Here is a 71,639-nt window from a genome sequence, read left to right on the forward strand (position 1 = left end):
TCCCCAGCCACTCTGGGCAGCTCCCAATCAAGTGTTAAAAACAGTACAGTGTTAAATATTAAAAACTTCCCTGAACAGGGCTGCCTTCAGATGTCTTTTAAAAATAGGATAGCTGCTTATTTCCTTCACATCTGAAGGGAGGGTGTTCCACAGGGTGGGCGCCACTACCAAGAGGCCCTCTGTCTAGTTCCCTGTAGCTTAGCTTCTTACAATGAGGGAACCACCAGAAGGCCCTCAGTGTCCAGGCTGAACAATGGGGGTGGAGATGCTCCTACAGGTATACAGGACCGAGGCTGTTGAGGGCTTGAAAGGTCAGCACCAACACTTTGAATTGTGCTCGGAAACGTACTGGGAGCCAATGCAGATCTCTCAGAACCGGTGTATGATGGCCTCGGTCTCTGAGGTTCCACAAAATGGTTGTTTCTGCTGTAACACCTGCTCCTCTTGCAGCTGTTGCTTTTAAGCAATACTTAAAAAAAACACAAATAGGTGCAGGAACTCGCCATGAAGAAACTGCCATCTCATGCACCAAAAGCAATTTACATTCTGGGGGTTGGGAGCAAAGGGCATACAGCCATAGACAGCATTTTCAGGGCTGGGCTGGGTACAAATTATGTTTACCAAGGCTACAGGTTCTGCTATAAAGGTGAAGATTTCCAAGATTTGCACCAGTCACACTGATTTCTGTTTGCTTTCATCAGCCCCACCGTGCGTGGGCAGGTGTGACTCTGTTAGTTCCCTAGGTCCCCAGATAAACCTCCCTCTCCATTTGCTTCGGGCATGTTGGAGCTGGCAGAAAGCCTCTTGGCCTTGCTGGTGGTTTGCCTTTCGGCCTTGGTCCTCCTCTCAACATGGAGCCAAATGGCTCAGAGAAGGCAGCTGCCCCCGGGGCCTTCGCCCCTCCCCGTCCTGGGCAACTTGCTGGATCTGAAGACCCATGACATGCTCACGTCGTTCAAGAAGGTAAGCCGTGGCGACGGCACCCGTCTTTGCAGAGGTCAGACTTTTTGTCCAGTCTTGTCCACTCTGGCTGGCAGCTCCAGCTCTCCAGAGTCTCAGGGGAAGAGATATCTTTGTCATCATCACCTGTATGACTTCAGCCTTTCAGTAGCCATGCACCCAGGGCCTCTCCTGGAGGACCTTATGGTCTTCAAACAAAAACATCTTGGAGGTCCCGGGCCACAGGGAGGTTAGGCTGGCCTCAACCAGAGCCAGGGCTTTTTCGGTCGTGGCCCCGACCTGGTGGAACACTCTGTCACAAGAGACTAGGGCCCTGCGGGACTTGACATCTTTCCGCAGGGCCTGCAAGACGGAGCTGTTCCACCAGGCCTTAGGCCAAGACACAGTCTGACCCCCTCCTTTGGTAATCCTCACAGAACTCTAGCCCAATGGTTGCCATTAATTTGATTTTCAATTGATTTTAGAATGAATTGATTTTAGAATGCTGTGTTACTTTTATTGCTGTTAGCTGCTCTGAGCCCAGCTTCGGCTGGGGAGGGCGGGATATAAATTATATTATTATTATTATTATTATTATTATTATTATTATTATTATGATGCATGAGGACCAAGTGATCTACCATTGCCCCTTTCCGTTGAGGCTCTCCTGCCTCAGGACAAGTGCCAAGAGGAGAATAATGAGGGCTAGAACCTTGTAATTAAAAAAGAAAGAAAATTAAAGCGGGAGGACAAGGTGACCAAAAAAGCAACAACCCTCCTCTCATTCTATTCTCTTTCTATTATTTCCTGCTTTTGTTAGGCTCTGCTCTGAATTCTTGTCTGTCTAACATATAAAACTGCACTTTCCACTGTTGGTCTCTCTCCTTTTTTGCTGACTTTGCTGGACCTCTGACCCTGAGAAAATTCATAGGCCTATCCCATTTCCCCTCTTTTAAGGAATACTTTGCAATCTATCTTCTTTGCTTTGGTTTCACCTCTAAATTTCTATACCTCTCCCTCACATGCTTCCTTTCCTTTCTTGCATATCTTTCTACAGTGGTACCTCGGGTTACATACGCTTCAGGTTACATACGCTTCAGGTTACAGACTCCGCTAACCCAGAAATCGTGCTTCAGGTTAAGAACTTTGCTTCAGGATGAGAACAGAAATCGTGCTCCGGCGGCGCGGCGGCAGCGGGAGGCCCCATTAGCTAAAGTGGTGCTTCAGGTTAAGAACAGTTTCAGGTTAAGAACGGACCTCCGGAACGAATTAAGTACTTAACCTGAGGTACCACTGTATCTGTTTTTAGATTGAAGGCCATTTCCAGGCACAAGTCTGGCTTATCGTTTGCAGGAGGAAAGCAAACGAGCAGATGCAATCAGCAGCAAATTTCAGTCTCTTTTAATTAACCGAAAGTGGGCCACAGATGTGCATTAATAAACTGGGATTAATACCCACCTCTGGCTACAGCGCGATAAGCCTGTGTGCCCATGGAGTTTGCAGAGGTGGTGGGTATTAAATTTCCCAGCCACCGCCTGTTCCCAAGAGGTGCAGCCCTTTGAAAGGGTATCAGGTTACCCTCTTGGAGAAAATGTGCCAAGGTTTGTCAGGGTGGTGGGGCGGGTGCGGCTCTTTCTGGGGGCAGAAGAAGAGCCTTGTGGCGAGAACAAAGACAAAGGGGGATTTACCACCGTGACTCCAGCGCTGGAGCTGGGCCGGGGCCCTTGCGTCATGATCTGCGGCATTTTGGGAGGTAACGCAGTAGCACCAAAACCGATACCAAGGCATCCTTGTTGGTTCAGGTTCCAATTCCGATAATGCAGCCAGTCTGGGTTGAGCACCAGGTTGGGGCCTTGCTCCATGGTGAATCAGGTGCTTTGCATGCCGACAGGGAGCAGCAGTCGGACCGTCCTTCACTTAAGGCCTCAGAGAGCAGCAGCTGATAGTCAAGTAAAAAACCTAGATGGTGCCGAGATGTTGCAGTGGGCAGCATTTCCCATCAGCTCCAGCAGTTGTCCCATCATCCCTAGAATTATGCAGCCATGCCGGTTGGGGCTGATGGGAGTTGTAGTCAGGGCCATCTTAAGCATATACGGCGCTGTGGTGCAAAGTTCCCTTCGGCCCCCCACCGTTTCCCAGAGTTGTCGACCTTTTCCAAGCCTCTCCTCCCGCAGAGGCTTGGGAAGGAAGCTGCATGCCTGCCAGCCATATACCGTATTTTTTGCTCTATAGGACTCACTTTTTCCCTCCTAAAAAGTAAGGGGAAATGTGTGTGCGTCTTATGGAGCGAATGCAGGCTGTGCAGCTATCCCAGAAGCCAGAACAGGAAGAGGGATCGCTGCTTTTGCTTGCGCAACATTCCCTCTTGCTGTTCCGGCTTCTGAGATTTAGAATATATTTTTTCTTGTTTTCCTCCTCTCAAAACTAAGTGCGTCTTGTGGTCTGGTGCGTCTTATGGATCGAAAAATACGGTAGTTGGCGGGGTGCATCTTCCATCCTAAGCCTCGGCGGGAATCGCTCTCCTCCTGCGGAGGCCAGGGAGGCAAGCTGAATGCCCACCAGCCATATGGTTGACGGGGCATAGCTGGTGGGCTTGCAGGAGGAAAAGGGGGGACCACTGGCAAAGCCGCACAGCTCCCCCACTCACTGGGGCGCCCCTGAGAGGCCGGCACCCTGGCGCAAGGCACCAGTAAGCCCAATGGGAAAGATGGCTCTGGTTGTACTTCACAACATCTGAAGGGCATCGGGTTGGAGAGGGCTGTGCTAGATAGGCCATGGCAAGGGGCAAAGGCTAGCAGGGATATTAAAGGTAAAGGTAAAGGGACCCCTGACCGTTACGTCCAGTCACAGACGACTCTGGGGTTGCGGCGCTCATCTCGCTTTACTGGCCGAGGGAGCCGGCGTACAGCTTCTGGGTCATGTGGCCAGCAGGACTAAGCTGCTTCTGGCGAACCAGAGCAGCGCACGAAAACGCCGTTTACCTTCCCGCCAGAGCGGTACCTATTTATCTACTTGCGCTGGCGTGCTTACGAACTGCTAGGTTGGCAGGAGCAGGGACCGAGCAACGGGAGCTCACCCCGTCTTATGAAACTGCAGGTTATTACAATAATCCTGCCAATGTCTTTATCTGTTTGCAATTCATCTGTAAATATTCAATAAACCATTTCCAGTTTGTTATCTTCATTTCTTGTTCTTCCGGTAAGTTTCGCCATTTCTGCATATTCTTATGGAATTTGTTAGGCTTTTTATCTTGGCTCAAGACAACGCAAAATAACTTAGAGCCAATACGATATGTCTCAGGGAAGATCACTAATGACCCTGCCTGGTTCCCATTTCAGCTAAGAGACCAGTATGGACCAGTGTTCACAGTTCACTTGGGACCCAGACGGGTGGTCGTATTGTATGGATACAAGGCCATCAAGGAAGCCCTGGTGGACCATGCCGAAGAGTTCAGTAGTAGAGGGTACTTGGCCACAGTGGACGACTTCGTTCAGGGTTTTGGTGAGTTCCAAAGGGATCAGTCAGTTACACGGAGCCACGGCAGGAATAAGTCTGTACTTGTTGTTGCTGATAAGTCGTTTAGTCGTGTCCGCCTCTTCGTGACCCCATGGACCAGAGCACGCCAGGCACTCCTGTCTTCCACTGCCTCCCGCAGTTTGGTCAAACTCATGTTCGTAGCTTCGAGAACACTGTCCCACCATCTCGTCCTCTGTCGTCCCCTTCTCCTTGTGCCCTCCATCTTTCCCAGCATCAGGGTCTTTTCCAGGGAGTCTTCTCTTCTCATGAGGTGGCCAAAGTCTTGGAGCCTCAGCTTCAGGATCTGTCCTTCCAGTGAGCACTCAGGGCTGATTTCCTTCAGAATGGAGAGGTTGGATCTTCTTGCAGTCCATGGGACTCTCAAGAGTCTCCTCCAGCACCATAATTCAAAAGCATCCATTCTTCGGCGATCAGCCTTCTTTATGGTCCAGCTCTCACTTCCGTACATCACTACTGGGAAAACCATAGCTTTAACTATACGGACCTTTGTTGGCAAGGTGATGTCTCTGCTTTTTAAGATGCTGTCTAGGTTTGTCATTGCTTTTCTCCCAAGAAGTCTGTACTAGTCTTCCATATTAGTATATTTGCAGGGCCATTCCCAGTAAGCTCCCATCTGAAGCATGTTTGGCTACTCTAGAATCTCAATGGCCTGCTGTCTTCGTCTTCACCTGCTTTTGCAGTCCTTCTTATTTATGTAGCTCTCTATGGAGCTCTGACCACAACACCTCTTGGTGTTGGACAGCATCTCAGCGCTTGCAAACAACCCTGGTTGCCTAGAGCAGTCCCCTTCAACCTTGGCGCCCAGATATTGGTGGACTACAATTCCCATCATCCTTGCTGAGCTGCCTGGGGATGTTGGGAGTACCAGTCCCAGCTGTAGAATATATCCAGCCTCATATAACCAACATGTTTAACTCTAATTAATGGATGGAGGGGTTAAGACCACAGAGTAGGCTACCATGCCAGGCTTAGCTAGGCCACACCCCCTCACCTTGGGAGAAGGTTTACCAAACCCTTTGTTCTCTATTGTTCCACCATGTGAACCCTATCACTAAGGAGGTCTAACCTGGATGCTCAGACTGCATGGCTTTAGCAAGCCACTTTTGTATTTCTATACAAATAATTGAGAAATGTTTACCACTTTTCAAACCCAAGATACTACCTCTGTCTTTTCTGGAGGCAACTTTTGAAGAGTATGTAAGTAAACCAGTTTTAGCTTATCAACCAGGTGGTCTCCTTCTCAGCTAAGTGAAGTAGGGAGCTTTGGAAGAAGGGGATATTTTAAAGGTCTAACAGCCCTTATTTCAGGATTTAACCTTCCACTGGGCCTGTAAGACAGAGCTATTCCGCCTGGCCTTTAATTTGAATTCAGCCTGATCTTTTATTTCCCTTCCCTTCCCTCCCCTTTTATGACGATCACCCGCTCTGAGACCCCATGGCAATTCTCCCCTGGCCTCCTCGCTGGCCCAAGTAGGACTAATTCAGCCAGCTAGCCCTGGTGACTATCCAATGCTTATTAGATGGATTTCCCCCAAATTGATTTCAGAATTTTGAATTTTATTGTTATTCATGTTTTTATACTGTATTTTATGCTGCTTTTACAATTAAGTGTTTTAAATTCGTTGTTAGCTGCCCCGAGCCTGGTTTTTGAACCAGCGGGGTATAAATAAAAAAAAATTATTATTTATTTCCATGCTTTACTGTGCTGCATGTTTTATGATTTTAAATCTCTGCTGGGGCTCTGTGAACCACCCAACATGAGAGCAGATTAATGCGCAAACAGGGTCATCCAGAAGAATCAAAGCAGCGGAAACACATCTGGAAGGATGGGAATCTGTAGAGTCCCCCATTTGCTGCCATTGGCTGCTGAAGGGGTTGGGTTTTGTTTGTTTGTTTTCTGCATTTTCAGGGATTGCTTTTGCCAACGGGGAACGCTGGAAGCAACTTCGACGGTTCACACTCAGCACCTTGAGGAATTTTGGAATGGGAAAAAGGTCCATCGAAGAGCGGATCCAGGAAGAGTCCCAGTTCCTGTTGGAGGAATTCAGAAAAACTGACGGTCAGGATATTTTCCTCCTTTCTTATACTGTGAAATAGGGGGAAGGCCGTAGCTCCGTGCTGGAGCAACTGCTTGGCATGTAGGTCACAGGTTCAATCCACAATGGCATCTCAGGGTAATAATGCAGATGATACAACTGTGGTTGGTTTAATCACGGCTGGAGAGGGGGAGATGGCCTATAGGAAGGAAGTTGAGCAGTTGGGGGAGTGGCGCAGGAAAAACAACTTACTCCTTAACTTAAAGAAAACAAGAAAGATTATTGTGGACTTTAGGAAATGTAAATTGAATATTCGGCCACTTATTATTGAGGGGAAGCCTGTGGAACAGGTCTCGGTGTTTCGATTTCTGGGAATGGAGTTGAGATATGACCTAACTGGGGAGAAAACAGCAAAGACCTGATGAAGAGAGCACAGCAGAGGTTATATTTTCTGAGAATCCTCCGGAAAAATAATCTCTCAAAGGACCTGTTGATGGCATTTTACTATTGTACTGTGGAGAGTGTATTAACTTATGGTCTGTGTGTGTGGTTTGAGAGCTGCACAGCCAGGGGAAAAACCAATGCTGTCCAGGGTTGTAAAGACTGCGGAGAGTAATTGGGTGCACTCTTCCCACCTTGGATCAAATCTATGGTGTCAGGTGCCATAAGAAAGCTGCAGAGATAGCGCAGGATAGTGCGCATCCCGGAAATGATCTCTTTCAGCTTCTGCTTTCTGGAAGAAGGTACAGGGTTATAAAGACCAGGACTAGCCGCCTAAGAAACAGTTTGTACCCAAATGCAATTCTGGTTCTAAACGCAGCATAAGGGGTCTCTATAGTATATTGTATTTTAAAATGGGGTATCAGAGTTGTTGTTGTCCATGCCTAAATTTCTAGCTCCCTTGACCCTTACTGATACATTTCAGTCAAGGCGGAAGATGATAGTAAATAAGAAAGTACTCAGTCTAGGATTCTCACCAAATGCCATTCTTGCCATGAGTTATGTAAAAGCCAAAGAAGACATACACCAACACATCTGGGTATCGAGTTGCAAAATTATATAAAGGCAGCTTCTATTTTTCCAGCAGAGGGCAGGCTCTCGTTCTTGCTGATCACCTGATCAATCTGACTATTCCAAAATTTAGGAAAGCATTAAATTTAATGTTCTTCCATCTGCAGAACTGAAGGGCAATATCCAGGGTTATCAATGGCCAGAAGGTTTGACAACGAACATTGCTAATACATTCACAGCAAACTGGAATGTCTGGAATGAATGCAATGAGAACAAGCGATCCCCTAAACCCCACCCACTGAATCCCGACTAGCCTCCAACCTCTCTGCCTTCCAGCCACCATATTCCCAGTTGCTGTTCTCTGCTCAATTCCCTCCTCCCTCTTACCATTTCATTTACACTCTTCCCTCACCTGCCAACCCCAAACACAGTTCATGACAGGTGCACAGAACAGGTGAGCAGCTCCTGAAAGGGTGGTAGGTCAGGCGCCGTTGGCTTGCCTACTCTGCAGACGAAGGCCCAGACTTGCAAAGTTCATCACTAGCAAAAGACAGGGGTTGAATCCTGGTTTTCATGTCATGGCTCCCCTTCTCCCTGCAGGTTCCCCTTTTGACCCCACGTTCTTCCTGAGCCGGTCAGTTTCCAACGTCATCTGCTCCATTGTTTTTGGCCAGCGCTTTGACTACGAAGACAAAGACTTCCTCTCGTTGCTGGCCAAGATCAATGAGAATTTTGTGCTGATGAGCAACACCTGGGGCCAGGTGAGAACTTTGGCTGGGGAGCGAGGAAGGTGGGCTTGAGATGTTGCCCTGCAAGGGGGATCCTAGAGGAACCGCCCCCTTTCTCATCACTGGAGGCCAAGGCTGGCAGCAAATCCAGCCTGATGAATCTTTAACTTAGCTGTGATTTGAGCAACACACAGGTTGATCGAGTTCAGCCCTTCCGCACAAAATTTTGTTGAGTCACTTTCTTTGGTAGGCTTCCAGGTCTGAGAGCAGAGGCAAGATCAGGTGACATTGTTGTTTTTCTACTTCGGGAACCTTAATGAGGCAGCAGGACAAACCAAAGGAAGGTTCACTGACGTGCTTTTTTTTAATGTGTGGAGTTTTATTGCCACCAGTTTGACAAGTGTTCTGTTTCCGCCTGTCTAAGGTGCTTCCAGGTGGGAGGCCTAGCTTAGCAAACCGGTCATTCAGGCATAGACAACCATTTCTGCTTTTAATTTAGCAGATCTTCTGTGGGAAAGGGCAAATCCAGGTGAAATGGGAGGAAAAACAGGCTGGCATTTAGATGCTGATGATGTGGGAGCAGCCAAAATCTTACATGCTTGAGGAATACCAGCCCCATAACCAGTCACCACTTAGAAAAGCATGCACAGCTTTGCGTCTTCAGTGTATGCCTTCCGCATATCTAGTAAAGGTAAAGGGACCACTGACCATTAGGTCCAGTCGTGACCGACTCTGGGGTTGCGCGCTCATCTCGCTCTATCGGCCAAGGGAGCCGGCGTACAGCTTCCAGGTCATGTGGCCAGCATGACTAAGCTGCTTCTGGCGAACCAGAGCAGCGCACGGAAACGCCGTTTACCTTCCTGCCAGAGCGGTTCCTATTTATCTACTTGCACTTTGACGTGCTTTCGAACTGCTAGGTTGGCAGGAGCAGGGACCGAGCAACGGGAGCTCACCCCATCGCAGGGATTCAAACCGCCGACCTTCTGATCGGCAAGCCATAGACTCTGTGGTTTAACCCACAGCACCACCTGCGTCCCTTCCGCATATCTAACAGGAAGATTTAATAACACCCTCATTTACCAAAGACTCTGAATCGGGGGAGGTGAAGGACATTCAACACTATTTCTTACGATGTCCTTTGCTCTCTCTCCAACCGACCTCCCCTTGAGCAAATCTCTATTTTGCTGGCTATCAATAGTGTATTTATTACTGCATAGGTTGCAAAATTTGCCTTGGCCGCAAGTTGAGAGCTAGGCATCTAGATAAGTATCATAAAGGGGAGTGTGGAAAAAGTGGAGTGCTTAACATATGCAGGTGTGATTTTTGCATTTTTGTATGTTTGCTTTGCTGTTGTTGCTGTTCAGTTTTAAATTAATTATCTGTGTCCTACGCATTGTGACGGCTTATAGCTTTTCGCAATAAAGATTTCATTCATCCATTCATAATCAGCACTGAAACACCCTGGGAGAGTTCTGGGTGGCTCTTCTTGAGATCATCCTACCTTTTCCAGAGTGGAGACCCCAGATTTAAGACCCACTGAAGAAGATCTGCTAAAACAGATAAGACTACTTGGAGGGGAAGCATAAGATTTTTAGGAGAAGGGAAAATGTAAAGGCAAAGATAAAGGGACCCCTGACCACTGGGTCCAGTCGTGGCCGACTCTGGGGTTGCGGCGCTCATCTCGCTTTACTGGACGAGGGAGCTGGTGTACAGCTTCCGGGTCATGTGGCCAGCATGACTAAGCCGCTTCTGGCGAACCAGAGCAGCCCACGGAAACACCGTTTACCTTCCTGCCGGAGTGGTACCTATTTATCTACTTGCACTTTGATGTGCTATTGAACTGCTAGGTTGGCAGGAGAGGGAAAATGAGACCACTGTAATTGGCCTCCTGGGAGCGACATCCAGTAGCAGGCAGCACTAAAAGAAAACCGATGACACCAAAGATGGTAATGAGTGGTCGAAGGTGATAGAAATCTCTTTGGTGAAAATCAGAAGGGGCATCAAGAAGATGTAGAACACAAGAGACTCACCCAGCCTTCCCAAACCTGGTGTTTTCCAGATGTTTTGGACTCCGGGTTCTCTCAAATCCCAATTCCAGTGGGGCAGAGCTGCAGCAAAAGCCTTCAAACGGTGGAGTCAACTGCTGCTTACCTGGCCAGGTGGGGGCAAGGTCTGGGCTGTACAGATACATAATGGTGGAGGTCTCACCACCATCTTGGCCATCTCTCCTGGACTCCACCATCATGGAGAGACCAGGTTAGGGAGGACTGCCATAACCCTAACTCTATTTCATAATGAGCCATCATTGAGGGAAGGCTGTGGGTGTCAGAAGCAACATCAAGGGGCTTGAAGGACGGATGCTCGGAACGTGACAGATCATTGCTCTTCGTGCAGCTGTACGAGATGTTTCCGTGGATCATGAGGTTCCTTCCAGGGCCCCACAAGAAAATGTTCCGGAACTTGGATGACATCTACGACTTTGTGGCCGAGAGGGTCAAGGTGAACGAAGCGTCGCTGGACCCTGACAACCCCCGAGATTTTATCGACTGCTTCCTTATTCAAATGAAAAAGGTATCCTCCTTTTATAACCATGGGTTATAAAAGGCTAGTTGCCCATAGCAACAGCCTTCTCCATCCTCAACCAGCCCCCTTGGGGGTCTTCAGAGGTGAAATGAGGCGAATGGAGACCACAGAAGGAGGGGAGGGAGGGAGGGTGGTCTACAGGCAGACTAGTTGGGCTGATATCCTTCAGGCACCAGGGCAAGATTTCTTTATTGTCTACCTGGATTCAGAGATCATCTTCAGAGGACCTTCTTTGTGTGCCGCCTCCTCGAGAGGTCCAGAGGGTGGCAACACAAGAACAGGGCCTTCTCTGCAGTGGCTCCCAGTCTGTGGAATGCTCTCCCCAGGGAAGTTTGCCTGGTGCCTTCACTGTACACCTTTAGGCACCAGGCAAAAACGTTCCTTTTTAACCAGAACTTTGGTTGACCTGATGGGCATCCCGTACCCTTCTAAAATGTGTCTCTTGGGGGAGGGATTATTGGGTTATTGCTTTTATTTTGCTTTTATGTATTTTGATCTTTTCTGTGAGCTCCCCTGAGACCTCTGGGTATAGGTCAGTATATGAATTAAAAAATAAATAATAAATAATAAATAATAAATAATAAATAATAAATAATAAATAATAAATAATAAATAATAAATAATAAAAATAATAAATAATAAATATTGGGCCAGCCTTATTAGATCTTTTCAGCTCTGTTTTAAAAGCTGGCACTTTCTGGCTGCTCCACTCTTTCTTACGAAGTATTATATTAAATGGTTGGTTATTCTTTTGCTTGTGCTTGTGTGTGTGTTTTAAATGGAAATCTTGTAATCTGCTCTAGGGGCACATAGACTAGAGAGTGGAATATAAACTTATAAATAAAAGTGTGGTCCTACATGGGGAGGGATGGGGGGAGACTGGCAAAGAGAATCTGTGGCGAAGCAACTGCCATGCTGGCTCGTTGTGGCCAGTGTGGAATGTGGGCAGCTAATTTCTCTTTCCCCCCACCTTTGACTTTGCTCTCCGTTTGGCTTCAGTGGAAGAGAATCTAGTACACTTCAGAGTCATGGCTGGTGTAGATCTAGTCCTATGAGTTGGGGGGGAGAGATGCCAGGTGATCCATCTCACAGGCTCCTGTGGCCTCTCAGCCACCCTCACCCAGGGACCATAGGATTCCTCCCTAAATAAATAGAATAATGACGGTGGCCTACCTTGCAGGCCTGTTGTGTTTGAGAGAAGCGTGTGAACACCTTAAGGGCGTTGCCTTTTTAAGACGGGATTTAAAGACGGAGTAAGAGATCAGTCATTTTGTGGAGTTAACCAATTTGAAGAGCATGGTAGGCAGTTTTCCACCTGACCTACGAGGCGGGGACCAGACTCACCCATCTCTGCTTCAGATTCCTGGGAGGCCAGAGGGACACTGCCCTGCTGTGAGGGCTGATGAGCCTGGACTCACTGGAACAAACTTTGGGGTTGGGGCAAATGTGAAAAATGCTTTTAAATGTTTTAAATTTTGGTTTTTTTTGTTTTGTTTTTGCTCTCTTGGTGGTGGGATAAACCTTTAGTTGGGGCTGGGGATTAGTTTAATAATAATAATTACAATTATACTAAAATTATTATTAGTTTCTACTGTATTATTAGTTTATTGTATAGTTTGTGTTCTCTTCTTAAGGGGAGATGGTCAGGGTTGCCTGGGAGTGGACCCCAGGCAACAGAATGGCTGGGGCAGGTTCCACAGGGGGGATACACTGGGACACCTGATCTCACGGGCAGGAGGAGAAAAACAATCCCTGCCTCCGGGAAGTTTAGGGAAGTTTTTAATATTCTGTTGGGAGCCACCCAGAGTGGCTAGGGAAACCCAGCCAGATGGGCGGGGTGTAAATAAATAAAAATTATTATTCTTGTTGTTGAAGGAGAGCAAAAACCCTCTGAGCGAGTTTCATCTCAAAACGATGATCATGACCGTTCTCAACTTGTTCGTTGCTGGGACTGAGACCGTGAGCTCCACACTCCGTTTTGGATTACTGATTCTGATGAAATATCCAGAAGTGCAAGGTAATAGAGGACAGATGCAAGTCAAGGGAGGGCATTTACAGGTTAAGTTTAAAAAGGGATCCATTATCTTAGGGAGTGGGGTTGGCCATCTTTTGTGGGCCAGCAGTGGGTGATGCAGTCTTAATTTGAGGCTTCTCCATCCAGAGGGAGAGAAAATAGGGACTTGGCAGAGGGCACAGAACCTGGACAGAGGTCAGTCTGCCATCCCTCAAGAGTTGCCTGTTTGATCTCAACCAGGAAGGAGTTCCCACGAATCAGGCCCACAGCAGTACCTGTGTAACATTCAGGACTGAGTACATGCTGTCTAACTGAACCACAGGGGACGACTGAAGCCCCCAGTGATCAGGCAGGGAATCAGGCAATCCTTAAGGTATCCTGGGCCCAAATTTCTTAAGGGCCTTGTAAATTAATATTACCCATGGGACTCAGTTTTAATATCCTCCTTCTGGCACATTCCCAGAGACACCATATAAGCAAGACGCCAAGAAGATCTCCATAGGAAAAATTGGCTATTTTTTCTGAACATTGTGTATTTAAGCAAGATCCAGATCTGTGTGGCGATCAAGACTTCCAAGGGAAGCACCTTGGGGGCTATAATCCATTGGCAATAGGGAAGGGGGGGATTCAATTCAGTTCACATTTAAAGACACTTTCTGAAACCATACGCAAACTGAACCACAGCCAATCTTCAAAATTCACACTTATTTGAATTTTGCGAGGCGGTATCCCAGTCAAGTAACATGCATAAGAATGCATGTTTCTTTGAATGTTAATGGCTTAAAAAATAAAACAAAGAGAAATAAAATAGAACACATTTTAAAGAAAAAAATAGGACATAATTTGCCTGCAGGAAACACATGTGGCTAGAAGACACAGAAGAGTATTGAATAAGAAGAAATTAGGAACCAAATTTATCACCTCTGGTATCCAAAAAAGGGGGGAATTGTTATATATGTAAACCCCAAAATAGCATCAAAATTAATTTTTAAAGATGAAGAAGGCAGATTACTGGGTGTGCAATTAACAAGAGGGATAGAAAATATAATAGCTGTAGGAATTTGTGCACCGAATGGAAATAAAACACAGTATTTTAAATCAGTTGAGGGAAAATTGTTAGAACATATCAGTGAAGAGATTGTTCTAATGGGTTATCTTAATGGGGTCACCTCACTGGAATTAGATAGAACAGAAAGAGGGGGGAAATCAAAAGAAGGGAGACTTCCACAATCCTTCTTCCAAATGGCAGAAGATTTAAATTTAAAAGGCGCATGGAGACATAAATACCCAAATGAAAAACAATTCATGCATCACTCAGAGGCAAAACAATCGGCAGGAAGAATTGATGGGATCTGGGTTACAAACAATTTAACCTTGAAAATTAGAAAGGTAGAAATACAACCTAAATCAGTATCAGATCACAACCCAATCATGTTAGAGTTGAGAAGTGCTAGAGTCCTGTCTAGTCAAGTTGTGTGGGATCAATTCCAATCTGTTACCTCTGAGGATATGGACAGGCTGCTTGGACGAGTGAAACCAGCCACCTGTCTCCTTGATCCTTGCCCACCCTGAGGGTCCCGCTCCTGTCACTCACCACCTAGCCCAGGGCGGGGCCTGACAGGCCTCATAAGGACGGTTGCTGCTACTGCTGCTGCTGTCGAGGAGGACTCAGAGGGGCACAGAGTTCTTTTAAAAATGTTTCTAATTTTTCTTTTTTCCTTTTGAATTTTTTGTATGTGGGGGGGTGGGGGTGGGATGGATGTTTGGTTGGGATTGGGAATTTGTTTGATTTTGATGTATTTGTAATTTTTACAGTTTTTGTTTGTATTCTTTTTTGTTTTTGTTTTTTTGTTTTTTTAAGGTTTTATTTTGTTCTTAAGGGGAGGGGTCAGGGCTGCCGGGGAGTGGGTCCCAGTCAACAAAATGGCTGGGGCATGTCCCGCAGGGGGGGGATGCACTGGGACAACCGATCTCAGTGATCACGGGTAGGAGGAGGAGTTACGCTAAGACCAGACCATGTCATTTCAGAGGAGGCAGGTTTAGTCATTGTCTGAGGACTATCCCTGCCTCCAGGTCTGGTCCTGACCAGACGGATACTAAAATCAGCAAGGGATACCCACCTGACCTGAAGGTGCTGCTGGTGACTGGTGATTGAGAGCAGCTGCTGAGACCAAATAACACCTTTTCCCTCTAGATATTTTTGTGGAAGTAAACTAAATAATAAAAATCAAAAAAACTTAGTTTATTTCCACAATATAATATTTCTAGTCGATTACTTCTCGTTTCAGGGATTTTCAAGGTATTTCATTTGTTTTGTGCAATTTCTAGATATGTTTGGGCTACCAGCTTGCCCAATACTTCTGCCCAAAATCTTGTGAAGGCTTTGGTTTTGGCCTTCTTTGGGGATACCTAAGGTTCTAGTGCTCCAACTACCGCACAATTGCACTCATTTCACACGCTAGCAAGGTTATGCTTAAAATTCTACAAGGAAGGCTCAAGCAGTATGTGGACTGAGAACTCCCAGAAGTGCAAGCTGGATTTAGAAGAGGCAGAGGAACCAGAGACCAAATTGCAAACATGCGCTGGATTATGGAGAAAGCCAGAGAGTTCCAGAAAGACATCTACTTCTGCTTCATTGACTATGCAAAAGCCTTTGACTGTGTCGACCACAGCAAACTATGGCAAGTTCTTAAAGAAATGGGAGTGCCTGATCACCTCATCTGTCTCTTGAGAAATCTCTATGTGGGACAAGAAGCTACAGTTAGAACTGGATATGGAACAACTGATTGGTTCAAAATTGGGAAAGGAGTACGACAAGGCTGTATATTGTCTCCCTGGTTATTTAACTTATATGCAGAATTCATCATGCGAAAGGCTGGGCTGGATGAATCCCTAGCCGGAATTAAGATTGCTGGAAGAAATATCAACAACCTCAGATATGCAGATGACACAACCTTGATGGCAGAAAGTGAGGAGGAATTAAAGAACCTTTTATTGAGGGTAAAAGAGGAGAGCGCAAAATATGGTCTGAAGCTCAACATCAAAAAAACGAAGATCATGGCCACTGGTCCCATCACCTCCTGGCAAATAGAAGGAGAAGAAATGGAGGCAGTGAGAGATTTTACTTTCTTGGGCTCCATGATCACTGCAGATGGTGACAGCAGCCACGAAATTAAGAGACGCCTGCTTCTTGGGAGGAAAGCAATGACCAACCTAGACAGCATCTTAAAAAGTAGAGACATCACCTTGCCAACAAAGGTCCGTATAGTTCAAGCTATGGTTTTCCCAGTAGTGATGTATGGAAGTGAGAGCTGGACCATAAAGAAGGCTGATCGTCGAAGAATTGATGCTTTTGAATTATGGTGCTGGAGGAGACGCTTGAGAGTCCCATGGACTGCAAGAAGATCAAACCTCTCCATTCTGAAGGAAATCAGCCCTGAGTGCTCACTGGAAGGACAGATCCTGAAGCTGAGGCTCCAAGACTTTGGCCACCTCATGAGAAGAGAAGACTCCCTGGAAAAGACCCTGATGTTGGGAAAGATGGAGGGCACAAGGAGAAGGGGACGACAGAGGACGAGATTGTTGGATAGTGTCTTCGAAGCTACAAACATGAGTCTGACCAAACTGCGGGAGGCAGTGGAAGACAGAAGTGCCTGGTGTGCTCTGGTCCATGGGGTCACGAAGAGTCGGACACGACTAAACGACTAAACAACAACAACAACAGCAGCAGCAGCAGCAAGGTTCTAGTGAGTGATCTGGGAACCAATGTCATGGCTGAGCGAACTCAGAAAGTTTTGCAGTTGGCAAAGGTCCACCATCACACTAGTATTACGTATCAGCACCAAGGAAATGGGCTTACAGAAAGCTCCACCTGGTACGCAGGCTGAGACCCTACCTGCCTGCAGAGTGTCTCTCCAGAGGGGTGCATGCTCTAGTTATCTCCCGCTTGGACTACTGCAATGCGCTCTAGACTGGTGACTGAGAGCAGCTGCTGAGACCACATAACACCCTTTCCCCCTAGATATTTTTGTGGAAGTAAACTAAATAATAAAAATCAAAAAGCTTAGTTTATTTCCACAATATAATATTTCTAGTTGATTACTTCTCGTTTCAGGGATTTTCAAGGTATTTCATTTGTTTGTGCAATTTCTAGATATGTTTGGGCTACCAGCTTGCCCAATACTTCTGCCCAAAGTATTGCGCCCAACCAGCTGATTTTTGGTTGACTCTTGAATACCCCTCTGTCCATGCTCCAGAGGGAGTGGGAGGGTCAGAGGAGGAGATTAAGTTGCCTTCGGTGTCTAAGTATTTTGCTAACTTGAGGCAAACATTGTCCAACATCTGGCAACTTGCCAATGAGAATTTGGAGGGTGCTCAGTTGGAACAGAAATGTTTTTATGATTTGAAGGTGGTGACAAAAAGTTTTGAAGTGGGAGATTGGGTTTTAGTGTTGAAACCCACCCGACCCCACAAACTGGCAGTCAAATGGCATGGGCCTGGCATAGTGAAGGCCAAGTTGAGCTCTGTGCACTATCTGGTGGAAGGCCAGGAGCTGCATGAAGCATCTAGAGAATATCATGCCAGTTCTTTGAAAAGGTACCTTGGTGGAATTAAGGAGTAAAGAACAAAACTCTTTTAGGTGGAGGATGAACAAAAATCTGTTTGAGAACCAAGAAGTAGTGGAAAAAGCAAATGAGGTCTTAAAAGAACACTTTAAATGGAATCTACATAAGGAAATAAGATTAGATATAGTGTGATGGCCTGGGAACCTGATTCAGAGGCTGAACTGGAGGAATCCCAGCCTGCACAGGAGTCCCCGCCTCCAGGGCCAGCTGAGCCGGGGCAGGGGCTTGAACCTGAAGGGCCCTCACCTGTGCCAGATCCTCAGGAGCAGACACCAGCTGAATCCACTCTGGCTCCAGAGGTGATCGAGGACCCATTGCCTGCAGGTGCTCCTCTCCCAGCCCTGTCAGGGGAAGGTGAGGTTGCCTCTGGGTCCAGTAACCCTCCAGCCTCTCCTGAGCTGCAGAGGCTCAGGGCAGAGAGGCGGAGGGAACTAAGTTCTCTCAGGAGGAGTGCTCACCTCCAGGCCAGGAGAGGTGAGTCACCTGTGGACTGGGGCTGCCCTATGCCTCAGAGGAGATAAAGGCCAGCCCACCCAGTCCCAGGTTGCGGGAGCAACATCGCTGGTTACCTGTTCCTGCCGGCACCCTGTCCTGCTTTCTGCCAGAGTTCCTGACCACGCCTGACTCCCTGCCTTGGACCCCGCTTCAGCCTCGGACTGGACACGGACCACCCTGCATGGTAACACCCACCCCCCCGGGACCAGTACATATAGTATGGGATGCGAGTAAAGCAGTTATGCGAGGCTTCCTGATACAGCAAAATAGTTATAAGAAAAAGATGAGAGAGAAGAAAGAAGAAATTCTGACCCATCTTGCAGAAAACGAGAGAAAATTAACATTAAAACCAAAAGACGAACAAATAAAACAAACAATTAAAATGTTACAAACTCATTTCTCCATACTGGTGAACGAAGAAGTTGAATGGAAGATAAAATTTATGAGACAAAACTACTTTGAGTCAGCCAACAAAACAGGGAAATTATTCGCGTGGCAACTAAGGAAAAGACAAAACCAGAATATAATAAATAAAATAAGGATAGGAGAAGATCAAACGGAAGACCCAAAAGAGATAAGGAAAGCATTTCAGGGGTTTTACAAAGAATTGTACAGGAAAGAAAAAGATGCTATAAGAAAAGTGGAAAAATATTTGGAAGAGCATAAAGGAAAGCAAATATCGGCTGAAGACAGAGAACAACTAAATAACCCAATAACAATACAAGAAATTCAAAACGCAATTAAAAGAATGAAATTAGGTAAAGCCCCAGGACCTGATGGACTCTCTACTAAATATTATAAAACCCTGTGTGGACAGCTGACTCCAGTTCTCTGTGAGGTAATGAACAATATCTTACAAGGAGGAAATATCCCAAATACTTGGAAAGAGGCGTACATAACACTAATCCCAAAACAGGAGGCTGACCCTTTAAATGTTTAGAACTACAGACCAATATCTCTGCTGAATAATGATTATAAGTTATTTTCAGACATACTAGCAAATAGATTAAAGCAAATTCTAAAGGAGGTAATTCACAAAGATCAAGCGGGGTTTTTACCCGAACGTCAGCTAAAAGATGATGTAAGACACATTGTAAATGTAATAGAATACTTAGAAAAATGACAAACCAGCGGCACTAATGTTTATCGATGCGGAGAAAGCTTTCGATAATGTGTCATGGCAATTTTTGAAGAAAAGTATGGGATTAATGGGAGTAGAGGGAGCCTTCATGAAAGGTATAGAGGCAATCTATTCCAAACAGAGAGCTAAATTAATTGTAAATAATGTCTTCACAGAGTCATTTGATATAACCAAGGGCACAAGACAGGAATGCCCTTTATCCCCATTACTGTTCATAATAGTATTGGAGATCTTAAACTTGCTGAGAAAGACAAAAGAAATAAGGGGTATAAAAATTGGAGTAAAAGAATTCAAACTAAAGGCTTATGCCGATGATTTAGTACTAACCTTAGAGGAACCACGAATAAGTGTTATGAAAGCAATGGAGGAAATGGAAGAATTTGGCAGACTATCAGGATTTAAATTAAATAAAACAAAGACAAAATTGGTGGTTAAAAATATGGATAGAAAGGAGACAGAACTGTTGGAACAAAAGTGCAGAATCAAAGTGGTGAAGAAAGTGAAGTATTTGGGAATCTGGTTAACGACTAAAAATATTAATTTGTTTAATGACAACTATGTACCGATATGGAGAGAAATCAAAAGAGATTTAGATATTTGGAATAGACTAAAATTATCCTGGAGTGGCAGAATGGCGGCGATCAAAATGAACATATTACCAAAGATGTTATTTTTATTTCAAACGATTCCAATTATTAAAGGTTCATCACAATTTCAGGACTGGCAAAAAGTATTGTCAAGATTCATATGGCAAGGGAAGAGGCCCAGGATAAAATTTCAACTACTAACTGACAAGAAAGAGAGAGGAGGATTTTCTGTGCCAAATTTAAAACTTTATTATGAAGCCTCCTGTCTGTGTTGGCTGAAAGAATGGAAAGTATTGAAAAATACGGATTTGCTGGATCTAGAGGGGGATAACAACAGATATGGATGGCGCTCCTATTTGTGGTATAATAAGGTAAAGATACATAAAGGATTTGTAAACCACATAATTAGGGGTGCCCTATACAAGGTATGGGATAGAAACAAGAACCTATTAGAGAGACATACGCCATGGTGGTTATCTCCGGCAGAAGTGCTAACAGTGAAAAAATTGAATATGGAAGGGAGGAGGGCACCCTATGAAGAAATATTAATGAAAACTGATAAAGGATGGAAGTTAAAACCCTATAACAGCATAGCGAACGCCTTCAGGGGATGGTTACAATACCAAGTAAACGAAATACTCAAAGAGGATAAGAAATTAGGATTTAGTGGGGGGTAATCAAGATATCAAATTGAAATTATAGAGGGTAGGACAAAACTTCTATCAAAAATGTATGAATATTTGTTGGAATGGAATACAAAAGACGAATTGACAAAGGAAGTTATGATAAAATGGGCAGTTGATTTTGGTTACAATATTGATTATGATGATTGGGTAAAATTATGGACAGAAGGTTTGAGGTTCACGGCGTGCTCCACTCTAAAAGAAAATTTAATGAAAATGATGTACCGCTGGTATTTCACTCCGGTTAAACTAGCAAAAATGTATAGAGCAAGTAATAAAATGTGTTGGAAATGTAAAACAAAAGATGGTGAATTTTTTCACATGTGGTGGACGTGTGAAAAAATGAAAAAATATTGGGACATGATATATAATGAAATGAAAAAACTATTTAAATACACTTTCCCAAAGAAACCAGAAGCATTCTTGCTAGGGATAACGGGGGATGAATTAAAAAAGGAAGATTGCAAACTAGTCATTTACGCAATGACCGCCGTTAGAATCTTAGTGGCTCAGAAATGGAAATCCCAAGAAATCCCAACTTTAACGGAGTGGCAGACAAAAATGTCTGAATACATAGAATTGGCGAAATTGACTTATAAGATTCGGAACCAAAGAGAAGCAAAGTTCGAAAAGGATTGGAGTAAATTTGTAGAATATATACGGAGTAATTGTAAGAATTTAAAAACTGTAGCAGGATTAATGTAAATCTTGTGATGTGGATGGAGTGTAAATGTGATGGCCTGGGAATCCGATTCAGAGGCTGAACCGGAGGAATCCCAGCCTGCACAGGAGTCCCCGCCTCCAGGGCCGGCTGAACTGGGGCAGGGCCTTGATTCTGAAGCACCTGCACCTGTGCCGGATCCTCAGGAGCAGGCACCAGGTGAATCCACTCTGGCTCCAGAGGTGGTTGAGGACTCAGTGCCTACAGGTGAGTCTCCCCCTGGGTCCAGTAACCCTTCAGCCTCTCCTGAACTGCAGAGGCTCAGGGCAGAGAGGCGGAGGGAACTGGTTTCTCCCAGGAGGAGTGCTCGCCTTAAGGCCAGGAGAGGCGGGTCTCCTGAGGGGTGGGACTGCCCCTGGCCTCAGAGAAGATAAATCCAGTCAGCCCGGTCCCAGGTTGCGGGAGCAACGTCATTGAAGAGCTGTTTCGGCCAGCACCCAGTCCTATTCCTCCAGAGTTCCTGTCCTTGCCCGGTTCCTCGCTTTGGACCCCGCTTTGCCCATGGAGGACTGTCTGCCGACCCTCGACTCAGGTCCTGGACCTCGCCCCACGGTAACCTCCCCCGGGACCAGCACAGTAAATAAGAAACTGTAAGAAAATATTTGAGACATGAAATCCGTTGAAGGAACGGAAGGAAGTCCGGGCGCAATAAGGCGCAGGGTAAATAAGAAGACATACAAATTTTTGAATGTAAGAGTATTTATTTTATTTGTGGTTGTTACAAAAAAGCAATAAAAAGTATTTAAAAAAAAGAAGAACCTGAGCTTTCTGTGTTGGCCATCTCTGGAGGCCAAGACGAGGTCCTACAGCCCCTATAGACCTCTTGGAGGAATACAAACAGGCTGGAAGTATCTCGGATGTGTTACGCTTACCTACCTTGTCCGAACAACAGGCTAGGGTGCTCTTTGATGTTCTACAGCCTTTTGACCATACTTTCAGTACTAAACCAGGGAGGAACCATTTGATGCAGCTCCATTATAACACTGGTGATGCTGCACCTGTGGCATCACGGCCTTATAGGGTCAGTGAAGCTCATGCTCAAAGCAGCGAGGCTGAATTGCAGGAAATGCTTGATCTGGGAGTTATAGAGCCCAGTAAGAGTGCCTGGGTCTCTCCCATTGTTTTGGTCCCTAAGGCTGATTCCACCATTCGTTTTTGTGTGGATTATAGACATATTAATTCTGTGACCCTCCCTGATGTTTTTCCCTTGCCCAGAATTGACACCCTGATTGAAAAGCGAGGGAGAGCAAAGTTCATCACGGTCCTGGATTTGACCAAAGGATATTGGCAAATTCCTTTGTCCTCTGAGGCGTCAGAAAAATCTGCCTTCGTTACGCATGGGGGTCTATATCAATTTAAGGTGTTACCTTTTGGACTGTGCAATTCCAGCGATTGATTAATTCTCTGATCCATGATATGAGTGATTTTTGCTGTGCCTACTTAGATGATTTGGCTATCTTTTCTAATTCCTGGGGGGAGCATCTTAGGCACGTGCAGAGTGTTTTGTCACGGTTACAGGAAGCCAACCTGGCGGTGAAGATCTCCAAGTGTCAGTTTGCTCAAGGAGAGGTGATCTATTTAGGGTTCAGGGTGGGGTCTGGAAATATCAAATCCCTGGAGGCCAAGGTCCAGTGTGTACAGAAATGGCTTTGCCCTCAGACAAAAAGGAATGTGCAGTCCTTCATTGGGCTAGTGAATTATTATCGAAGGTTTATTAACCATTTTGTAACCCTTGCCACCCCTTTGATGAAAGAAATCTCTGCCTGTTAAGGTGACCTGACACTGAGGAGTGTCAGTGTGCTTTTGATATGCTAAAACAGGCATTAGTGAGCTCAACATTGATGCTTGCACCCACCGCAGCGGCTCGTATACTTGTGGCCAAGGGATGGAAAGGCTCCAAAAATAACAGATTGGCAAATCAAATTACAGGAATTGGTGGAGACGGCTCAACTGACTAGTAAACTCAGAGGAAACTCAAAGCAAAAATTTGGCGGAAAAATGGGATGGTTATAGAAGATATGTTCAAAAATATAATAATAGTTTTGACTCCGTGCTAGCATTCGAGTGATAAAGGAACTAAAAGGAGGTGGACAGCAATTAAGGATCTATTATGTTTTCAGAATGTATTAGAAAAATTATATAGAAAGGTTTATTGGTTTGTGTACATTCAAATGTAAGATAAAATATATGCAAAGGGACTTGACAGGATGTCAAAGATACAGAAAAGATCTTGGAAGATAAAAGGGGAAAAAATATTTACTTTCATTATAAATTTGTGTGCGGGTGTGGGTGTGTGGGTGTCTGCACATATGTGTGTTGTATGTAATGCTTGGGAGGAAATAAGACGGTAAATAACAAATAACAAACTAAATATCGATATATATATAAAAAAATTCTCTTTTCTTAATTGTACTTAGTGGTAGTATGGCTGTATTGTTTTGTGTAACATAAAATCATTCAATAAAAATTAAATTAAAAACAAACAAACAGTGATGCTTGCACCAAACCAGCATTACTACCATTTGTAGTTCAGACAGACGCTAGCCAGACCGGGTTGGAGGATGTCCTTCTTCAACAAGATGAGGAAGGAGCCTGGCATCCAGTTGTGTATTTGAGCAAAAAATTGCTACCACGTGAGCAGAAACATTCCACTGTTGAAAAGGAATGTCTTGCTTTGGTTTGGGCTTTGGTCAAACTCCGTCCCTACTTGTGGGGGAATAATTTCAAAGTCCAAACTGATCATTCACCCTTGTGCTGGTTAGAAAGAGTGAAACACGCTAACCAGAAGGTGTGTGGGGGGGGCTTCACTCTTCCAGATTTAAGAATATATTATGACGCCTCATGCCTATGCTGGATTAAAGAGTGGATGCAGTTAGTTAACACAGATATACTGGATATTGAGGGCTGGAATAATAATGGCATGCCTATCTTGTCTATAACAAGGTTAAGATAAAGGGTTTCTAAATCACATAATTAGGAGTTCATTATATAAATTGTGTGTAAAATATCAAGCTCTATTAGAACCCATAATTCTGTGGTGGACCTCACCCTTGGAGGCATTTTCAGTTAAAAAAAATATGGGGAAAAACTGGGCTACATATTATCAATTATAAAAGAACAACAGGGCAAATTGAAATTGAAAACTTTTGAGGAAATCAAACAACACTGCACAGACTGGTTGCAATACTACCAATTAAACATCTTTAATTTGGATAAGAAAATAGGCTTTGCAAAAGAATCTAAATTACAAAAAGAACTATAGCAAAACACAAAGAAATTACTATGCAAAACTTATAATTTATTGTTAGATGGGGAATTAAAAGCTGAGGAAGTAAAAGAGGTGATGATCAGGTGGGCCCAGGACTTCAGTTATACCATTCAGATGGATCCATGGGAAAAATTGTGGAAACAAGCTATCAGATTTACTGCTTGCTACACAATGAGAAAACCGGATGAAGATGATGTACAGGTGGTACATGACTCCCAAGATATACAAATTAAAATATGTGTTGGAGATGCAAAAAGAAGGAACGATGTACCACGTATGGTGGGGATGTGGGAAAATAAAAAAATTCTGGAGTAGCATACATGAAGAATTAAAAGATGTTTAAAACATCTTTTGAGGAGAAAAACAGAGCCATTTCTATTAGGTATAGTTACACCGGACATCCCCTCTGATAAGAAAAAAAGTGCTTTTATACGCTACAGCTACTACCAGAATACTAATAGCTAGAAACTGGAAAGGGGAAATTGTTCCTGGCAAAACAAGCTGTGAATTTATAGAACTGGCTAAAATGACAGCAGCTATTAGATTCCAATCAAATCAGAAATTGAGAAAAGACTGGGAATGCGTAGAAGAATATATGACAAAACATTGTTCCAAAACACAACTATTGATATGTATTGACTGAAGTTTGTAAAGTCAAGTAAAAAATAAGAAAAGATGACTTATGGGGAATAAGTAAATACTATGTATAGCACAATTTAAAAGTAATGAAAAACAAAAGAAGCCGTGCTGGGCTGGAGGGAGGTCACAGTGGTAGAAACAAGGGAAATATAAGTTCACAGACAGATATATATATATATATATATATATATATATATATATATATACACACTGCATATAATTTGGAACGTACTGTACAGAACGGGAGAATGTGTAACAATGTAATTTTGCAGAAATAATAATTAATTAATCAAAAAAACCATAGTGAAAATAAACAAAAGCTGCATTATACTAGGGACAATTGCTTTTTTAAAAAGGTCTGCATGCAAATGTGTATACAGTATTAGGAGAAATTCACAATGAAATGTTGGTGACACTTTATTTTTTATTATTGCAAACTGAAATTTGGAAAACTGAAATTTGGAAAACTGAAATTGAAAAGATTCGCCCCTCCCTATGTGGATATGGCTAATTCTGAGCAGTCTCCCAAAATTCCAGAGTGCGGGGGGCGGGGGGGGGAGCTGAGGGTTAAAACCAGTTTCAAACTGCATTTCCCCGTGTAGCATAAACGGGAGCCCAACGCTACCCTCTGCCTGTCTCTGCTGCAGAAAAAGTGATCCAAGAGATCGATGATGTGATCGGGAGGGACCGCGTGCCGGCGGTGGAGAAGCGGGCCCAAATGCCATACACGGATGCGGTGATCCACGAGATCCAGAGGTTTAGTGACGTCATCCCCACCAACCTGCCCCACGCCCTGACCCGGACGGTGCAGCTCAGGGGCTACACGCTGCCTAAGGTGAGCCATGTTGGGATTTTTGACTACGTGCTATTTGATATAGCTTCCCACAGAAGCAATTAAGGAGTTGGCCAAAGGCCAAGAAGACCGTGCAGAGGGAGGTATTCTGCCTAGAGATATGGGACCTTGGATACAACTCTGCTATTGGTCGAGGTCTCCACATAGGCATGATGACTCATGAGAGAGCCAGTGTGGTGTAGTGGTTAAGAGCGGTGGACTCGTAATCTGGTGAACTGGGTTCGATTCCCCGCTCCTCCACATGCAGCTGCTGGGTGACCTTGGGCTAGTCACACTTCTCTGAAGTCTCTCAGCCTCACTCAGTTTACAGAGTGTTTGTTGTGGAGGAGGAAGGGAAAGGAGCATGTTAGCCACTTTGAGACTCCTTAGGGTAGTGATAAAGCGGGATATCAAATCCAAACTCTTCTTCTTCTTCTTCTTCATGACTGTTATGGTTCTGGACAGTTAAGAGTTAACACTCCAGGAGCGTTCTTATTAACTGGGTGCACTGCCCACATGACACGGGCATTTTCCTTTAGCAGTCCGGCTGAGAAAGTGAGCAAGGTAGTTTGTTTTGTTAGAGACAGAAAGCTGCAAGCATGCAGCTAGATTCTGTAGGTTTTTCTTTTCTGTTTTTGTATGCTTCTAAATAAAGAGTGATGGGACATGGGTGGCGCTGTGGGTTAAACCAGAGAGCCTAGGATTTGCCGATCAGAAGATTGGCGGTTCGAATCCCCACAACGGGGTGAGCTCCCGTTGCTCGGTCCCTGCTCCTGCCCACCTAGCAGTTCGAAAGCACAAAGTGCAAGTAGATAAATAGGCACCGCTCCGGCGGGAAGGTAAACGGCGTTTCCATGCGCTGCTCTGGTTCGCCAGAAGCGGCTTAGTCATGCTGGCCACATGACCGGGAAGCTGTACGCCGGCTCCCTCGGCCAATAAAGCGAGATGAGCGCCGCAACCCCAGAGTCGGTCACGACTGGACCTAATGGTCAGGGGTCCCTTTACCTTTACCTTTAAGAGGCTTCCAGTTGCCTTCTGAGTTAAGGCTGTGGCAGATCCCAACCCACCTCTGTCCTTCCTTCTCTCACCTGCCTCTAGGGCACGGATGTCATTCCCTTGCTGACCTCTGTGCTGAAAGACCCCGAATGCTTCAGTGACCCCGAGAACTTCAACCCAGCCCACTTCTTGGACGAAGAAGGTCGCTTTAAGAAGAATGACGCCTTCATGCCCTTCTCCACAGGTACTGGACTGAGGATGGCAGGAGGGAGGCATTCATAGGTTAATTGGTGGGGGTACTTGGCCTGACTGAAATGCTATTTCATCCCTCAAATCTCCCTCTCATAATCTTCAGTGGTACCTCGGGTTACATACGCTTCAGGTTACATACGCTTCAAGTTACAGACTCCGCTAACCTAGAAATAGTGCTTCAGGTTAAGAACTTGGCTTCAGGATGAGAACAGAAATCGTGCTCCGGCGGTGCAGCGGCAGCAGGAGGCCCCATTAGCTAAAGTGGTGCTTCAGGTTAAGAACAGTTTCAGGTTAAGTACGGACCTCCAGAACGAATTAAGTACTTAACCTGAGGTACCACTGTATTTCCATAAAATTTTTGTTCCAAGTCTCTTGAATGAACACGTTTTTAATCGTGAAAACTCTGCACACCCCAATAGAGTATTTTGCTCCTGGTGCAAGTAGTAGCTTGGGGGGGTGTCATTGCAACCACACCAGGGAGTTTTTCATCTGCCCCCCACCCCTCATTATCCAGCTGCTGCTGCTGCCCCTCCCCATGCCACAGAGCCTGGTTTCCAGCCAATATCCCACATACAATCACCCCCCAGGTGGCAGAAAAGTTGAATTGTTTCTCACCTGGCTAAACTCCAGCCTCTTTCACACCATGCAAAAGTCTCTTGCTCTGTTGACTTGTGTGCAGGGACATGGCTGTTTTAGAATGCTTACGTTGCCTTGTGACTCAATAGTGCTTCAGGTTAAGAACTTGGCTTCAGGATGAGAACAGAAATCGTGCTCTGGTGGCATGGCAGCAGCGGGAGGCCCCATTAGCTAAAGTGGTGCTTCAGGTTAAGAACAGTTTCAGGTTAAGTACGGACCTCCGGAACAAATTAAGTACTTAACCCGAGGTACCACTGTAGAGGGATAACTTCTGCACCATCGGAAGACCAAATTTTTAATAAGGAATGGGCAAAATTTACAAGTTATCTTAAAAGACCATTGTAAACAGTTAAAATTGTTAGTAGGATTAGAATATCACTTGTAGTTTAAGGTTGAATTCTGGGCATAATGGAACAGGCAAATGATTTGGAGTATCATAAAAGATGCGGGAGGAAATGATTAATAATGGGACCCACAAAGGGGAGGATGGAAGTCCAGGAGATTCCTTGGAATCTTGTTTTAATTATTTATATATCTCTGTTATATATATGCTCTGGTCCACGGGGTCACAAAGAGTCGGACATGACTAAACGACTAAACCACAACAACAACATCATCTCTGTGAATTTTTAATTTGAAAAACCTGTGGCGTTCGCCTCCTAGGTGGGTCATAAGGAAAGGGTTAAATGAGTGTGATGTGATTGGCCAGAGAGAAACTGATAGGAGGAGTTAGAGTGAGAGTGAAGCTGTGCGGAAGTCAGTTGAGGGTTGGGAGTTAAAGAAGGAAGAGGGAGGTTAAGTCTGTGGGTTGGTGGAGTTGTGTTGTGAGTGAGTGAGAGGTTGTTAGGTAGAGTCAGATAGATAGTTGGAATAAGCAATTTGAAGTTGTTAGGAACGCATATACGATATACGATATCTTTATTGTCATTGTCCCATGCAGAACAATTAAATTGAAAAACTACATAAAAACTACATAAAACATTCAAAAACCCCTAAAAACTCTGAAACCCCATTTTAAAATACAATATACTATAGAGACTCCTTATGCTGCGTTCAGAACCAGAATTGCATTTGGGTAGAAACTGTTTCTCAGGCGGCTAGTCCTAGTCTTTATAACCCTGGACCTTCTTCCAGAAGGCAGAAGCTGAAAGAGATAATTTCCACGGTGCGCACTATCCTGCGCTATCTCTGCAGCTTTCTTATGGCACCTGCAAGCGTAGATTTGATCCAAGGTGGGAAGAGTGCACCCAATTATTCTCTCCGCAGTCTTTACAACCCTGGACAGCATTGGTTTTTCCCTGACCGTGCAGCTCCCAAACCACACACAGAGACCACAGACAGTTAAGGAACTAAGATTAAGAAACTGCCAAGTAAAATTAACTAAAACCATAAGCTTGTTCATGCCTATAAATAAACTCGATTATTTGTTAATGTTAACAACTGTCTGGACTCCGTGAGTAACGGGTTGGTGGCAGCGAAGAAAGCAATCACAGTGGTGGCACAGGGTCAATAGACCGTCAAACGTCCGGGGGCCCTGTGTGATCGCCACAAAACCAAATAACAATTTGTTAAAAAAAAAAAAAATTAAATTTGTACCATCAAACACCAGACTAAAGCCATAAAGTGCTGCTTGATTCTCTCCACAGGGAAAAGGATCTGTGCCGGGGAAAGCCTAGCGCGCATGGAGCTCTTTGTCTTCCTGACTTCCATCCTGCAACATTTCACGCTCAAGTCCCCCGACAACCCCGAGGACATCGACCTCACAGCCACAGCAAATGGTTTTGCAAACATTCCACCCGCCTACCAGCTCTGCACTGTTCCGCGCTGAGGAACGATTGGTTGAGAAGCGGGGCAGGGAAAGGGGCAACAAACTTAATTGGGTGGGGGTTTTTTTTGGGGGGGGGACACTAAACATTACGGGTGGTGCCTGGGAGGTAGTGACCAATGTGCTATAATCCATGGAATGAAGCCATACAAATGAGGCTTCCGGACTTTTGGAATGGAAGTTTCAAGGTCTAAGTCAAGCCCCGTGGCTTGTTTTTTCTTTATATGAAAATGGTCAATAATGCTACTCAGAAACCACCTGTGGTTTCACCTGTGGTCTCTTGATTTTTTGCCTAATGAAAAGGGGAGCTAGTTTCTGCACCGGGTGCAGGAAGGAATGTGATAGAATAATTGGTTACTAGAAACTGTATTTATTTATTATACCATAGATATGCGTGCCAACCAAACTTATTATCAAAACCTTCTAAATTCAACAAGTCTGTTTTCTAACAACATCCATTCCTTCAACCAACAGAGGCAAGATGTTTCATAATATAATTACAAGTCTGGCAAGGCAAAGCCCGTTCTTTAACATCTGTTAACAATGTGAATTGGATTCTTGTTTCTTCCCCTGCCAGATATATCTTGAAATTATTTTTTGTCATTCCTTAAATATCACTTCCCCCTTGATTATTGGAATTGATTGAAACAAAAGTAACATTTTTGGTAGCACGTTCATTTTGATAACAGATATCCTTCCCCACAGGGATAGTTTCATCCTTCCCCATACTTCCAGATCTCTCTTAATTCCATTCCACATTGTTGTGTAATTATTTTGAAATAAATCTATATTCTTTGATGTTAACCAAATTCCTAAATATTTAACATTTTTAACTGATTTATACCAATCTGCTGTTGCGACATATCCACCAAATCTTGTTTCATATTTTTAACTAACATTTTAGTTTTCTTTCTATTTCTTCTAATACTTCTTTAACACTGGATAATAGTTCTTCTGTTGTTAGTACCAAGTCATCTGCAAAGGCATGAGCAGCTTTCTTATTTCTATGCCCCATTCGCTGCGCACACTCTGTGTTGGTGAAGTAGCTCAACACACTAAACATTACTGGTGATACCTGGGAGGTAGTGGCCACTGTGCTATAATCCATGGAATGAAGCCACACAGATGAGACTTCTGGACTTTTGGAATGGAAGTTTCAAGGTCTAAGTCAAGCCCCCCGGCAGCCCCCAGCAAGCAAGACCATGTGATGTTGGGGCTGAGGAGGTGGTGTGGTTGTCCAGAACACCTGGAAAGGACCCTGTGGGGGGGATGACTAAACCAAAATTACAGGACATCCCAGAGGTGGACGGTACCCTGTGGCCCAGGTCTTTCTGATGATGCCTGCTCTGCTGACTATATTTCAGACCACATCAGCACCATCTTCTCCCTGAATGGTTAGGGTAGTCCCTGAATGGTTAGGGTAGCTCTCCCAAAACCAGAGCGTCTCTGCAAATGTAGTAAACAGGAACCTGATACTTTGGAGCATTATTTTCTTTTCTTGTGATTTTGGCATTTATGCCAAAAGACAATTATTAGAGGCCTTACAACTCAACAGGCTCGATCCTATGCTACCAACGGTTCAGGACCTGCTCTCGGACAGGAATGATCAAATTACTTTAATAGTGGCTGAATTTTTGAGTGCTGTCCATGTAGAAAGACTGGGCCATTATAAGGAGATTTAGTGGTTCTTAATTGATCGGTGATGTGGTAGTGTTGTATTGTGTTATATATGTAAATTGATTTTCTCTGGAGTTAAAGATCTGACTGGGACAAACCTTGTTATGTTGAGCTCGTATTTTGCACAATTTGTATACGGTGTCTGTTTGATAATGTGTGGTTTGCTATGCCTAATAAAGAATATAATGTAGTCACCGCTGGCTGTTGTGGAAAGGAAGAAATGAGACCTGGATTGCTGTTTCTCTGCCTCTGCCGCACAATATTAGAACTTTGGGGAAGTCCAGGGAGACCTGGGCAAGCAGGTTAATTCAGGACAGACATGAGAATGTCCTTCTTCTCACACCAGGCCATGAACTTGTGTCAGGAGCTGGAGTCAAACACAGGACAGCAATAAAAGAAAAACTAAGTGAAGTTAACTCTCTATTCAAGAAACCAAAACAGCACAGGCCTAGTGATCACAGCAACTCTTCCCAGTAGGTCCAGAGGGGGGAGAAGCTGGAGGGGGAGCTCCATCAGTTGAAGACCCTCAACCAGCAGCTGGAGGGGCAGGCCAGGTGAGTGAGCAGCAGCCTGAGAAGGGCATGGCGGGCTCATTTTGCTGCTCCTACTGCAGGATCTGACCTCTCTTTGCAGTGCCTTGGACTCGGAGCTGAAGGACAGCCAAGCACAGGTCAGAGAGAGCCTCCAGAGGGAGGAGAACCTGGAGAGGGAGCAGTGCCTGCAGGAGACTGTCCGGAGCTAGAACCAGACTATCTTGGAGCTAGAAAAGGCTGGGTGCGAGGCTAGGGAAGCCTCTGTTCCATTCTTAATTGCCTAGCCAATAATTTCCTGGATTTATTAGCAAATTCTTTTGCCTTAAGTTTTTATTTTCCATTCTACTTCTTGATTTATAATCGAGAATTTTCTAAGACTGGGGATTTCTAAGAAAAGTAATAGTTCTATCAGCAATGGGAGAGCAACAATAGTGTCCCTTTTTTTGCAGGATTCTGATTGTTGGATTACCGAGATGACAGCTAACTTCCTGCTCAGTGTGATGAAGAGGAAAGCGGCACTAACTTCTTTTTTAACACCACAGCTGCAGTCGATACGCTGCACAATCGAACGAAGTTCCAAGTAGCTTTATTGTACAAGTACAATGGAGCTAGGACAAATCTGAGGAGCTGAAGGACCCCTTTAACGATCCTCCTCCAGCCTCAGCAGTTTTTTGTCTTTTTGTTTCTGTACTATTCGGTCACTCGATGTTTTAAATCCTCTGTTGCTTCTGTTATCTCTTTTTTTTCCTCCTCCCTTTTCTCCCTTTAAGTATTTGCCCAGGACGATATCTACCTTTACCTTCCCACCCCCATTTTATGTTGTTATTTCTATGTATATCAAGCTATGGCCACACGGCTAATGCAATAAATAAAATCGACTGCTGGAAAACAGAATATATTCCCACAGAAAAAGGCACAAGACAAGGATGCCCGCTCTCTACCCTAATATTCAGATTAACTTTGGAAATACTCAACTCGGAACTGAGAAAGGAAGAAGAAATTAAAGGGATTACGACAGAAAAAGAGGTTTTCAAGCTGAAAGCCTTTGCAGACGACATAATTTTAACAGTGGAAGATCCGGAGTTGAATATCCCTAAAGCACTGGAAAAGATAACAGAATTTGGCAAGGTCTCTGGTTTTAAGCTAAACAGAACAAAGACCAAATTCATGGTTAAAAATATTCGGGATCAGGAGAAAAAGATATTGTAGGAAAAAATTGGGTTTACAGATAGTGAAAAATGTGAAATATCTGCGAACTGAAATAACAAAGAACATTAATCTTTTCAGTGATAATTATAAAAAAAAAACTTGGAAAGAAATTTAAAAACATTTAGAGATTTGGACCAGGTTAAAGTTGTCATTTTGGGGAAGAATGTCAGTAATTAAAATGAGTGTACTCCCCAAAATGCTTTTTCTCTTCCAAATGATCCTGATCATAAAGTTAAATGCTTTGAGGAATGGAGTAAAGACTTGATAAGGTATATCTGGCAAGTTAGGAAACCGCACATAAAATACAAATTGCTGACCCCAACTCAAAAGCCCTACCTAAAGGGGGACCACTGGATGAGGAACGGGATGGGCCAGTATCTAGTCGGACCCGAAATAGAGACAACCTAGTTAATGGAGACGTAGAGAACGTGTTTCCCCTCAGAGCATTGCCCATACCCCCAGCCAGAGCAGGAGACCCACCGCGTATGGTTTTCACCCATCAGCCTTTCATCACCTCGGACCTAATGAATTGGTCAGATAAAATGCCTTCCCTCCGAGATGACCCTGATAAATGCCACCGACAGGTAGCTACTATTTTCTCCACCCACAACCCGACATGGGCAGACGTACACATGTCACTGGGGGCCCTTTTCAACGAAGCTGAAAAGAGGGAGATATTAGTAAAAGTGGGGGAGGCTTTGGGTAGACCCGACTACCAAGCAGACCAACCCGCTTCCATGGCCCCACTGACAACCCAAACCCTTGTCAACGACCCTGCCTGGGACTATAATACCACCGATAGCATGTGGGGCTTAAAGATATTCAAGAAGGCTATCCTAGACGGCTTACAAGCTGCAGGACAGCGGACTGTAAATTGGACTAAAGTCCAAGCCGTCCTACAAGGACCCGATGAACACCCCTCTGATTATTACACACAATAGTTCTGCAATCAAAATGTGGGGTGGAATAGACCCAGAGAGCCCACAACACAAAGTTATTGTTAAACTAAGCTAGGGCCCGAAATACAAGGTTATCATAGCTGTACATGCGCTATAGCCAAACTCCACTATTATCCTTTTCCAGCTGCACATAAATTGCCTAAATAAGGCAATTTTAATTTTAATGTAGTTTTTAGCCGTTTTATTACTGCTGTCCTTTTGGCAGCATTGTTTTATTATTATATTCTGAGTAGGTTGCAGCACCTGTGAAACAGCGCTGGTCGCTTGATTGAGGTGAAAACTACAGGCTTAGGACAATCGCCAAGATCTAAAAGCAGAGAACTCAAAATAGAGAAATATACTGAGGCTGTTGATGAGCACATCGGGAAGCTGCTGCAGAGAGCAGGTGGGAATATAGATTGATACCCCCACTTGCCCCCCAATTTAAGGCAGTCGCACCTGGGGTAAACTGCCCTCTCTCTATATCAAGACAACTTTTACCATGGTTTTTACTAGAAGAACATATAAGGAGTTGGGTATACTGCCTGACTCGGCAATCAGCCCCCCGGGCCCTGGTAAAAGACAAAGCAAAATCACAAATTACTTTCCTAAGATGGAGGAGGGTAAGAGTCCACAAAAAGAGTTAATTCTTGATGAAGTAATACCCCCCTCTCTTACTGTTCTTGATTGGACGCCTCATTTTAAAGAGATATATCAAGATACTGGAAATATTAACTCCCCATGCAGCCTAGCGCAAGAACTAGCTTTAGCCGAGGAACTTCAGGAGGGAAATACCTCTATTACTAAGGAACAGCTGCCCACGGAAGAAATTACATCAACCCATCAAAACCAGATACCTATTTCAAAATACTCTCAAACAGAATTGAGTGACGGCCGCCCTTTGGATTATTCCCTAGCAATAAGAACTGATCTAGCCAACATAAAAAATTATCTAACAATAACAAATGGGCTACTGCTGACGTTAGTAGAAAATTTCATACCTCAATTAAAAGAGATAAAATTAAATGATATGCCCCAAGAACATAAAACAGTTGAGCTAGTGGGGACGAACAAACCAGTAATAAATAAGAATCTGCAAAGACATAACTCAAGGGTAAAAGTGAAGAAAAGTAAAAATATCAAAACAACAAGGAAAGCCAAGTATACTTGCAGTAATCGAAGCATACATTGGCAGAAATTGTTTAAACTTCTTCCCTCGGCCCCAAATAAATCGACCACACGGGGCAGCAAAAAGAAGGGTAAAAAGAGAGAAACAAAGATAGTTACACAGCAACCGACTAAGGAGGACTCACCAAGGCTGACTCCAGTAGCAAGTGAGAAGGCAGAAGTGACAATTCAGTCCCTGGATAACCAACTATTTAACAAACCTGATGCTGCGGAAGTAGAGGCCTCTACCTATGAAGGCAATAAAACACCTAGCAAATCGAACAGCGGGGAAGAGGAAGCGTTCAGTAGAGATGATACCCCCCTTCAGACCTGGCAAGCCTCCAGTCAGGAAAGAGATTGGAATTTGATCCTAAATCCCCAAAAATTGGTACTCACGAACTTCCCGAAGCCTAAGGGCTTCCTTACAGGGAAACAGCGAATAATGAACTTTGTATCTAGCCTAAATGACATACTGCCTGGAATGGTTAATTCTAATGATATCATCTCGGTGGAATATCTACATTATGATGGTCACTCAGTGAGAGCACTGACCACTTTTAGGGATCAGAACCTGGCCAAGTTTATTTTTAGGTCAAGACCTGCCTTTTTAAAAGCACGGATAACAATACTTAGGCTCTTTGAAAATAAGGCTCCTTTGAGCCCCCTTTTGAAAACTAAGCAAGCAAATCTTAGAAAGGGGAAACAACTCTCAAAATTCTGGCCTGACAAACAGAATCCGCAATGCCTTGCGAGCAAAGGTGAGGATTTCTTTACTATGGAAGAAAATATCCTAATTGACCAATTCTGGATGTTCCCACCATTAATACAAACTGACATCTTGGGAAGACTAGACAAGCTAAGAGATAAGCTGGCCGAGAGAGCTTCAGGCAACGAGGTTAGTAAGGGGGACCAAAAAAAGACCACAACACGTAACCTTCAGATCAAAGCGGAGATTAACTTTCCACCAAGAGAGAATGTGCCACCCTTTAAGGAGAGCACTCCATCACCCCCTCGAAGGAGAAATATCCCCAAGGTGACCCCACTAGACGTATGGGACAAAATGAGATATCTAGATGAAACAGAATTGGGCCAAAACCAGGCCGCAACAGAATATCCACAGAAGGAATTTATGCATAATAAAGATCCGGTGTTCACAAACGTGAGCACTTTGCATCCACCTATTGAAATCATAGAGCGGCTGGATAGCCCGCCATACAAAGACGATAGGCGACCGATACATAAAGCGACAAACCCTAAAAGTACGTTAGCTAATAATTGACAAAGACTCGACTGTGATAAAGCCAATCTTAAATTTTTATCATGGAACATTGCTGGTTGGCTCAACAAGGCGACTGACCAATCATTTGTCAATTTTATTCAAGATCATGATATAGTCTTTCTGCAAGAGACATGGCTAACAGGGGATTTAGATGTAAATGGTTTTGCCTCATTTTCGCTTGCAGGTTCACCAAGCAACAAAGGGGGACGAGTTAAGGGTGGGCTAGGCATTCTAATATCCACAAGGCTGAGAGCATCTTTCGTCGAGCTGGAGCCTCTGAGCAGTGTGGCCATGGCATTATTAATGAAATGCAGATATTGCACACTTCTATTGATTAATATATATGCCCCTCTCCAAAGAGGCAAGCAGCTTATCAAAAATATCTGGCATAGGCTAGAATCATATGTCGATGAGCTAATGAATCAAACTCCTGCAGCGGCAGTGCTGCTGGCTGGGGATTTAAATGCCAGAATTGGCCAATCAGACGAAGCGTTATATGCTCATTTCCGTGACGTACCTCCCATTTCTGAAGAAGCCCTTTCTATTCCCCCAAGGCTCTCAAAAGACAAGGGCTGCAACTACGCAGGCCTATGCCTTCTACGTTTTTCCAACAATCTGGATCTGACTGTATTAAATAGTCGTGTCGACAGAGAACCCAGTGGGGAATTTACATTTATATCCAACATGGGAGCCTCCACTATCGATTACGTCCTGGTGTCATCTAACCTTTTGAGCAGAGCACGGGAATGTAAAGTGGTGGAGAGGGTTGACAGCGACCATCTACCGCTTTGTTTAATACTGGATGTAAGAAAAGATTTATTTTGCTCTGATAAACATGTAGCCCCATGTTTCGAAAACATGGAGATAAGATACTCACGTATTAAATGGTCCAGCAAATTGAGTGATGAAATATCGGAAAGACTTCACTCAGATACTTTTCTTGCTAGAAAGGAGAACCTCGTTAATTCCCCAACTCCTGAGGCTAGATTAGACATGTTCCGGGAACTGATTTCGTCTCTACAACCTTATCTGACCAACAAAAAAACGCCACGGCAATCTCTACACTCTAATAAATCCAAACCTTGGTTTGACCAGGAATGCATGGCTATGAAACGCCTCATGCTCATAGTATAGGAACTATAGATCAGCGAACTTACCTTCGCTTCCATTAGACTGGTTTGAGTTAAAACGCAGTTATAAAGCTTTGATTAATAAGAAAAAGCTCCAGGCACAAAGGGAGGAATGGCAGTGCCTAGTGGAGGCCTCCCAAAGGAAAGATTCTGCCACGTTTTGGAAAACAATTGCAAAAAGCTGGAGAGACTCCCCGATTGAAATCGAATACTCTATACCCGCTGGAGCATGGGAGGCCTATTTCCTCTCATTATATTCATCAAATCAACTGGTCCCAGTTCTGCTTCCTGCTTCAAGTGAATTTGGCAAGGAATGGCCCCCTGTAACCACAGAAGAAATTACTGGCCTTATTCAATCTCTTAAACCAGGGAAAGCCCCGGGTGCTGACAATATCCCACCAGAAATTCTTAAGGCAAATGTTGAATGGTGGGCCCCTGTGCTAGCCGCCTTGTTCACTAGTATAAATCAAGCAGCTATTATCCCCGAGGACTGGGGTTTAGCCATCATCATTCCAATATTCAAAAAAGGAAACAGAACTGAGCCAGCTAACTACAGACCAATCAGTCTATTAAGTATTATTAGCAAACTGTACGCTGCTCATTTATGTGACAAATTAGTGGAGTGGATGGAAAGAGAGCATATTCTATCAGAAGCTCAAGCTGGGTTTAGAGCAAAGCGTTCAACTATAGACCAGGCCCTTATCCTTCAACACCTGGCAGACAAATACTCTAGAAAAGGGGGGTCTTTATATGCAGCTTTTGTGGATTTTAAATCGGCTTTTGATCTAATACCAAGGGACAGACTCTGGGAAAAGCTTGGCGCTACAAACATAGATAAACGCTTATTACGCCTTATCCGTGGTCTATACGAAAACACCAGGGTGAGGGTAAGATGCGATCGGTCAGGCCATTTAACTAAAGAAATTCAAACGCACTATGAGGTTAAACAAGGATGTGTCCTCGCGCCAACGTTATTTAATTTTTATATCAACTCTCTAGCAGTAAATATGGCGAAAGAAAATGCCCACCCTCCCAATCTGGCAGGTATGCCCCTCCCGGTGCTTCTGTATGCGGACGACACAGTCCTACTCTCCCTTTCCTGCGTTGGCTTGAGGAAGCTTTTGAGATCACTTGCTGACTATTGTCAAGCGGAACAACTATCAATAAATTACAGCAAATCTAAAATTATGGTGTTTTCAAAAAAAAGAAGGAAACACAAATGGAGAATTAATGGTCAACTTATTGACCAGGTAGCAACTTTCAAATACCTGGGAATAACTTTTCAGGAAAGGGTCTCGTGGCACCAACAGATGAAAAACGCCATTGCCAACGCAGGAAGGGCCAATAAAGCCCTTACAAGATTTTTTCACGGGAAAGGGGGTAAATACGTTCCGGCGGCCTCCCAGGTTTTTGCTGCAAAAATACTCCCACAACTCACTTATGGATCCCAGGTTTGCAGTTTTAAAAATTTTGCGCCTATGGAGGCATTTCAAACAAAATTCTATCGGTGTTTATTGGGGATCCCCCCCTGTGTATCTAATATAGCTGTCCGCTTAGAAGTTGGACAACCACCCGTTAACGCGTGGTTGTGGATTCTAAAGATACACTACTGGTTAAAACTTATTTTTTCCCCAGCCGGTTTGGCTCCTTTAACACTCTTAGACACCTTTCATTCTACCTGGAAAGCTTCCCTGTTTGAAAAGATAAGAAGCTTGGGATTCTCCCTGCAGATCTTGATAGCAGCAGGATATGAGAGAGCCAGAAGTCAAGTGCTTCAACGCATTAGGGACATAGAGCTGCAATGTCATATGGGCAAAATGGATAAACATGCCACAATTAGAGACTTTGGGAGAGGGTTCTCACCCGCAAATTATCTGGCTGATTTACAAATACCTAAGTACAGACACTCCTTTACCCTGGCCAGATTTAACGTTCTGCCCTCTGCCCTGCTGCTAGGCAGATATGAGGGCAAACCATATGAGTCACGTGTTTGCCCATGTGGCTCATCGGAAGTGGAAACAAGTCTGCATGTATTGCTGCACTGTAGTTACTACGAGGATCTACGCCTGACCTTTATTGCCCCAGTTCTACAAAAGCTTAAAAATGAACCAGAACTCCAACGTATGAGAGCCTTGGTAGAAGATAAGGTTCCTGAAATTACGATCAATGTTGCCAAATTCTGTGTAGCCGCTATTAGGCGCAGGAAACAAGAGCTTTCCAATGCCAATATGCAGGCGAAGGCAAATACTTAATTTTATTTATGCTGTCTAATTTTAAATTGCTGTTATGGCCTAATCTGTATTGAAATTGTCCTTTGTTTTTTCCAGTGTTATGCTTTGCTGACTAGCTGTACGAGTTAATCTGGTCTGTGACCGTTTAATAAAATTTGATTTGATTTGAACCCCAACAGACCGGACCAGCTCGGGGCACGAATCGAGCCCAACAGACCGGACCAGCTCGGGGCACGAATCGAGCCCAACAGACCGGACCAGCTCGGGGCACGAATCGAGCCCAACAGACCAGACCTACTCCACCACCGACAGCAACCCATTGGACCTCCGAGATCGTCCCTACAACAGACTGTTACGAAAAAGAAGCAATGCTGCTGAGTGCTCCAGGTGGCTGGAAAGCCAAACAGGATGTTGATGTTTTGGGACTGTACCGTGGGAACAAGGAACAGTCTATTATGTGCACTGAGCACCGGATGTTAGCTCAGAGTGGCACATGACCCTGTACTGGAAGTACATGGGAGGAGTTTTTTCTCTCTCTGCTGTTGATGTAGAAAGAGTGCAGACACGTTTCTCTGTACTGCTGGAAAGACAGAAATAAAGGCATGTAAATACATTTCTGTCTGTCTCTCTCCCCTCCCTGGGGATGGGGGAGGAAAGGTGTGTTCTTCTCACGTTTGAAGAAGGATCGCCGGGATCTCGCCTTGTCTTGCCGGGAGTCGCTGATGGGGGAGATCAACAAGGAATCCAAGCCGGGCACCTGGAGAGTGGCCAAATTCCTCTGACTGAAGGCTTGAGATTCCGACAAATGGTAGCAGATGCTGCTGGTTATCTGATCCATGGGAATCAGCATGAGAGGTGAGAGGTTGATGTATCGTGTGCCATCCTCTGCACCAAGGAAAGAAGATAATGTCTGCATTGCAGCCAGAAGCTGAACAGACGGCTGGACACCGAGAGTGGGTGTTTTCCAAGCATCGAAGCCCCGAAAAAGGTATGCTGAATTTCGGGCTGAAGGTGTGAATGCAGATTGATTTATTCTCTGGTTCACAGGAGCTGCGTTTGGAAAAACAGCTCTGAGAGAAAAGGCTTGCATACCAAGAATTCTTGTGGTAGATAAAGAAGTAAGGTATGCACAGTTGCTAAGCAACGACGGTCAGTACAGTGGAAAGTTACTGACACGTGGGGCTGGCTCAGTCAGAACCGTGAGAGACCCCCGATCTGCCTCCGACTTCATAAAGCACCGCTTTGACAGCTTGTTCGTTTTGACAGCTCGCTGGTTTTACAGTGCTCCACGTTGACAGCTTGTTTGTTTTGACAGCTCCTCTTCACATTTCACAACCACCATGGCTCCCACCAATATCAGCCCATTTTTTCCTTGGACCATCCTCCTTGTATCCCCCATCTTCGCCACCTTCCTCCCCCACTCCGAGCCTGCCATGTCCTCACACGTTTCATGTCCAGGACTACAAATCGAACAACGACACCTTGATCTTGGAATTGTTGACATGATAAAAAAAGGATCATTGGATCGCCTAGGTGACTTTGACTTTTGCGTGCCAGAAACCCATGTCCTCCTTCGCTATTCCGTCTTACTGACCCTTACAGCCCATCAGACTTGGGAACTATTCATCCGCTCACCAGCTTATTGGCCTCTCCTCCACATCCAGTATACCTGAAGGAGCGTCTCCACCCCCATCGTTCTACCCAGACACTGAGGTCCAGCGCTGAGGGCCTTCTGGCGGTTCCCTCACTGCGAGAAGCCAAGTTACAGGGAACCAGGCAGAGGGCCTTCTCGGTAGTGGCGCCCTCCCTGTGGAACGCCCTCCCACCAGATGTCAAAGAGAAAAACAACTACCAGACTTTTAGAAGACATCTGAAGGCAGCCCTGTTTAGGGAAGCTTTTAATGTTTGATGTATTACAGTATTTTAATATTTTTTGGAAGCCGCCCAGAGTGGCTGGGGTATAAATAATAAATTATTATTATTATTATGGGACAGCAAAGCCTATCTCGAAGGGTGGCACCACTCCACCACACCACCCACAGAATGGGACACTATCGGCCCACAAAGGTGTGGAGGGTTAGCTACAAACCTCACCTACTTACACCATCAAGACCCTCTCCACCCCGCGGGCACTGCACCTCGACAAAGGGGGGAACTGTTGGTGTCGAATGCACCTACCAGAGATGACATATTATCTACCTGGCACTCCAAAACCTACATAAAACTTGTTTCAGAAATCGCTAAACAAACAACCTCAGACAACTGCTGGATTTGTGCAAATGCCCCAGCTCACACACAAGAACTACCCACGCTGGAAGAGTGGCAGACGAAGGTGATTGACTATATGGGACTGGCTGAGATGACTGGCAGAATCCGTGACCAAGGGAAAGAGACGGTGGAAGAAGATTGGAAGAAATTTAAAGTTTATCTTAAGAACTGTTGTAAAACTAATGAGTGCTAAAATGTCATGGGTAATGTAAAACAGAATTGCAGTGATAAATAATTGGGTAAGAGGAAAAAGATTAGAAACTGAATCATAAGTATTGAAATTAGGGGTTGCTGGAAAAGTTTAAATCAGGGATGCAGAAAAGGGAGGTATGGGGAAGTCGTTGAAACAAGGTACAAGAAAAAGAGGTTAAGAAATTATACGTGTTTATATGTTTGTTTGTTTATGTGTTGTTAGTTGTTAGTTGTATTGTGTTTTAATATATGTTGGAAAATCAATAAAAATTTATTAAAAAAAAACAAATGCCCCAGCTCACATCCAAAGTGGCATCCCCTTTCTTAGGGTGCCCCTCACCCTACAACAGCATCTCTCCGCCAATGGAACTTGACAGCAGTGAATTTGACCCATCAATACATTTACTTGACTGGACCTACCAAAGGAGACCTGTGCCGGAAGTTCAGCGGCAATGACAGGATGATCAGAGACAGTACTTGTAAGTACGCCATTGATATTACCTTGACCGGTAGAATAACTTTGTGGCAACAAGAGAACCCCAGTACCCACCCAGACCTACTGTCCACTTTGAAGCAAGTAATGAATTTGCCCAATTTCTGGACCCCCTCTCCTATTTCCCAGTGTTTTTTCCGCGCGTTCCTCACGGGCCGCATAGACTCTTGCCTACAAGGACTGTTTTGGGTATGTGGCCATCATGGGTACGTATGGGCTAGCCCTCACTCCCGTGGCACCTGCTACCTTGGATTAATCCTGCCCGGGGTCACCCCCGACCTTCCCTCAGGAAGGAGACGCAGTAAGAGGGAGAAGGACCTGTCAGAACTGTCAGATGTGTCTGCTAATGGAGAGACCTATGGCAGAGCCCTCTTCCCTGCCTACGGAGCAGGGTCTAACCATGTAGATATCCTTAAATTGACTGACATTCTGTTAACGTTTATGGAGGAGTCCAACGCAGCCACCCAGTATATTTTAATGGAACTAACGGAAGTCAGACGAATGACGATTCAGGACCGATTAGCTTTAGATTGTATTTTGGCCTTGGCCGGAGGCGTTTGCGCCCTTGTGGGGACAGAATGCTGCACATATATCTCTGACCAATCTTTAAACATCACGGGTTATTTGAACAACATTCACAAATTGACCGATGGACTTAGGGACACCCAATTCTGGAGCTGGTTGCCCAGGTCTGGGTGGATAAGGCACAGTCTGACTCCCTCCTTTGGCAATCTTCACAGAACTTTAGCCTAATGGTTGCCAGCAATTTGATTTGAATTAATTTTATAATGAAATGATTTTAGAATGTTGTACTGTTTTATTGTTGTTAGCCGCCCTGAGCCCGGCTTCGGCTGGGGAGGGCGGGATATAAATAAAATTTATTATTATTATTATTATTATTATTATTATTATTATTATTATTATTATTTATTATTAGTGTGGGGGTGTAGTTTGGGGGATTAGTAACTAATAAAAGTTGGGGTCTTCTTTTGTTCGGGGCTTCCATCTTGTTCCACCTGGTGGCAGGTGGGAGTCCTGTCGCGACAGTCTTCAATAAAAGCCAAGCCTACAGGCTGCTGTTTTGCTCCAAGATATCCTGGTTGGTGTCTTTGTTTTTTGTCCAAGGGAGCCCTCAGATCCCTCCGTTAACAAATATCAAAGGACTTCAAATGCAAGTCTCAAATTTGTTAAAGAAGTTGAAAATAAAATAAAATGGCTCAGACAAGAAAAAAATGAATCTGCGAACAAATCTGGTAGATTGTTGGCATGGCAATTAAAGAGACAAAATAATAATAATAATAATAATAACAACAACAACAACAACAACAACAACAGAAGAGGGCAAAGTGATAGATGACCCAGTGAAGCCTTATTTCGGAATTACCCGGAGGTCCGGCGGTCCGCCAACCCCGTGGCCAGAGGGGAAAAACAATTCCAGAGACTTCTTGGTCGGAGAAAAGAGATTTATTTGACACACAGCATGCTGGGGCAACCAGCAGAATAACTTCTGCAACCTGGCTGCGCCCAATTTCACATTTGCAAACTTTCTTATACCTTGAAAACACCCTTCCTTCCCCAAACTTCCCCAAAACCTTCTCCAATCAGCTGGCAAGTTTGCAACTTATTCCCTAATATGGCATATGGCTATTTGGCTAGCTAAGCCCCCTCCCTCCCTTGTTTGTGTGCTCCTCGTCTCTTGCGTTTCTGCAAAAGGAAGCATGTGCAAAAAAAAAAAAAAAAACGACCGTCTGGCCAAATATGGTAAGCAACTGCAGTTTCTGCTAGCTGGCAGAAGAGAGGAAATGGGCCTCTTTCTGCTAGCCGGCAGAAAGAGGAAGTGGGCCTCTTCCAAATTTAGCAAAGCCGCTGCTGTTTGCCAGCAATGCAAAGCAAGATTAACAGAGCAATTTAACAGAGCAATTTACTTAGATATAAGGTACAGGGAATACCTTCCCTCTCCCTTCACCAGAACAAATCAAGGAACGTTTTGTCAAATACTATAAGGAATTATATCAAGCAGGGGAAGAAGAGGAAGGAAAAATAGAATATTTAAGTCAGAATAAGTTACCAAAAATTACAGAAGATAAATTTAAATATCTAAATTCCCCAGTAACACTTGAGATACAATAGGCAATTGCAAAGGCTAAGATGGGAAAATCTCTGGGTCCAGATGGCATATTGATAAATTACTATAAGAAATCAGAAGACGTCCTATTACCAACGCTTAAGATAATTATGAACAAAGCATTAGAAAAGAGAAAGATTCCTGAATCCTGGCAAGAAACTGTAATAATATTAATTCCCAGGCAAGGAACAGAACTGACAAAAATTTATAGACCAATTTTGTTAGTAAACATCAGTTATAAACTATTCGCAGAAGTATTGGCAAACAGATTTGTAGTGATATTGGGAATCTCAGTAGGTTAAAAACTTTGGTTCATGTAAAAAAAAAAAGAGCATTATGGGAGAGCCAAGGAAGCTATAGAATCTTGGGAATGTGTATCTGGTTCTTTAATTGCAGACTCTGTCTTTAAGAGTATAAACTGGTCATCTCCTTCCTACAGGAAAGAGTTTCTAGCTCATTTGTGGTTCTTGACACCTGGCTGTCTGGGACGCAGATTCAGAGTGAGAGGGTTATCTGGTTAACTTACAACACAAAGAATCTGGTTTGGTTCCGGGAATGCTTTAATCTTCAAGGTCTTCTGATAAAGCCACTTCCAGGCCTGCCCCAGGAGGTGGGGTTGCGGGCATCACGCCCTCCCCACGTGAGCGGGGGCTGGTTTCAGCCCCCGCGAGAACAGGGGAATCCCAACCGTCCACGCCTCCCAGCCAGCCAATCGGCTGGCTGAGGGGGGGGTGTGGCTTGCCCTATTTAGGGCCGGAGCGGAGGGGGCTCGCCCTCTCTTCTCCGGCTAGCCCCCACGTTTTCTTCCGCCACGTGGAGCTACAGGACAGCAGGCACTAGGCTACTAGGAGGGAAGCTGCATCGCAAGAGCTGAAATCACTTGAGCTGAAATCACTGGAGGGAATTATTCCCCCTTTTCCTCGCTGCGATTCGCGGGGAGCCTAACCTCCTAACCTCCGCTTGGAACGCAAGCTTGCCAGCGGAAACCATTTGCAGCTCAGGTAGCCTTCTGCCTACGAGGCTTGCTCTTCAAGGATTCCTTGGGCTACGCGCAGGGGCGGTCGCCCGCGCGCTCCAGATAACATCACTTCCAAACACCGCCGGGGTCCCCAGCGCAACAGGACGCTTGCAGCGGCATCTCAGCGTGCCTGAGGAGATCCTAACGCATCGCCTTATCAGGAGGGACAGGACTTCCGATCAGGTTCAGTGCCGGGGTTACAGGGTTTCTGGTATCTGGAGCGTTAAGGGGATTCCTGGGGCGTTTGTGGTGTTTACAGTGAAAGGGGGCTGGGGGAGACAGAGCCTGGAATTTAGGGTCCTTCAGTTGAAATTCGCCGGTTTCTTCCGCTTTCCTGTTTGCTGCTGGGGGGGCTTTGTTGTGTGTTTTCCCTTACCGCATGATTATTCAACTTACGTCAGGAGCCGGTCTGTTGCTAGTTAATGAGCCCTCGGCCATTTAAATAGCCCACGTGGCCAGGCGACGGCCGCCATTTTACTACAGGCAGCAGCGTGTGGGAAGCTGTGTTTCCGGCGTTCCTAATAAGTATTGCATAGCAGCGGGTTAATTAAAGGTACAACGCTTAGCTTCATCATTTGTCACAGCTGCGCCTGCTCCCGTCGCCGCTTTTTCCAACCGCTTGCTTTCGGTTGCCTTCTTGCTAATAACTTGGTTTAGTTTTAAAGAGGCGGTACCGTTGCTAGGCGACCGTCTGCCCCGGCGCCATTTTGTATACCACGTGGTTTGCCTAGCGGCCGCCATCTTACTAGAGGAAAACACCGTGGGACTATTCCTTTCCATTGCAGCCTGGGATCCTGCTTTTTGCCGGAGCATTAACGCAGGTAGAGGCCAGCAAGCAAGAATAAATCTCCCCTTTATTTAAGAGCTTCTTTCCAGTCATTACAGTGACTTTATCAGGGTGCCTTGCTTTACAGGGTTACATTTAATCTTTAAAGGTGATTAAGCGACAGTGCTGTTTAAAGTGCTTGACTTGGGGAAAACAATTTAGTTAAAGTGCTTGGTTTGGAAATAAAATTTTTGGCAATTCATTCACAAGTTATTTCATCTCCCCGTTCCTTTAAATAATAATTTATTTAACTCAGAGGTAATTTAGAAAGTTATTAAGAGTTAGTAGCATCTGGTGTATTGTGTACTGCATAGGGCAATCCAGCTCTGTTCCTTTTAAATAATATTCTAATTTAATTCTAATTTTGGCTCAGAGGTAACGCATTGGTGATTTAAAGGGTGTTTTAATTTTGCTAGCGATATAAATTGCATTTAATTGCATAAGTGATCAAGGGATTTGATTTAGCTCAAAGGTATTTCATTGGTGATCTAAAGAGTGCTTTATTTTTGCTTGAAATTTATTTGGTGGATCAGGAGCAAGGGCAGCTGCTGCTCCCTGCCTGCAGCGCCTCCCCCTGCCTTTTAGAAAACATTGGAACACATTATATAAATAATATTCAAATTAAAGTAAAATAAAATAAGTAAAACTTGAATTATATTAATAATAACAGTAACTGTAAACGCATAGCTACCCGTTAACGCGGGTCCTCTACTTACTGCCTGCTTCTGATTCCTGCTTGTAATCCAGGGTTAATTTGAATTGGAATTGGTAAATAATTAGGTAATTTTGAGGTATAAATAAATACATAATTAAATAATTTGTAAGCACAAATTAATAAATAGATAATTCTTAAATAACTTGTTGAAATTAAGTTCAGCTGATTTTCCCGTCTGCTCTGCTGGTAATTGCATCCTCACCATCCTCACCCCAGTTAGGTTTTAAATTAAACCCAGTTGGGTTTTACTGGTGCACACAAGATCGAACTGGTTTGGGTGTATTAATTCTCTTTCCTTAAAGTTTGCCAGTGCAGACAGTACTGAACTACGCACATTAGCTGAGCTAAGTGGCTGGTGTTCCATTGATCAAGGTAAGCAAGAGTCTAGATTGTATTATGTCTGGGCCAAGGAAACCAAGTAAATTCCACCGCATCCGGGGGGCCTCAGGGGAATCAGGAGGAGCCCCAACCCTTTGTAATCCCAAGTAACCCTCAAGCCTTGGCAGAGTTTTTCACGGCTTTTCAGGATTTCTATAGGCGCAGGTCGTCAGGACAAGTGGCAGCAACACCGGCAGCACCAGTGGCAGGGGCACCACTGGCACCAGTGCCAGCACCAGCGGCACCAGCAGCGGCGGTATCTGTACCAGAGGTACCAAGAGCATTCACACAGGACTTCATTCCGGACGCAACCCAACGAGGTGCAACTTCCCGGCACTTCTGCAGCCACTGTGGCAGCGCTGAGAGCAGCCAAGGAGTCAACACCGCGGCCTAAAAGGAATACCCGAGCACAGTCAGCCGCCCCAGGCAAGGCAAAAGGGGGCCAGAGGGGTGGAAAAAAGGGTAAGGCTTGCGTTCATTGTCCTGGGGCTACTAACCTGCAAAAGGATCCAGGTGTTCCGAGTCTCTTTCAGGACCCGCCACCGCAGGCGCCACCAGTCGAGGTTGCCTCAAGTTCCTCTTCCGATGAGGAAGCCCAGGGGCCGCGAGCTGCACAGGCAATCACCGTACCGGATCAAGCCATGCCAGAGGGCCAGCCAAGGAAGAGGAAGGAGAAGAGAAAACACACCTCAAAGAAGAGTAAGAAGAGCAGGCATTCGGACTCAGAGCATGATTCAGGTACCTCCTCTTCTTCCGATTCGGATAGCGATGCTCCTAGGGAGGAATACTGGGGCCACGGGGAGGATTCTGTGGGTCTTCCTTTATGGGTGCATGAGAGAAGGGCCAACTCCTACAGAAAATCCTTTAACGGGACCCTTGAATGGAAGGATGGCGCATTGGTTCAGGATGTTAAAACATCCACTAATCTGTCTACGGATGTCATTGTAGGCACTCATTTATCGGAGAGAAAGAGGAATAAGATCCTCAATGGGGACTTTGTAGATATATTTAGACTGTTACCTCCAGCAAAGCTAACGGGAAAAGGGGAGAAGAGGCGCACGTACGGTAAACGCAGGTACAGAACACCTAGAGCTGAGCGTACTTTTGACAATTGGCTGGACGGGTTCCAGGTGTTTATGGGTGTCGTTAGTGCTGCTTATCCAAAGAGGGCGATGCACTTGATTGCGTACCTGGCCCATGTTAGGAGGGCACGCGATTTAGCGGGAGATATGGCTGCTCTAAATTATGATGAAGATTTCCGCAGAAATGCGTCACTGTTGTCGTCCACGCGCTGGGATCTGAGGGACCTAAATTTTTGGTCAGAGCACGTGGGTCCCTTCGTGGATAAGAAGCACCAGGAGTCGTCGAAATCTTGGAAGACCGCTGCGAAGCAAAGGCGACTGTGTTGGGAGTACAACAAGGGGGTTTGTGCACGGGCTGTCTGTAAGTACAGCCACGAGTGCGAAAAATGTCTTGGTAACCACCCAGCCACTGCCTGCATTAAAGGGAGGCAGCCCTTTCGGGGTGGGAGAGGTGCCTACAATCAGGGACCTAGAGGCGGCCACGGAGCGCCATTTGGACCCCAGGGAAGCAGACAGTAATTTCAGTCTGGGCCTAGCCTGGTCACCCATCAAGTTGGCCCCGTTAAAAAACCTTTTAGACCATTACCCTAACAGGACTGCAGCAGAGTATTTATGGGAAGGCTTTAGTACCGGTTTCAGGATTCCAGTAGCCTTTCCCCCCAATTCAGGTGATCCTCCAAACCAAAAATCTGTGAGGGAGATGCCCGAGGTTGCCCAAAGGAAAATTAGTAAGGAAATTAAAGCAGGAAGGGTAGCCGGCCCCTTCCTAGTCCCTCCAATTGAAGGCCTCCATATATCCCCGTTAGGCATAGTCCCCAAAAAAGCGCCCGGTGAGTATCGCATGATTCACAACCTTTCCTACCCAAAGGGGGGGTCCGTCAATGATGCGATACCGCAGGACCTCTGCACAGTAAGATATGCCACGTTTGACCAAGCGGTACAGCTCATACGCAAGTTCGGCAGGGGGGCGTGGCTGGCAAAATGTGACATTGAGTCGGCCTTTAGACTCCTGCCAGTTCATCCAGAAGATTTCCGGTGGCTTGGCTTCAAATTTGAAGGGGCGTATTTTGTGGACAAGGCGATGCCCATGGGCTGCTCTGTGGCCTGCGCAGCCTTTGAGGCATTCAGCACCTTCCTGGACTGGGCGCTTCGCTTTAGAACCGGCGCTGAGGGCGTGTTGCAATACCTGGACGACTTTATCCTCCTGGCTGATAGCAGGCTTAAGTGCTCAGAGCTCCTTGAAGCCTTTACATCATTAGCGGTAGAACTGGGGGTTCCTCTAGCCGCCGACAAAACGGAGGGTCCGGCTACGACAATGGTTTACTTAGGTATCGAGCTGGACACGGTCGCTCAGACCTCAAAACTTCCCAGGGAAAAACTCATCACGCTTGGCGACCTTATTCGGCAGCTGCTCCCCCTTAGAAAAGTTACACTCAGGCAAATCCAGTCACTGTTAGGACACTTAAATTTTGCTTGCCGCGTGGTTTCCCCTGGCCGCCCATTCTGCAGCCGCCTCGCAAAGTTGTCAGCGGGACTGCGTTCCCCTCATCATAGGGTTCGGCTATCCAAGGAAGTAAAGTCCGACCTGGAAGTCTGGTTGAAGTTCTTGCAGAACTACAACGGCATTTCACTGTGGCAGGACAACTTGTCGCTGCAGGTTGACTTCCAGGTCCATTCGGATGCTTCTGGCTCTCTGGGGTTTGGCGTTTACTTTAGGGGCCAATGGTGCGCTCAGCGCTGGCCCGCCGCCTGGCAAGGGGGCCCCATTACCAGAGACTTAACCTTCCTGGAATTCTTTCCGATTGCAGTGGCGGTGCACTTGTGGCCTGAAACCTTTAGTAACCATAGGGTATGCTTCCACACCGACAACCAGGCCGTAGTGGCGGTACTTTCCAGGCAGGTTGCACGGTCGCCAAGGGTAGGCGTCCTCCTGCGTTCCTTCGTTCTCCGGTGTTTAGAGCTCAACATACACTTCTCTGCAAAATTTGTGCCTGGTGTAAATAATGACATTGCAGACGCCCTATCTCGCTTTCAGATGGACCGCTTCCGCTCGTTAGCACCGGATGCAGAGCTGCTGCCTCAGCCGTTCCCGGAACATCTGTGGAGTCTCGGGGACCAGAGGCGTGGGGACCAGAGTCCTGGGAGCCAGAAGTGATTCAGGGAGTAATGGCCTCATTGGCACCTTCCACTTTGAGATCGTATAAGAAGGCGTGGTCGGATTTTCTAAAATTCCGCAACAAAACCCCCGCCATCAGAAACAATGCCCCTCCTGTCAAGCCTGAGGTGCTATCTTACCTAGTTTACCTGAGACGCTTGGGCCGCGCCCCTAGAACCCTCAACCTCCAAGCCGCAGCTATTTCATTCTTTTGCAAGGCGATATTTTCCACAGATCCTTGTGACGATTTTGTTATACGAAGGACGTTAGAGGGTTGGCGCAGGCTACAGCCCCCAAACTGCGATATGAGAAGGCCAATATCATTCGACATCCTTTCCCAAATCCATAAAAAATTGCGTACAGTATGCTGGTCAAAGTATGAGGCGCGCTTATTTTCAGCGGCTTACTCCATTGCCTTTTTTGGAGCTCTGCGCGTGGGTGAGGTAGTTTATGAAGTGGGTCGGCACGGTTTCTCCCGGGGCTTGCTTTTAAGCGATGTTACCCTGCCACGGGAGGACCTGGTAATACGGATACGCAGCTCTAAAACAGACCAGTACGGGAGGGGGGCTCTTGTTCAGCTTATGGCCACCGATAGTCCTGGCCCATGTCCAGTTAAAGACACAAGGCGCTTCTTGTCCCTGAGGGCCAACTCGGCAGGGCCTCTATTGATCCACGCAGATGGTTTACCTTTGACGCGTCACCAGTTCACTCGGGTCATGCGTTTAGCACTGGCAGCATGCAGCATCCCCGCAGCAGATTTTGCATCACACTCTTTCAGGATAGGAGCAGCCACCACGGCAATGCACCTGGGTCTTACGACTGAAAGGATTAGGGACTTAGGTCGCTGGAAATCTGACGCGTACAAGCGCTATTTGAGAAAGAATTTGTGACGGTGACTGACCATGGCCTGTTCTTTCGATTTCCTACAGGTGATATGGGGGTGCGCGTCTGGATTGTCGGGCACAGTATTGTGCATTGGGCCAGGGTACGCGCCATCAATTCCGGTCTCGGGCCGCGCCTGGGCTTACCACCTGATGTCACCATTTCCTGGGTCTCCCGGAGGGGAATGCGCTGGGCCGAGATGCTGCCCGCAATTAAGACCAGAGCAGCAGTGGAGGGCCCCCCAGACGCTTTATTGATACAATTGGGGGAAAACGACCTAGCCTACAGGAAGGCAGTGGATTTGCAGTGGCACATTTTTAGCGACTTCGAGGAGTTGAAGGCCGCATACCCGAATGTCACAATTATTTGGGCCTCGCTGATGGAGAGGCGGGTTTGGAGGGACTGCAGGTGCCCGATAGCTATGAATAGGGCTAGGAAAGCCTTGGATCAGGCGGTGGTGCGTAGAGTGGCAGCCCTGGGTGGGAGGCTCATTGGCCACCCGGGCATTCGCTTCAGTCATGAGGCCCTCTACCGGTATGATGGCGTGCATCTTTCGGATGCTGGTAACGATGTTTGGCTGATGGATATTGCAAAGGGGATAAGGGATTGGATTCAGGCATGAGAGTATTGGCGGCGAGCGACTGCTCGGTGGCGGTAGGCATTGGTAAGAAGGGGTTAAGAGGATGTGGGGGGGAGGAACGCCATCACCTCCCCCCAGTGAACGAAGGGTGGTCCATTAAAGGACTCCGGGGGGCGTGGCCCTGTCCGAAGCCTATGGAGGTGTGGGCCAAAGGCACGCCCCAGAGCGGTGACCCGGGGGAGCTCCTAGTCGACGTGCCTCGGCGGGAGACTCCCCCGATTAGTGTTAACCCTTCCCCGTGTCTCCAGCAAATGGGCTGGAGCCGGATAGTCGATAGGACCAATGCCTAAGCCAATGCCTCTCATTCCTAAATTCAATAAAGTTGTGGCCTAATTCGCCCAATTGACCTTAACTATGGTGTCTCGTGTGTTTATTTATCTTGGTGGGGGGCGGGAACTCGCCACGCAAAGCCACTTCCAGGCCTGCCCCAGGAGGTGGGGTTGCGGGCATCACGCCCTCCCCACGTGAGCGGGGGCTGGTTTCAGCCCCCGCGAGAACAGGGGAATCCCAACTGTCCACGCCTCCCAGCCAGCCAATCGGCTGGCTGAGGGGGGGGCGTGGCTTGCCCTATTTAGGGCCGGAGCGGAGAGGGCTCGCCCTCTCTTCTCCGGCTAGCCCCCACGTTTTCCCACCCTCCCTCCCTTTAGTTGGGCTTTAGGTAGGTCTGACTTTGCTATGGACTTCGGTCTGTCGCCGCAAGGGGCATGGTAGGAATTTTTCCCAATTGGCAATTTACAGCCTTTTGGTTTTTCGCCTACCTCGTAGCAACTCGTCACAACTCTCGGCATTGGCGGTAGGCATTGGTAAGAAGGGGTTAAGAGGATGTGTGGGGGGGAGGAACGCCATCACCTCCCCCCAGTGAACGAAGGGTGGTCCATTAAAGGACTCCGGGGGGCGTGGCCCTGTCCGAAGCCTATGGAGGTGTGGGCCAAAGGCACGCCCCAGAGCGGTGACCCGGGGGAGCTCCTAGTCGACGTGCCTCGGCGGGAGACTCCCCCGATTAGTGTTAACCCTTCCCCGTGTCTCCAGCAAATGGGCTGGAGCCGGATAGTCGATAGGACCAATGCCTAAGCCAATGCCTCTCATTCCTGAATTCAATAAAGTTGTGGCCTAATTCGCCCAATTGACCTTAACTATGGTGTCTCGTGTGTTTATTTATCTTGGTGGGGGGCGGGAACTCGCCACGCAAACAGAATTCAGTCTCTTAACAAGCCTGAGTTATCCCCCCCCCCCCTTGTAGAATTGCTAATCAATCTAAAGAACTGATTGGTTTCTAAGTCTTGAATCCACTGGGTTCAAGAGGGATAAAGCCTTAGGAAACTAACTTGCAAATCGCAGACCCTTTGGCAGCAGCCACCTTGCCATGGGGGGCCATTGTCATGCGGAGGGCCTGTCCTGATGCCGGAGGTGCAGAATCAGCCGAGAATTTCTTTGAAACTATTATGCTTATACTTCTGTTCGTGTTGTGTGTATAGTTAGCCATATACTGCAAGTCCTGTCCCTGCCTCTTACCATCTGGCCCAGGGCTGGGTCTGACAGGCCTCATAAGGACTGTTTCTGCTGCCCAGGAGGACTCCCCTGCTGTGAGTGCCTACAAGTCCTGTCCCTGCCTCTCACCATCTGGCCTGCCCAGGAGAACTCAGAACAGTGCAGAGATAGATATATATATATAACCTTTTTAAATTTTTTGGTGTGGGGGGTGGGATGGGTGTTTAGTCAGGTTTGGGAATTTGTTTAATTTTGGTATGTTTGTAATTTTTACTGTTTTTTGTTTTTATTGTGTGGTTTTGTTTTTATATAAGGTTTTATTTGTTTTAAGGGGAGGGGGTCAGGGCTCCCTGGGAGTGGGTCCCAGCCAAGAAAATGGCTGGGGCAGCTTCCACGGGGTGGGGGGGGGGATACACTGGGACAACAGATCTCAGTGATCACGGGTAGGAGGAGGAGTTACGCTAAGACCAGACCATGTCATTATCAAGGAGGCAGGTTTAGTCGTTATCTGACTTAAACCTGCACGCCTGTGGTTTCTTGATTTTTTGCCTAATTAAAAGGGGAGTTACTGGGTACAGGAAGGAATGTGATAGTTTCAATTAACCAATTGCCCTATTTAATTTGATCAAATGTCTTGTAAGCAGCCAGTGAGGAGGAGTGATAGTTTGCAGCGTTTGGCTGCTATATTTTTCAAAATAAAACTAAGAAAAGATATTGTGAACAGCTTTTTATTTCTACACCCATTCTCTGTGTTGATGAAGACATTCACAGTAACCGAAAACCCAATAGAAAGCACATTGAAAACATTGGAATGAATGAATTTGACAAGGTATCTGATTTTAAATTGAATAAAAACAAAACAAAACTGTTAGTGAAAAGTAATTTGTCTCTGGACCTTTTCAGTCTTGGTTACAGACAAAGGGCATAGGTCATAGAAAAACGAACCCCCATTCTCTGGATTGGCTGAGAGGAAAAACAGATCTCTACAAGAGATGGTGTACTCAATGCTTGAGGATGCTGGTCTATCAAAAGCTTTTGGGGCTGAAGCTTATCTTTCGGCTTATTATTTGCAGAATTGCTTATATCATAAATCAACTGGAACAGCACCCTATTTCAAATTGTTCAATAAGAAGCCCGAAGTTGATCATGTCCGTACGTTTGGTGTGAAGGCATGGGTTCCTGTGCCTTGAGCACAGTGTAAAAAGGGTGATCCCAAAGCACAACAGCTTATTTTTGTAGGTTGCCAAGATTTGAACAAAGGTTACAGGTTTGCTGTTGGTAAAAATGGGCTGGTTGTTTCAAGGAATGCTACATTCTGTGAGCATAGCGGCTGGGAGAAGGTGCATGCCATGCTTCCTGGTCACTGACCGTATTAAAGATATTTGATTTGAAGGTGCATGCCAATTCTGAAGTTTGGTTTCAGATATCAAAGGGGGAATCTTTGAGTGCTAAAGGAAAACCAGACACAGACACAGAAGAGGATTCTTCTGTTGAGGCTAATGAGAATGGCAGTCAGTTTTTGCCACAGGAGGAATTCCATTCTCCTCAAGGGGAGCGAGAATCTGAGAGGGATGACAGTAAAAGGGAAGACAAGTTTTACTCCCAGAAGGTCTCAGAGGGAGGATAAAGGTGTACCCCCAGATCATTTTAAACCTGGTACTGCTAATGTTTTTTCATGTAGCTGCTGAACCTCAAAGCTACAAGGAGGTGCTGGCATTACGGTCTTCAGACAAAAACATCCTGAAGGTCCCAGGCCACAGAGAGGTTAGGCTGGCCTCAACTAGAGCCAGGGCTTTTTCGGCTGTGGCTCCAATCTGGTGGAAGGGCTCTGTCACAAGATCTGGGTCTGGAAGTGTGCTGGGCGGATGATGGCAGTTTGTTGCTTAGCCAGGAAATGAAAATCAAACAACTGCTAACAGCATACGGACTGCAGGACTGCAAAGGGGCAAATACTCCCATGGATCTAGGTTTTGTTAAATCTTTGCAAGCTGATGAAAGCACAGTGTTTGAGCGACCTGATTTATATCAATCAGCTATTGGGAGTCTGCTATACATATCGCAGTGGAGTAGGCCTGATATCAGCTACGCGGTAGGGATTTTGAGCAGGCAAGTGTCTAAACCTACTGTGAGTGCTTGGAAGGCAGTAAAATGTGTTCTGAGGTATCTGAAGCATACTGCTAGTAGTATTTTAAAGTTAAGCTCAGCAGGTGATGAAATACTTGCGTGTTACTCAGATAGCAACTAGGCAAATTTACCTGACTGAAAATCAATTACTGGGCTAGTGGTTTTTTTGGTGGGTCACTAATTGGATGGAAGTCCAGGAAACAAAGTATAGTCAGTGTGTCATCCGCTGAAGCTGAATTTTCAGCATTAAGTGAGCTCTGCAGTGAATTAGTGTATTGCAAGCAGTCACAGAGATTTGGGCATACAATGCAATTCTCCAATTCAGGTGTATGTTGACAATCAAGCTTGTATTACGCTCAGTAAAACTGAACAGTTTAAGTCTAAATCCAAACATGTGGCAGTAAAATACCAAAATGTAATGTACAGAGAAATGTCATTGCATGTGAATATGTTCAGAGTACTCAAAATGTTGCTGACATCTTGACAAAACCGTTGTCGTTTGTAAGAAACAAGCAAATGTGTGAATGCTTGGGTTTGCAGAACAAAGTTGGGTGAAATACTTTGTATGTGCTCAGAAGTTAATTGCACTGTGTACGCTGTGAGGGGGTGCTGGGTTTTTGACTACGTGAAATTCTGTGCAGTTTTACAGAGTCAATTAAGAGTTGGCCAACAGCCAACAATGACTGAGCAGAAAGGAGGATTTCTGCCTAGAGATATAGAGCCTGGAAACAGCTCTACTATTGGTCAAGGTCTCACACAGGCATAATGATTTATGACCTACTGACTGGAATGTGTTAGTGGTTTGGTCGGTGTGTCGTCTAACAGTCGTTTGGTGTAAGACAGAGTTAGTTAAGATCCGTGTACCTGTTCTGTTCTTGTACATAGTAACTTGAAGTCAGCTGTAAATAATAAACACACCTATAAGTAACAAGTTACTGGTTCCTGCTTCGTCCATCCTGCCTGCAACTGATTGCTTTTGAGGAACTTTGCGTATGCTCTGCTAAGGTCTGGCTAAGGTCTGCAACAGGTCAAAGTTGCAAAACATCAACAGTATCTGCACAGTGAAAGTGTGGATGGTAACCAGTGCTTTTTTCTTTAAAAATGTTTAGGGGCACTCTCATTTTTACTCAAGAAATTCACTATTTCATAGTTCAAATCTGGAAAAATACAGTAAATGGACAAAAGTATGAAGACTCACAAAATGTTTAGGGGTATGCATACCCCTGCGTACCCCACCCCACCCCACCCCACCCCAAAAAACCCCAGCACTGACGGTAACTTCTAATACACTGCCATGTATTATGGCAATCACATGTGATGTTATATGGATGGCCGTATGCAACAAAAGTTCCCCTCTGTTCCTTGACTTTCTGGAGACCTGGAGCAATAACACATACTGTCCAGCATTGTAATTGTGTGGTTTTTAAAATTGTATCGCTTCAAATGTATTGCATTTTTCAATCATGTTAGTAGTTATAAAATTGTTACGAAATGTTTGCAAGGCTTGTTGGCTGCAAATAAGGAGGTGGTGGAAGAAGAAGAAGAAGAAGAAGAAGAAGAAGAAGAAGAAGAAGAAGAAGAAGAAGAAGAAGAAGAACAGGAGGAGGAGGAGGAGGAGTTTGGATTTGATATCCCGCTTTATCACTACCCAAAGGAGTCTCAAAGCGGCTAACATTATCCTTTCCCTTCCTCCCCCACAACAAACACTCTGTGAGGTGAGTGGGGCTGAGAGACTTCAGAGAAGTGTGACTAGCCCAAGGTCACCCAGCAGCTGCATGTGGAGGAGCGGGAATCGAACCCGGTTCCCCAGAATACGAGTCCACTGCTCTTAACCACTACACCACACTGGCTCTCCACTCAGGAGCCTCTGGGTCAGCAAACTGCCTAAAATGGGGAGACTATCAATACCCAGTGCCCTAGACTAAATGTCTTACTTGGCTAGAAAAAAGCTGATATATGGAACTCAGTCACAAGAAACACTACTGCTATTTCTGAAGTTGGATTAGAGGTCAGTATGAACTCGTAATTTCCAGCTGATTGTGCCAAACCCCACCTCCGTCTATTGCCATTTTGATTTGGGGACTGGTAGACCTCAGTAACTTCCAGCTCTTTCAGGCAAGCCTAGTGAGGAAGGTCTCAAACTCTGCACTAGAAGTTGCCATTTTCAGATTTCAGCCCCTTCCAGACAGCAAACTTTCTGACTCTTGTGTAAGAGAGCCAAACTTCACAGCCTATTATCTTGCATATATACTACAGCTGGAAAAGTTCTTTGACCCATCAACTATAACCTTATAGGTGCATCAACTTTTTCCTAGTTCTAGAAGAGCACAATATTTCCTCTGTAAATTGCACCACTTTGCTGGGCGCACTGCTGTTGATTCTTGGTGAGGAAAACACAAACTGATTTCAGTTCCAGCTTTTAAAGCTTAGTACCTGGATAGCTAATTTTTCCAGTAAAAACTCACGAATTATTATTTTTTTAAAAGTAGCAACCTCTATTAAAGGAATACCCCTTAATGTTTTTTGGTAGGAAATTCCAAGCTTAAGCTGCCCACTCCCATATTTTTTAAAAAACTAAAAAAAAATTATCTGCAGTCCTTCAAAAAGTATTCTCAAACAAGTTTATATATTAAAAAACCCGCCTCAAAGGCTGGAGCAGAAACTTCTATGTTAAGGAGACGCTGCAAAACGAGTCCCTTGCTAAATTAATCCCACTCTACTTTACAGAAGCCTTACACCACCAAGCTATTTTGTCACCCAGCAAACGCAATTCCGCACACCCTCCCTCCCTTTCGTCTCCCCCGCGCAAAGCGAATGGAGAACTCTGCTCCCTGCACAGCCTTTTATAGCAAACACGGAGCCTTGAGATGTCAGAGGACTCCGACCCCGCCCTCACCTCTCCTCCAATCGCGTTCCTCCTAACACACCTGCACAGGTGTAGCGAATGAAGAAGGTGGCAAAATCAGGCAGGAAAGGGAGAAGCGCTTGGCTCTGCTCTGCGTCGGCAGCTGGAAATGATTTAGTGGAATGGCCGTGTTACTGCCCATGATTTCTGCATCAGCCTCCAATGACACCAACGGGACTTACTCTCGAGTAAGACCCTCCTGTCGGATGCCGCAGCAACCCAAGTCCCTAGATTGCAACGGGGCTGGTTTCTCCATCATTACGCGTCTTCCAGGTGCGCTTGACCCCGTTGCGATCCTTGGAGGAACCCTGCGCTTATAGAGCAGGTGTTTTGGGTTGTGGGACTACCTCAGCTGCCAAGCCCTGTTTACGAGGGAGGCAAGGAGCGCTGATGGGCTTGCTTCTGAGTAAAAGGTGCACAGGAATTGCGTTCCCGTCCAAAAGACCCACTGTCGTGTACAAAGCACCAGCATTTCCGCAACCCATGCAGAATAAAACAAGCAAGTTCTCCTAAGGGAAGCAAAATCTGGTTGTGGAGTTTAGGCTTGAATCATGGGTTTTTTAAAGTCTTTCTTCTAAGGGTTACTCAACAGAAAGACATACTGATTTCAGAGGTGCAACCGGAATTGTTAGCCTGTCAGATTACAGTCTTGCAGTTTGGTATCCAAGCACCCTTGGCTCAGAAGTTAAATCCCACAATTTCCCACAGGGTTTACTCCCAGATAAATGGGTGGGACTATTTCTTTGCTAATGTTCCCTTTGAATAAGTTGGAATAAAGTTCAATTTAACTCAATGAGGCTTGCTTCTGAGCAGTGCGTTTTTCTGGTGATATGCAGGGGTACACGTACCCTAAACATTTTGTGAATCTTTGTGCTTTTGTGAATGGGAACGGGGGATTAGGGGAATTTGAAATATTATTTATAATATAAAAGCTTTAATATAAAATTTCTAACTGTTGTATTTGTATACAGCAAAGAGAAGTTTAGAGTGATTAGGTATGTTTTAATTTAGTTAATTATGTAATAGGTTTAAGTTAGAAAATGAATATGGATGTTGAATTTGATGTTTGTAATTTTTCTTTTTTCGGTTTTGGAAATAAAAAATAAATAAAAATAAAAGGAAATACGTCCAGGGTTAGCTTCTGAGGGCTTTCCTTATGTACCTTCTCACCCCACCCAACTTACAACGGCTGGGTTTTCAACAAACATTCTGCTTCAATGTTTATACTGCTAACTTTGACTGAGAAAATAGTAATTCATCAGCGGTGACATCTAAACCCAGCAAATTCCTCTGGGTTTTCCCTGTTGCCTTCCTGTGCTTTTTCAGCAAAGTCTTTGTTGAAAAATGCAATGGATGCAATGCAGAAAACCTGGTTGATGTTTGTTATGATACAGCAGTAAGCAGGGGGTTTTCCCAGGGAAAGCTGCGAGGGAAACAAAAAATCTCTCAGACCCATGCCTAGAAAACTTGGGAAAACAGAAGTGTGGACAAGCCCTGTGTCAGCGTGAGACCCCAATTTTCATTCCATCTCCACCCACTGCAGAAAAGCAAGGCTTCAGCCGATTTCTGCTGCCTATGCTCTGTTAACTTCTAGGTTAGATTACTGCATTTTATGGGGTGGTTTGTGGCTGGTGGCAGTTGTGGAAGCTCAGGCTCAGGCTTGATGACCTGGATCTGCACTAAAGATGGCCTCTGGCCTCCTCAGCAGCCGCATCTCTTGGAGCTGGAGTCAGTCAGGGCCTTACCCTCCCAAGGAGGTGGGGGAAATCCTGCAAGGCAGCAAGCAGGTCTTCCAGGACTTGCAGGCATGTGTTATGTACTGATGTTCTCACCCTGGGCCAGCAGGGGAATACTGTAGATAGTTTTCACTCAGGTCCACAAATGCAAATAAGGGATTGAAAATGACGTTCAGTGATTGGATAGTTACAGAACATTGTTACAGTTGCGTTGTACTGGAGCTCTATATAAGCAGGCTGGCTGAACCCTTCAGTTCTGTTCTGGCCTGTGAATAAACAAGAGCTGTTTGAAGAATTGCTGTGTCGTCTGATATGTTCACCCACAACTTAACAGTATGTACTGTGTTATCTTCCATTCAGAAACAGAGAGAAGGTGTTTAGAATAAACTGATGCAAACACAACCCTGCATATCCCAGGCACTTCCTCCAATGTGTCTGTGTACTCACATATATCTTCTTTAAAGATCTTAAATTCTCCTCTTAAGACATTCTGCATTTCTCCTATTTGTTGCTTTCTTCTCTTTTCTTTTTCTACCATGAGAAAAATCAAGAACAGAAGAAGTGCAAGCAGGGCAGACTCCTTTTATATTGAGATCTACACATAGCACACTTTAGTCACAGTGATTTTCAAAGCAGTTTTTCAGCCACAAACCTTCATTGTGTTAATATTATCTCCCAATCAGAGAGATAGAAGAGGAATCCCCCAAATATCTCAGCGCTCATGCAGCAGGGACCATTTACCGGGGAACCACACAAAGATTATAAGGCGGGGGAAGCTTTGAACTGCCTCGCACATCCGCTGAAATGTCTATTTCCTCCCTCTCCTGGAGAGATTTTAGGTGGAAGTTTTGCAACACCGTTGTGAGGAATAGGAAGAGCTCCATACGGGCCAAACCTTCGCCAAGGCAGACCCTTTTCCCTGGAGAAACAAAAAATAGGATTTTATTAAGTATTTTGTGTTTTCATTTTGTATTTTTTATGTTGTGTACTGCCCTATGATCTTCAAGTGAAGGGCAGTATACAAATTTGATAGTAATAATAATCAGCCAGTGAGAGCCAGTGTGGTGTAGTGGTTAAGAGTGGTAGACTCATAATCTGGTGAACTGGGTTTGCGTCTCCGCTCCTATACATGCAGGCCTGTGCAAAGGGTGGGAGAGGCAGCTGGGGACACTTGCCCTGGGCTTCCGAATGATAAGCTGGCCAGGGGGCCCTGTCAGACTTACGCTGCCATGCCAGGAACACCCTGTTACTCCCAGCTGACCGAGAACCCCTGCCCTGGGCCACAGACAAGCTCTGCACTGACCTGGTAATTATAATACAGTGGTACCTCAGGTTAAGTACTTAACTCGTTCCAGAGGTCCGTTCTTAACCTGAAACTGTTCTTAACCTGAAGCACCACTTTAGCTAATGGGGCCTCCCATGCCACTGCGCCGCTGGAGCACGATTTCTGTTCTCACCCTGAAGCAAAGTTCTTAACCCGAGGTACTATTTCTGGGTTAGCGGGGTCTGTAACCTGAAGCGTATGTAACCTGTAATAATATTAATTTTAAAACGTTATTCCTCCAAATGTGGTGGTGGCCCAGAGGGCCACAATAAATGTGATAATTTGTGTCCCTGTAACTCTTTGAGTGTGTTTCTAATAGAGGAGTTATGGTAATCTGTTGCCTTATGAAACTGATGATTTTGCAGGCTGCCCCATTGGGGCAAGAATACAGCTAATAGGTGAATCACAAAGATTTAGCTCACAGCTGGGACATGGTGCAAATGGCTACATGTAATCCGGGTCCCCAACATGCATACTATCCATGTAATAGAACACAGTGGGATTTACCTGCCCAAGTGGTCCATGGCTATCCCACAGGTTCTTTGTGAGCAGACAGAGTCTGCTTGAGAATTCTCCCCCCCCCCCGCCCGCCCGAGAGTTATTTACAGCAGGGTTGACAATCATGTACAGGTGGGGGTTGGATTCCTGGGACTTCAGCTTTTGCTTATGTAGCAGTTTATGTTACTACATAAACTTTGTATTACTACAAAGGAATTTCAGAAATAGACTGGAAAGAGAAGCTGCTGAATTGCAACTCATTACCAAACTTAAAACCATGGAGAGACCTGGTCTGAACAAAGACATTGGATTCTTATCTCATTATACATGACAAAGCCATTTTTCACCTTCTCACCCCTTGCTTTTTCCTGTAAGACCTATTGCAGTCGTTAAGAGTCGTCAACAGGCTCATCACAGCTATCTGCCAATCACCCATTCCCACCACCCTTCTGAGTAATACCCCTCCCCACCTTCTCACTATATAGAAGGATCTGGCAACTTCTGTTTCAGTGTATCTGAAGAAGTGTGCATGCACATGAAAGCTCATACCAAGAACTAACTTAGTTGGTCTTTAAGGTGCTACTGGAAGGAAAAAAAATTTTTTGTAGCAGTTTATAATCTTGCTTTGGACATGCACATATATTATGCACATCTATTATGTCACGTGACAAGTTGTTTGTTCAATACTATAAATACCCAGCTCTGGTTGAAGTTGGGGCTTTTTGCTTTTGGGAAAAGATCCCACGAAAAGCCTGCTGCAGCAAATAAAGGCTTTTCTCGGAAGAACCCGTGTCTGCTTTATTGGCAAAGATTCCCGCTACACTAACACAATGCTCAATCCAAGACTTATTTTCCTATTAATTAACCCAACACCCTTGCCCTTCTCACTCTTTCTTTCCTCCTTCACATCCTTAATTGCTTCTAAGGTTTAGCCGAGCCAGCCCTCCCATGCGTTCCTCCCTACCACGAAGCTGATGTGCAATACCTGTTGAAAATGGGAGGGAGGCCTCATTCTTCCTGAAGGACCCTCTTTCATCCAGGAAGTGACGAGGATTGAACTTCCTCGGTGTCTCAAAGTGCTGGGGGTCATGCAGGGAGGACGACAGGAATGGCACTACTGTGGTTCCCTGGAGAGGAAAGACAGAGACCGCAAAAGCAACGGTTGCTGATATATAAAATATATCAGAATTGGAGAGTAGCCTCTACCAAAGGCGGCATGGAATTTGAAGGTTTTAAATGTTTTTAATGTTCTGTTGAAAGCAGTCCAGAGTGGAAACCCAGCCATATGGGTGGAGTAGAAATACGAAATTATTATTATTATTATTATTATTATTATTATTATTATTATTACTGCAACTGATTCAGTTCAGGGCCTTCTGTTTCCTCTTTATCCTGCATTTGGCCTTTCGCCCTGTGCCAGACCCACCTACACCTTAAACCTCTTGAACTTTCTGCATTAATAATACAATAAGAAACGTAGTTAGTTCAAACCTCCTCAACTGCAGGAGTGGAGATGGCTCAGGTTATTTAAGGTAAGACAGCACAATTATAACAGGATGTTGTGTGTGATTGAGTTTGCTGCCATACTAAAGTCCTTCCACAGTGATGAGGGACTGTTTTTCTGTCCATTAGGCGGGATTTGTACCACAGGTATCCTGCCTCACTGATTAGTCCTCGAGTTTGCTGCACTACACAGACGCACATCTCCTTCTGCTTCCTGTAAATGTTGGAAAGTGGAAGTGCAACCATCTAGGCCACTGCAGCTTTCTACTCTTGCACAGGGATGTGTGTGTGCAAACACACATGTGCACAGCTGCATCTGTACACCTGCAGGTAGGATTTTGGACCTGTCACTAATGCTTCTGTTGGTCACACGGCTCACCGCACCTTGGGAATGCTGAAGCCCCGGAAATGTGTGTCACAGGTCACCGAATGAGGAGGTGCCAGTGGGGAGACGTCTATAAAGCGCTGGATCTCATGAATGACAGCATCCGTGAAGGGCATCTGACTCCGGTCCTCTAAGGAGGGGCTGCGGTTCCTCCCAATGACACGGTCAATCTCCTCTTGGACCTTAGCTGTAAAGAAGAGAGAAGGGTTGAAACTATAAACTGTGGTACCCAGGCGGTGGGAGGTGGTTAGATATATGCATTTATAGGAGGAGGAAAGATTTTTGATAGCCTTTCTTTCCTTGGCGATCACTCTTGGCTGATTAAGATTGTCTTCCATGAATATGGTCTTAACAGTGTGTCCATAAGTGAACGTGGAGGCCAATTCTGGATCCACACCTCCTTCCACATTAGGGACATAGGTTTCTGGGGGCAAGTTGATCATGGTGAGGATTTGCCAAACGTATCTCCCTTTCATCCTGAGTTTGTGCTTCTTCAAAGTTCCCTGATGCCTTTGGTAGAGGCTATTCTCCAATTCTGATATATTTTATATCAGAGCAGTATAGAAAGTAAAATCAAAATGGAGCTCAAGGTTTGCATACAGAAGGTTATTTTTCTGGCATCTCCAATTAAAGGATTAATGTAGAAGCTGATGGAAAGAAGCAATCTCCACCTGAGAGACTGGCTGCCAGTCAAAACAGATAATAAGGGGCTAGACTGGGGGTAAGGAAGACCTTTTTGAAACCAGGGACCGTAGTCTTTTGTGTAGAATCTTTCAGGGACCACATGACAATGGTGGGTAGAACCAAAGCCAAAAGTGGATGGAGCAACAGGTGTGACTCTTAACACTGGACAGTTGGCTACCTTCCAGTCATGCAAAAGCCAACAACCTGCCCCATCATCTCAAGAAACTGCTACGAATGGTCTAAAACTACTCCAGATTATTCCCAGCAGCAATTTCACATCAAACCACCACTGTTCCAGTGTGAACCCTAGAACAGTAGGAGTGCTTGCCATAGATGTTCTGGCCCCAGGGTGATCAAAGAAAGGACCTGGGCAGGCTAAAGTTCAGGTTTTGTCCCAGTGGAACTTTCATAGGTGAAATATACTCAGAGTCGCAAAGTGATTTCATGCTCTTTATTCAGCTCATAGTGGTGAGGAGGAATGAATGAATGAAAGTCCCCTCAAGGTATCTGCTTTATATACATTATTTACACAATGGGCTGCACATGATTGGCTAATTCCGGAATTCTACTGTAAGCCAATCAAGATTCACTTCTATCTGGAGCATGATTGGGTGGTTCCTGCCAACCAATCATACTGCTGCATTGTTCTAGGACCAATCAGACTGCTGCATTCTGAATCCTATTGTTCTAGGACCAATCAGACTGCTGCCTTTTGGATCCTATTGTTCTAGGACCAATCAGACTGCTGCAGTTTGGATCCTATTCAACTCAGTACATAACACCCCTCCCCTCTAAGTTCCAGTCCTGCCCGGGAGGTCGCATTCATAGTCCTCGAGGTACGCCGGTGGCCTACGTGTGCGTTGCGGCCTGGGGTGTTCCCTGGTCCGGGGTTCAGGTTCTGGCTCATGTTCCAAGGATGCTGGCTGTGATGGGCCTGTTTGGTCTGGTGCAACCGGCTCGCTCAGTCGTGGTTCTGGTTCCGGTGTCCTTTCGGCCTCGCGGGTCCTCTCTGTATTTACTGATTCTGCCTCTCCTGCTGGCCCCTCCTGCTCTATGGGCCTCACTGCCCCTCTGTTCCCTTGGGACTCCTCTGACCTTTCCTCCTCCTGGTTTTCTCCCGGGAATCGTCGCCGTATCTGGTCGCAGTGGCGGCGCCAGCATTGCCCCCCATCCGTTAGCACCTCGTACGACACGGGACCAGTGACCCTGGTGACTGTGGCGGGTACCCATGCTGGGCCTGCCCCAAAATTCTTTGCGTACACTGGGTCCTGGGCCTCGAAGGTCCGGGGGTTCCTGCCTTCCCCCACCACTGCCTCATCCTGAGCTCTATCGGGGTGAAGGCGGTCCAATCTGATTGCAAGGCGCCGACCCATTAGTAGTTCAGCGGGGCTCCGGCCAGTCGTTGAGCTGGGGGTGCTGTGTTGTGCTAGGAGGAATGTGGCAAGGCGGTACTCCCAATCCCCTTGCGTCATGCGGCGAAGGGTGTCCTTGGTGGTCCGCACCATGCGTTCTGCTTGGCCATTGGTGGCAGGGTGGAATGGCGCCGAACGGATGTGGCGGATGGCGTTCTGCGCTGTGAAGGTTTGGAATTCTCCTGACGTAAATGCAGTCCCGTTGTCTGAGACGAGAGTGTCAGGGAGCCCGTGGGTTGCAAACAGCCTGCGTAGTACCCGGATGGCTGCGGACGTAGAAGTGGACGGTACCAGTGCGACTTCCAGCCATTTGGTGTAGGAGTCCACCACTATGAAGAATGTTTTCCCCTGAAAGGGGCCAGCGAAGTCCACATGCAGGCGTGACCATGGTGCTCGGGCGGACTCCCAGGACTGGACTGGGGCCCTTGGGGGATCTGGGCAGGATTCTTGGCAGGCCTGGCAGTGTTTGACCCAGGCCTCTATCTCTCCGTCGATCCCCGGCCACCACACATAACTCCTGGCAAGGGCCTTCATTCTTACTACCCCTGGGTGTGTCTCGTGTAGGGCTGTGAGGACCCTTTTGCGGAGGGGCTGGGGAACAACGACCCTGCTTCCCCATAACAGGCACCCCTTGTGGGCCGACAGTTCATGTTTGCGGGTTGTGTAGCCAGCGAATTCTGGCCCGGGGCTGCTGCTGGGCCATCCCCTCCACACCCAGTCCAGGACCCGGGAGATGACCCTATCTTTCTTGGAGTGGTGTGCAACTTCTTGTGCCTGAATGGGGCGGTCGGGAAGCAGCTCCAGGCTCATAACCTCTTGTGCAGGTGCTGGGTCAGGGCCTGTTTCCGGTAGTGGTAGCCTGCTGAGGGCATCCGCATGGCCCATCGCCTTCCCAGGGCAGTGAATCAGTGCATACTGGTAGCTGGCAAGGAAAATTGACCACCTGAGGACACGAGGAGACAGCACTTGGGGGGTCTGCTTTTCGGGGGCAAACAAGCCAAGCAAGGGCTTGTGGTCAGTCACCACGGTGAAGGGCCGCCCGTACAAGAAATCATGGAATTTTTTTATCCCTTCACGATTGCCAGACCCTCCTTGTCGATTTGCGAGTAGTTCCGCTCGGTTGCGTTGAGTGTCTGGGAAAAGTATGCCACCGGTACCTCTCTTCCATCCGGGAGTTGGTGTCCCAGGACAGCGCCAATGCCATAGGGTGAGGCGTCGCATGCTAGCACCACCGGCAGCCTCTCGTCGAAGTGTGCCAAGACCGAGTTTGAGACAAGCAAGTCCTTGACTGCCTGGAATGCGGCCTCCTGGCACTGGCCCCACACCCAAGGGGCCCGCTTGTCCAGGAGTCTGTGTAGGGGCTCCGCTACCGCTGCCTTGTGGGGAAGGAAGGAATGGTAAAAGTTCAATAGTCCCAAGAAGGCCTGAAGTTCAGTCTTGTTCTTGGGCGCTGGGGCATCACAAATGGCCCGTACCTTGTCCCCAGTCGGGTGGACCCCTTCTGCGTCCACCATAAATCCCAGAAAGTCCACCTGAGGCACTCCTAGTAGACATTTTTCCCGCTTCACCTTGAGACCCGCTGTCTGGAAACGGTGCAGAACGGTGCGGAGGCGGTCCTCAAACTCCTCTGGTGTGGGCCCGGCAATCAACACATCATCGAAGAAGGGGGTGACGCCAGGAATCCCTTTAAGGAGAGAGTCCATTAGATTCTGGAATATGCCTGGTGCCACGCTGACACCGAATTGCAGCCGCTTTACCCTGAACGCTCCTCTGTGCGTCACAATCGTCTGTGCCTCTGCTGTGGCCTCATCTACTGGCAGTTGTTGATATGCTTGGGCCAAGTCCAGCTTGCCAAAAATTTTCGACCCAGCCAGGGTGGCAAGGACATGGCTGACCACTGGCACTGGGTATGCATGGGCCGTGAGGGCCTTGTTTATGGTACATTTGTAGTCTGCGCAGATGCGGACCGAACCATTCGGCTTGACGGGTGTGACGATTGGGGTTTCCCAGGGGGCATTAGGCACCGGCTCCAGCACTCCTTGCTCCACGAGTCGGTCCAATTCCTCGTCTATACGGGGTTTCAGGGCGAACGGGACCCAGCGGGCCTTGAGCCTGACTGGTCGTACTGCGGGGTCAAGCTGTAGAGCAATGGGGGGGCTCGTATACTGTCCCAATTTCCCATCAAAAACCCCCGGAAATTCCTTGCATATGGCGTCCACGTCCACTTGTAAGGTAGTGTGGTTCACCCCGGTGACGGCTAGCCCCAGTGGTCCAAACCATGCCAATCCCAGTAAGCTAATGTAGGGGCCCTTGACCACAAGCAAGTCCAGTTGCCGTGTCCGCCCTCGGTATTGCACCCTGAAGGTCTCCACCCCCATTGTGGGGACCTTACGTTTCTGGAAGTCCCGGAGAGTGAATGGGGCCGGCCTGAGTTTGGGACCCCCAGTAGGACACAGTTTCCTTAAGGTCCTTGCCGAGATTATGGATAGAGTTGAACCCGTGTCAAGTTCCATGCGGCATGGGGCCCCCTCTATCTGTACCTCTACATAAATTGTCTCTACGTTGGGGTGGGGCAACTGGTATACCTGGAAGTCCGTGAGCTCCGTCGAGTTGCCTTGGTGTGTTGGGCCCCGGGACCTGGGGCTCTTGGATTGGTCATCTGATGCCTGGCGTCGGGTGGGCCGAGCTCGACACACCCGGGCGATGTGTCCCAATTTTCTGCACTGCCTGCACTCTGCGTTGCGGAAACGGCAGGTCCTCCTCTCGTGACTGTCTCCACAGCTTGCGCAGTTCCCTGCTTCTCGTCGAGGCAGCTGTGGTATGTGGGCTGCTTGAGTGTGCTGCTGTACTCGGTGCACCTCCTCCCTGTTGGATCCTGAGTCGTCGGTGAGGTCTTCGTGGTGGACCCTTGGTTGGGACGGCTGGCTCGGCCGTGCCTCTTGCGTCGACCTCTCGGCAGCTTCCGTTGCCAGGGCCTCCTCCAGAGCGACCTGGAACGTTAGGTCCTTCTTAGCGTAGAGGCGTCGTTGCAGCTTCTCATCCTTCAGGCCACCGACGAGGCGGTCACGAAGCATGTTCTCCAGCTCTGAGAAGTTGCAGAACCGGGCAGCTTGGCGGAGAGAGGTCACAAACCCAGTTATGGTTTCCCCAGGGGCTTGCCGCTTTGCATAGAAGGCATTTCGACGAGCCACCACAGAGGGCTGTGGCGAAAAGTGCCCCTTCAGCTGTTCCATTATTGTTTTGTATGGAACAGTAGCGACGTCTTCGGGTGCAAGGAGAGCCCGGGCGATTTCAAACGTCTCCTCTCCGCAGATGCTGAAGAATATTGCCCTCTTCTTGGCGTCTTCTTCATCGGTGACCCCTTTGGCTTCTAGGAGGAAGGTGAAACGGGAGGCGTACGCTTCCCAGTCTCCAGATGCTGGGTTGAACGGCGAGAAGCTGCTGTCGGTTGCCATTCTGAGTTCCTTGTGTCCCGGAGCTGAAGCCTGGATACACGGTGCGAGGCAGCGGTGCGGCAGGTGGCGGTGCTGTGTGTGGCAGTCAGCTCAGCGGGATCCCATCCTCGTCGCCAGTGAAATATACTCAGAGTCGCAAAGTGATTTCATGCTCTTTATTCAGCTCATAGTGGTGAGGAGGAATGAATGAATGAAAGTCCCCTCAAGGTATCTGCTTTATATACATTATTTACACAATGGGCTGCACATGATTGGCTAATTCCGGAATTCTACTGTAAGCCAATCAAGTTGTGGATTCACTTCTATCTGGAGCATGATTGGGTGGTTCCTGCCAACCAATCATACTGCTGCATTGTTCTAGGACCAATCAGACTGCTGCATTCTGAATCCTATTGTTCTAGGACCAATCAGACTGCTGCCTTTTGGATCCTATTGTTCTAGGACCAATCAGACTGCTGCAGTTTGGATCCTATTCAACTCAGTACATAACAATAGGCTAGAGCACGGGTGTCAAACACAAGGCCCGCGGGCCGAATCCGGCCCACCAGACCTCGTCATGTGGCCCGTGTAGCCGCCGCCGGCCGCCAGCCTTCACCTTTTATTCTCGCTTTTTTTTTTGACACAAGAAAGCCGCCTCTTCAGCGCATGCGTGGCAGCCTACAAGCCAGAGAACATCTGCCCTCTAGCGGCGCCAGCCGTTCTACACAGGAAACCTCCACTTTACATGCATTCAGGAAACCTCCACTTGTTTTTATATTGAGCACATGCCATCCTGTGATGTGACAGATCCAACGGCTGCCTGAACCCTTCTCTCCTGTACTGTAAGTCCTACAGATACAACCAGCCCTTTGAGGGTGACCAAACTGCTGATGCGGCCCCCGATGAATTTGAGTTTGACACCCCTGGGCTAGAGCTAAAAGGGAGTCCTGGTTTATTTGGCAAGGAAGGAACCCATAAGGCAGCCCAAAAGATGGGCAACAAGACTGAGTAAGGAAGATTTGGTCTTGTTTTTTACCTTCTATCTCTGGGTATCGGAGGAGGATGAGAAGCCCGTATCTGAGGGTGGTGCTGACTGTCTCTGTCCCTGCAAAGAACAGGTTAAGAACCGTAACAGCCAAGTTCTCATTATGGAATTCCGAAGTTGGGTTCTCTTTCTCCTGACACAGGGAGGAAGAAGAGGAGGAAAGAAGAGAGCAAGTTATACAACCAGGAGCCAATCATCATGCCTGCACAAATATTTTATGGAAGGCTGGTGTACGGCCAGCAGGATTTCCTTTCTGTATATTTAGATCAATTATGAAAGATCAATTATGCTGTATATTATCAACCTCTATTATATAGAAATATATATTCCCTGAATGAGATTGACTGGATAGGAGTTAATGAAAATGAAGACATCTGTGCTCGACAGAAAATATTTAAGTGTACAGGTTGAGGTGGTCCTCCTACGAGATTTTGCCCTGTCAATTTATTTTGACAGCAGATACTTTTGAGATTGTGGGACGCGGGTGGCGCTGTGGGTTAAACCACAGAGCCTAGGACTTGCTGATCAGAAGGTCGGTGGTTCGAATCCCCGCGACGGGGTGAGCTCCCGTTGCTTGGTCCCTGCTCCTGCCAACCTAGCAGTTCGAAAGCACGT

General features: G+C 46.1%; 2 protein-coding genes across 2 annotated transcripts in view; one reads left to right on the plus strand and one right to left on the minus strand.

Moving 5' to 3' along the window:
• The first annotated feature begins 670 nt into the window (after positions 1–670).
• Positions 671–31,237, plus strand: LOC310768748 (cytochrome P450 2G1-like). Its single transcript, XM_083627488.1, has 9 exons — positions 671–963; positions 4,278–4,440; positions 6,386–6,535; positions 8,124–8,284; positions 10,646–10,822; positions 12,710–12,851; positions 25,655–25,842; positions 26,938–27,079; positions 29,370–31,237. Exons 1-9 carry the CDS (start codon positions 781–783, stop codon positions 29,549–29,551), a joined length of 1,488 nt encoding a protein of 495 aa, XP_083483614.1. The 5' UTR covers positions 671–780; the 3' UTR covers positions 29,552–31,237.
• A 30,070-nt stretch (positions 31,238–61,307) lies between these two features.
• LOC310768755 (cytochrome P450 2B1-like) overlaps positions 61,308–71,639 on the minus strand; it is a 19,562-nt gene continuing 9,230 nt past the window's right edge. Inside the window, exons 6-9 of the mRNA XM_083627495.1 lie at positions 71,016–71,157; positions 64,449–64,636; positions 63,547–63,688; positions 61,308–61,658 (exon numbers count right to left, since the gene is read on the minus strand). Of these exons, the coding sequence (XP_083483621.1) occupies positions 61,477–61,658; positions 63,547–63,688; positions 64,449–64,636; positions 71,016–71,157 (654 nt within the window). The 3' untranslated portion in view covers positions 61,308–61,476. The remainder of the gene's footprint in view (positions 61,659–63,546; positions 63,689–64,448; positions 64,637–71,015; positions 71,158–71,639) is intronic.

The sequence above is a fragment of the Podarcis filfolensis genome (genome assembly GCF_964270895.1).
Source record: "Podarcis filfolensis genome assembly, chromosome: 8".
NCBI lineage: Eukaryota > Metazoa > Chordata > Lepidosauria > Squamata > Lacertidae > Podarcis > Podarcis filfolensis.

Bases quoted from the DNA above. Each gene is read 5' to 3' on its own strand.
- LOC310768748 (XM_083627488.1), top strand. From the start codon at position 781: ATGTTGGAGCTGGCAGAAAGCCTCTTGGCCTTGCTGGTGGTTTGCCTT. The intron at 964-4,277 runs GTAAGCCGTGGC...TTCCCATTTCAG, and splicing joins TGCTCACGTCGTTCAAGAAG to CTAAGAGACCAGTATGGACC. The intron at 27,080-29,369 runs GTACTGGACTGA...TTCTCTCCACAG, and splicing joins CTTCATGCCCTTCTCCACAG to GGAAAAGGATCTGTGCCGGG.